The sequence below is a fragment of the Lactuca serriola genome, chromosome 8 (genome assembly GCF_051521515.1).
Source record: "Lactuca serriola cultivar US96UC23 chromosome 8, Lser_US96UC23_V15, whole genome shotgun sequence".
NCBI lineage: Eukaryota > Viridiplantae > Streptophyta > Magnoliopsida > Asterales > Asteraceae > Lactuca > Lactuca serriola.
Window position 1 is genome coordinate 85,657,244 of NC_136415.1, and position 72,089 is coordinate 85,729,332.

Below are 72,089 nucleotides of genomic sequence, written 5' to 3' on the forward strand. Positions count from 1 at the left end.
TTTCTAATAATGATTATATGTTGGTTAATAAGGTTAAATAAATATCAAACCTAAAGTGCAATCCTAAATAAACTAAATTTAAATTTTAAAATAATATATGTACTTTTACTTATAAAGTTATTTCTTTAACTTTTAACATATTATACTTAATTTATTAGATTTAAAATGTTGTTGTATGTAAACCATTATCAGTTTAAAGCTACAACATTTGAACAGTTTGGACAAAATACTTAAATTGTTAATTTAAATATAACATTATCGTGTCAACTTAAATATAAATTTCAGCTCCACTTAAAAAACCAAAGAATATTTTGTAAATAGTTAAAAGTGATAAATTGAAGTGATAAATGCAAAAACTAAATTGTAACTAAAATATTTCCTAAAGATATTTTTATAATCATTAAAAGTTTTCAAATAAATACTTAAAATAACTTACAATAACAATAGTTAAAAATAAATCTATATAAATAACTTACAATAACAATATTTCCTAATGTTACCTTTAAAATCAGAAAACAATGTTTGCTGTTTTAAATAATTATAATGATAGAAATTAAAACATTAATCAAATAAATTTTAAAAAATTGATTAACAATAACAACAACTATAAATAACATTAAACCATATATTATATTTAATTTTATTCATGTGTAACTCGTGGGTAGAAGTCATTCAAACGATTGAGATTATGCAGTTATAATAGATGTACATATTATCATATAATTAAAAATAATCAATATATTATATCAATTTAGTATACGGATTATTATATCAAATTTAACAACAACGTTATTGTTATATTTAAAAAAACATATATTTGTAAAGACTTCAACTATATAGGTGTTTCCGCGTAGCGTGCGGGCATTAGCCTATATCTGATAAAACTAACATGTTTCCTTGAACCTCATGTATTTGAAACTCCCATGCATTTTTCCTTTCACCACATTCATTTGAAACTTCCATGACTTTTCAATTTCTTTCTAATAATAATTATAATTGGTTAATAAGGTTAAATTAATATCAAACCTAAAGTGTAATTATATATAAACTAAATTTAAATATTTAAAATAATATCTTTACTTCCACTTATAAAGTTATGCTTTTTAACTTTTAATATATTATACTTAATTTATTAATGTTAATATAGAGTTGGATGTAAACCATTATTGTAACGACCCAAAAATCGAGGGTAAAAATTTTATTTTTAATATAGCTAAAACATTCGTTCCATTTATTTCAAACATTTCAAATCATCATTAAGTAAAATATTTATCAGAGTTTATCCCAAAATCATTCATTGCGAAAATCATAGGTGTGTGCACTGCGATCAATCCGAGCCCTTCTTTTCCCAAACCATGATACATGAAACCATAATCAAAACTGTAAGCACGAAGCTTAGTGAGTTCCCCAGAGCATACCCCACACAATCCACATAACCACAAACCCAAATAACACACACACACTAATACAAACTCACACACATAGCCACCCTAGTGGCGACCGACGGTGGCACATGGCGGCAGCCACCACCTCACGGTGGTGGTGGTTATGTTCTTGGGCCAACACAACACCAAAATCACTCCAACATCAATACAAGCGCACCCGAAAGCCCACAACCACTCGAGATGGTGGCTAATAGTGGCGGAACGGCGGTAATAGGTGGCGGCCACCTCCTCACGGTGGTGGTGGTGAGTTTTCTTCGGTTTCCTGGCCAAGCAAAGATCTATACAACATTAACCCATGAAATAAGTTCACATACACGCAACCACCCTCCCCCATGGTGATTGGTGGCAGCAAAAAGGTGGTAGAAGACGACAATGGGTGGCAGCCACCACCTCATGGTGGTGGCGGTGGATTTTCTGGTCAATATAGCACATCCTACACCACCACTTTTGAAAACAGTCCATACATGTGAATATATATGAGTTCAACCACCTACAAAGCGGCAAAAACACCGTCGGAGCTAAAGGAATCGGTGGCCGAGGCCGATAATGGCAGTAGGGAGGTACACAATGTTCAACCCACAAAAATGAACGAGGAAAAAGGTAGAATGGGCGGCAAGTGTTCTTACCGAGAGTCTTCTATTCGTTCGCGACTCTGGTATCGGAGATTACAGCTTCCTTCGCTGGTCTCATGTCCCTTCCGGCTTCTCATTACATCTCCGGCAACAAGGCTTATGGTGGTGGTGCTCCACAGCGAGGTGGCATGTGGATGGCGGTTGCGACTTCGACATGAGAGGGTGGCGGCCATGGAGGCTGGAGTATAAGGTGGCGGCTCCCAACAATTAGGGTTAGGGTTATGCGACGTAACGAGAGGGAAAAGAAACACCGACTTAATCTCGTGTCCCATACAACTTCTTACGAGATTGACACTTCCAGTCCCTTACACCTATACTATTTTCAAAATAAATCCATAATTTACCATTCGTTCCCTTATCCTCAAAAGTTTATTCAATATAAGTCCAAAGGATACCAAACACCCCCAGACTTCCGAAAAACTTTTCAAATTAAACACATAACTTACACTTTTAACCCCCGAAATCCAAAATTATATCATTTGGCTACCATTATATAAAATAATAATAAAGATTACATCTTGAGGCTTTTAAGTTTATAATTTTTTTTACTCCATTTTAAACGGTGTGATACAATTATCATTTTAAAGATACAATTTTGGAACAATTTGTATAAAATACTTAAATTATTAATTTAAATATAACATTATAGTGGCAACTTAAAAATAAATTTTAGTTTACCTTTTAAACAACCCAAAAAATATTTTGTGAATAGTTAAAAGTGATAAATGCAAAAACTAAACTGTAATTTTAATAATATATTTTATAATCATTAAAAGTTTTCAAATAAGTAGCTTAAAATAACTTACAGTAACAATAGTTAACAACAAAACCATTTTAAGGTGTATATATATTATCATATAATTCAAAATAATCAATATATTATATCAATTTAGTATACGAATTATGATATCAAATTTAACAACAAAACCATTAAGAAACAAAGGCTAGAAGTGTGCCCAATGTCCCTCCAAGCCTTGGAACTCAACCTAGAAACTACCATGACTTGTTTAGACCACAAAACCATTAAGAAACAAAGGCTAGAAGTGAGTTCACGGCCAAGGATGTTCTTGGGCCGTGAACTCCATTTTAAGGTGTCAAAATGCCCTAAAAGCCTTCCTTAAGCCAAGAGACTAGTTTAGACATGTACCATAATGTGTTTAGGACTAGCAAACACCTTTAGAACACCAAGAGTAAGGTGTTCACGGCCTAAGAATTTCTAGGGCCGTGAACTCCAAACATTAGGGCCAAAAGGTGCTATAACCTCTTCTAAAGCCTTGTACACTAGCCTAGTTTAGTTCCTAGTTAAATTAGGGACTTGAAAACACCAAAAACACCCATCCAAGGGAGATTACGGCCGTAATCTCCATGGGATTTGGTCCCAGGGCCATAAACTCCTAAAAGGAGTTATATAATGCCCTAAACTCTTCCATAGACCAAGCCATTAAGTAGAAATGCTTCATAGGGTCTTGTAGAGCATCAAACACAAAATGGTCACATAAGTATGAGCTTACGGCCGTAAAATCATGAGTTTACGACCGTAAACTCATTTGGTAGTGTCATTAGGGCCGTGAACTTCATGGTGGAGTTTTCCTTGAGCCCTACACACAATAGCTTCCCCTACAAACACTTAGATACAATCCTAGAGGCTAATAACACTTGATAAAGGTGTTTAGCATGTCCTAGGGTGTCTTGACTTGTTTATTAGTTGTTTATAGACTAATTTGTTACATATATGTGATATTATATGTTAACTAGGATCATAGAGTGTGTTCAAGACTTCACTTGACACCTAGCAGTCCTACCTCTTCAGTTCATCCGTATCACCCACAACAGGTGAGTTCATACCCCTTAATCAATGTTTTAATTGTTTTTAAATGTTTTATGGGGGGGGATACAAGTAGAATCATGCTAGTTATTATATCAATCACATTTGATTGATAAGCAGCATTCAAATGATTGGCTACTCATTAGCCGTTTTACCAAACAGTTTCCTTCAAATGATTTCCATAAATACTTTATATGATTAAAACTCCTTATTAAACTGTACATTTTACTCTGTATGTTCCATTTCAAACTCATTTACAATTGTGTTTCAAACAAATGTTTATTTATACATAAACTGTTTTATCAAACCCGTGCTTTCAAACCGTTTTATAGATTGACATCAAGTTGATCTTTTCTTAGATAATAATTATGTTGAAAGGTTTTACAAAACTTATTTTATGCTTTTATATTATCAATTGCATGCCTATATATGTATAGTTATATAAGAAATGTTTAAAATACTTAGGAAGGCTATCCACCCTATTTCCTTTTCGCGCTTGAGATGTGGTTTGGTGGGATATCGGGGACCCGTCCGAAGGTTGTTTAAATATCAGTTATATATCTTGTGTACATATATAGTCATAAAGGTTCTTCCAGTTCATCCAAAGCCCTTGGGTAGCAAGGGTATACTTCCATGTTCATACGTACCAGTTATATTACTAGTAAGCTACCATATGGGTAGTTTAGGAAGATACTAGAACAATTACTAGAACGTGATATCATACAATGAGTCAGTTCATTCATGAGTCAATACTTTCTAGATAGAGAGAACATACATTACAGCTAGTACACACAGTACATTACTATACATGCTAGATAGAGAGAGAACACACATTACAACTAGCACACGTAGAACATTACAATACATTACTATACTATTACATAGATATGTTTACATGATTATGCTTACATGAGTACGGTTACATATATACGTTTACATGAGTACACTTACATATACGATAATAGGACAGACGTCACTAAGTGCTATAGCACAGAACAAGTTCAGGATCTAACTATACCAATGAATCGCAACGCATTGTGATAGTTATATCGGGTATACATGATCATATTAATGTGGATGTTCACGGCGTGCAAATATGCATGGGCGTGTAAAGGTCCCAAAATCCCTTTGAAAGGGGAGCATTTAGCTTGGGATCTAGCCATCACATTATACCTTATCCCTTCAATAAGGCAATCAGAGTACAGAAGTAGTCATTTATTACATATGCTACAGTACTTATAGGAATTACCCTAGACTTAAGGTAATTAGTACGGTTGTAGTTCGACACTACACCATAGTACTATTTCATTTTTCCCATTACATTCACTTCGTGAACATTCACACGACGCACGGTAATGTAGAAACTATATTTTTGGTTAATGATAGTCAGATTTGGGAAAATACACACTCTTACAAGAGCCACACACACAAAAACTAGATGCCTTGGTAGAAGGATACGATTAGTAGGAAACATAGGGCTTCCTAGGATCATACAAAACATTTTCATACTTACAGTTCATATACATTTTCAATACTTATAGTTCATACACATACAAATACTTACATACAAATTTAGACACTAAAATACTTATGATCTCACCAGGTTTAAAGCTGATACTCTCTTTCAAAATAACTTGTATCCTCAGGTCAACCATAGACAGGTACCGATGCAAGGTTTAGGGAAGATGGTGCTCGTTCAAGACGCATCTTTCATTTTGATTTATTCGTTAGTGTCTATTATAATTTGACAGAACATACTTGTATTAAAATTATATTATTAATGCAATGGATGATGTTGTTGCTTGTTTACTACTTTTCATTTTTGTGATACTGTATATGGCGTCCTCCGCCCCAGAACATTTCCGCCGTTCTTGGTTTTGGGGTGTGACAGATTGGTATCAGAGCATTGTTTATAGTGAGTTAAGTATATCAACCCATAAAAGATATACTAACTATAAATACATAGGGATTAAAATACTCTGACCAAGAGTTTATACTTTAAATAATAAAATATTTAAGTAAGTATACGTGCCTGCATTCATACTAAAATCAGTGTCGCTAGGAAAGTACAAAAGAATTACGATTGTTGGGCAACACAGGTGGACTTAGAGACATATGGTCAAAACTGGGAAGATATAGCCTGATCACCTATATTATCTGAGGGTTGACTAGCATGTGCCTAAGTGTAGTTGTGTGGTTGCAACAAGTCTAAAATCTTACCAACAATACCACAATGAGAACAGTAGAACATAACATTAAACTTGAAATACTATAGGGGTATTTGGTGTTACTATAAGTACTTTATACTTGAGAACTAAAACGGGATCTTCATTACTAAGTTGATAGTTGCTAAGTGGATACACTGAGGCTATATGTAATTAGGATGTTATAGACTTAGAATCTGTGAAAATTTTGCTTTACCCCTATTCTGTGTGAATTTGGAGTTAAGATCACTTATTCGAAGGCCTATCCTGTTTCAATTACATATAATTGGTATGCACTTCACAAATGGCGATGTAACTAATGAAGATTTTCTAAATAATTATCTAGATAGTTCGTCTAATGATTATTTTCTTACCCCAATTCTCGCGTAGATAACATGGCTGGACTCCATCCCCACGACAACCAGTATCTTCCGAACGAAGTCATTGCTGGTTGGTTTGGAGAAGAACCAGAGAATGATCACCTTATCCCTGTGAATGATCACCATGATGAAGACCTTTCGGACGGTGCTAACTTCAAACCCGAGGTTGAGAACCTACCCCAGGCAGCTCCCATTCCAATTCCTAACCCTCGTCCGGCTTTTCAAGGCCCGATGTTGAGTGGGTGGAATGCTTGGAAACATGGAGCCAAGGACAAAACCAGCCCATGCCATTTAATGGTGACCGAAGCTTCTATGACTTGAGTAATGGGGGCTCAGCAGACAGAATCTTGCCAATCTTGGTCCGCAGAGTGGCCCGAAATGAGATTCAGGGCAGGACAGTCCTACATCAGATTACAGAAGTTGTCGCCGATGCGAGAATGCATACCCTCCGCACCATTCGTCTAGAAAATGCTCGTGAGAGATCTGAGAGAAACCATGAAACCCTGCTGCAAGCACTGGATGAATCACGAGCCCAAGTCATAGAGCTCCGAGTACGCCAGAGGGTGTACGAAAGACACCTACTTGATGTAGAACGTCAACTGGCTGAACTAAGAGTTCACCAGAGGGATGACCGTCGCCAGTAGTAGATGTTGTACTTTATTTTTCCTTGTTAAAAGGAATCGTTTTTTTCTGTCTTTGCCCGATGTGGCATTTTCTATGAAACTATCTTGTACTGTAAGTACTTTTGGTTAGGTCTTTATGCTGTCAAGAACTATCTTCTCTGGATATGATGTAAGACCTTTTGCAAGGTCATTTTCCTGAATATTACGCCCTTAATATCAAATATATCGACAGTCGGCTAACTCCTGTGTCGTTCTTTATTCAAGTACTCTTATCGTACTTTCATTAGAGTCTATCTGAAACATGCTTTAGTCAATTCATTGGACTATAGTAATTTAGCTCCAGAGACATTTCCAAGTCTCTTTCAGTGGTTGGATCATGTTATTCACCAACCAACGATACCTCGGCTTGAACGAAAAACGTCATGAGATCATTCTACGAACTCACTTCCACCCAGTACTAGGACTGCATCATAGGGATGTAGGTCAAACCTTCGCGAACATATTTCCATTCCGTGTTAGGACTGCATCATAGAGATGTAGGTCAAACTTTCGAGAACATACTTCTACTCTTTACTTGAACGATCGAAGTACATCTAGGATCAACCAAAATCGCTCACAAAATCCTTACCTTCCGTGTTACAGAACCATGTCGTCATCCAGCTGAGCAACGAAACCCCTGCCTTTCCTATGGACGCCGCTACCTTTCAAACCACAATTACAACTGTCGTGATGGCTGCCGTGACAGCTGTCCTTGCGCATCGTAGCGCTATTAGCGCAGGTAATGCTGATGTTGGGGTTGAAGATTCCGATCGTAGTATCAATCCAGGAAGTCATCAAACAGTAACAGTGATAGGCTCGTAAAGCCGAAAAACAATGAACAAGAAACGAAAGCGTCAAGCCCAGAAAGAACACAAGAAATCCCAAAGGCTGGTCATGCAACAACACCAAGTGGAAACCCCTGCCATCCCCGTACCGAGCAGACCATACGAGGGAAAACTCCCGAAGTGTGATAAGTGTAGTTTCCATCATCATGGGGCTTGCCATGAGATGCAAGGTTGCAATTGCCTAAAAATAGGGCACCATGCTCGTAGCTGTGGAGCACCGGCACGACCCATCACTCAAGCCCTTGACATCAGAGTCAACCAGGCTTATGATGGTGGTGTTAAAACTAAGACCCTATGAAAGGAAAATTTCAAAGTGGATGAACAAGGAGAACACTCGTATCCACATCACTCTAGCTCGACACATCACTCCCGCCACCAATGCAAGTACTAGCCAATCATGCCACCAATGCGGTGAGATAGGGCACTTCAAGAAGGATTGCCCTATAGCAAAGAACTTTGACGCAGATGGGAAGATTCTCAGGATCACAGCTGCAGGAGAACCTGCTCCGGAACCACGTTAATGTAACTTAGGCGTGTTGTTGTAACAGACTTATAAACTATCCAGAACTAGTGCAATTAGAGTCTTATCTTTTGTGGGATCCTATCGGTATAAGGATGCTCGTGCTGCGTATACTTGTCTTTTGTAGTATACCTTATTCGTAGTAATAGTCTTGTAGTAAATTTAAAGTATTGTAACTTTGTTGATGGTTGCACGGTTGTGTTTTGTCTGTAAACGTCTTATGTTCAAATCTAATGTCTTTAAGTTTCAGTATGATTCCGACATTATCATACGACTTGATTCAATTTGATCCTCACAAAAACAACTTCATACGTACATCTCTTTATCAGTAAACGTCTTTTTAGCGAAACCGTCATTTCAGAACACTGAAGTACTCATGCCTGGAGTACCCCATAGTTCTTTTCTTTTCCGAAGAAATCCCCGAAGTACCACTCGTGCAGTACGTCAAGTTTAATCCAAGGATTCATACGGTTGATCTATCACTGAGGAATGTATACATAAGGGTAATATATAATGAAGGTTCTACAGGTTTAGAATTGATGATTCCACTTTAACTTCTTTTTCCTCGATGGGATGTGAGCTTAAAGAAGAATCAGTTATTCGACTACCTTTTCAATCTTAATTATATACGACTCGTATACACGAGATTGTGATTGTGAAACCATGTATGAATTCTAATATGAAATTCAGGATGGAGAACTGCCCAAGCTTACGAGTAATCGCATCATCATGTGAACAAACTTAGAACTCAGTACAACTTCTGTAAACAGATCGCCCTTCAGTCTAAACACCTACGGAGATACAAGAACAGCCCGGACAACTTAGCGAACTACACATAAATAGAATTAGAAGAATAGGCTTCTCACCCTGGAGAACTCCGGTCTTATTCTTCCAGAGATCGACGGATTGCATCGTATGTTCCTCGGCTATCGAGGACTCCGTCCAGACTTTCCATTAGAAATCTTTGTCTCTGCCCCACATAGATGTATCGGTTGAGCAAGCGCAAGGAAAGGATTTCTTTCAGAAATGGACCTGGGATCCGAATATCACCAGATTGAGTGTTAGGAAAGGATTTCCGAGAGACTACCTTTCGAGCTCGATGCGGAAACTTCAAGTCTGTAGTGATACCCCTCGGATAGGACCAATACGCCCGAAGCATTCATGAGTCTAATGAATAGGGTCCGTCTTTCTTACTTGAATCAGTTCGTCATTTCTCCATGTAATGACTTACTTATCTTCCCTCGTAGTAAGAAGGAACCCGTGGAAACATTACCCTCGGAGGAACTTTCGCGAAGTTCTCTAAGCACGAGTTTTGAAATTGAAGAGTCAGATTCCTAAGACACACTATTAGTGATGTGGAAATTCTTGAGTACTCTGTCAAGTTATCAAAACCGTTGAGAATTTGTCGACACCAGAGCCGCCGACAGACATTCGCCAAATTCTAGGTCTTACAGACCTACTATCATAGTTCATTCAGAACTCCTCGCAAATTACAGAAACCCTTTCGACTTTCACCCAGCAAAGAGTGGCCCTTGACTGGGAAGTTTAGCAAGAAAAAGAAACCTTGGAGATTCCAAGTGAGAGACCAAATTCTTTAGGAAGTCTCACTCTGGGAATGGCTTAATACGCTTCACATCGCGCGAAAAGCTTAATCCAAGATAGTCAGGACCTCCGAGATTCTTACCAGAATCGGTCCTGTACCTCGCACAAACTAGACCTACTCCGAGAACTCAATAACGTACATTTTACCCTTCACATCTCGATTTTGAAACCGTACCTTCCCATTAGGACTCTTGTAAGTCCACTCATCGAGATCCTCGCCTTCGTATTAGAACCGTAGTGACCCTCGACCGAGAGTTCAAGCGGACGAAGCAACACAGTCGCCCGTTAGTGAAGGTTCGTTGGGATACCAACCGAGGACCTGATTTCACTTAGGAGCGTGAGAACCAATCGATTAGGAAGTTTCCACCTCACGACTCGATCATTCATACCTACTTCCTTACCTAAATTCTAATTTCGGGACGAAATTCCCTTTAACAGGGGGATGATGTGACAACCCGAAATTTCAATTATGTACAAACCATATCAAGTCAGCAGAAAATTAGAACAGTTACAAAGAATTTCTAGACTTTAGGGTATAAGTTTGAGTATTCCAGGATTTACACTTAAGGAGATATCAGGAGAGTGGATGCACTAGGGTTTTGTGCAACACTGTTATTCCAAAACTCTATGATATTAGAGTTCATTTTGGGAATAAAATATTTTCTGCCAAAAATCCCAGGACTATATATAGAATTCTGAACCATATTTAATCATTAGTTACATTTCCAACTAGAGAAAAGCCGAATTCACTCTCAAGGATCTTCGGACTTTCGTTCCAAAAAGTGAGTACTTCTATCTAGTGTTGTTTTAAAGCTTCTTATATGCTTACTACACTAGAAATCATAGGAAAACACTAAGAACTGAGAGTTTACTGCCCAAGAACACCTTGGGGAGTAAACTCTTTTATAAGGGCCAAAGTGTGCCGAATGTCCCTCCAAGCCTTGGAACTCAACCTAGAAACTACCATGACATGTTTAGACCACAAAACCATTAAGAAACAAAGGCTAGAAGTGAGTTCACGGCCAAGGATGTTCTAGGGCCGTGAACTCCATTTTAAGGTGTCAAAATGCCCTAAAAGCCTTCCTTAAGCCAAGAGGCTAGTTTAGACAGGTACCATAATGTGTTTAGGACTAGCAAACACCTTTAGAACACTAAGAGTAAGGTGTTCACGGCCCAAGAAGTTCTAGGGCCGTGAACTCCAAACATTAGGGCCAAAAGGTGCTATCACCTCTTCTAAAGCCTTGTACACTAGCCTAGTTTAGTTCCTAGTTAAATTAGGGACTTGAAAACACCAAAAACACCCATACAAGGGAGATTAGGGCCGTAATCTCCATGGTATTTGGTCCCAGGGCCGTAAAATCCTAAAAGGAGTTATGTAATGCCCTAAACTCTTCCATAAACCAAGCCATTAAGTAGAAATGCTTCCTAGGGTCTTGTAGAGCATCAAACACAAAATGGTCACATAAGTATGAGCTTACGTCCGTCAACTCATGAGTTTACGACCATAAAGTCATTTGGTAGTGTCATTAGGGCCGTGAACTTCATGGTGGAGTTTTCCTTGAGCCCTACACACATTAGCTTCCCCTACAAACACTTAGATAGAATCCTAGAGGCTGATAACACTTGATAAAGGTGTTTAGCATGTCCTAGGGTGTCTTGGCTTGTTTATTAGTTGTTCATAGACTAATTTGTTACATATATGCGATATTATATGTTAACTAGGATCAGAGAGTGTGTTCAAGACTTCACTTGACACCTAGCAGTCCTACCTCTTCAGTTCATCCGTATTACCCACAACAGATGAGTTCATACCCCTTAATCAATGTTTTAATTGTTTTTAAATGTTTTATGGGGGGGTAACAAGTAGAATCATGCTAGTTATTATATCAATCACATGTGATTGATAACCAGCATTCAAATGATTGGCTACTCATTAGCCGTTTTACCAAATAGTTTCCTTCAAATGATTTCCATAAATACTTTATATGTTTAAAACTCCTTATTAAACTGTACATTTTACTCTGTATGTTCCATTTCAAACTCATTTACAATTGTGTTTCAAACAAATGTTTATTTATACTTAAACTGTTTTATCAAACCCATGCTTTCAAACCGTTTTATAGATTGACATCAAGTTGATCTTTTCTTAGATAATAATTATGTTGAAAGGTTTTACAAAACTTATTTTATGCTTTTATATTATCAATTGCATGCCTATATATGTATAGTTATATAAGAAATGTTTAAAAGACTTAGGAAGGCTATCCACCCTATTTCCTTTTCGCGCTTGAGATGTGGTCTGGTGGGATATCGGGTACCCATCCGAAGGTCGTTTAAATGTTAGTTATATATCATGTGTACATATATAGTCATAAAGGTTCTTCCAGTTCATCCAATTCCCTTGGGTAGCAAGGGTATACTTCCATGTTCATACGTACCAGTTATATTACTAGTAAGCTACCATATGGGTAGTTTAGGAAGATACTAGAACAATTACTAGAACGCGATATCATACAATGAGTCAGTTCATTCATGAGTCAATACATGCTAGATAGAGAGAACATACATTACAGCTAGTACACACAGTACATTACTATACATGCTAGATAGAGAGAGAACACACATTACAGCTAGCACACGTAGAACATTACACTAAATTATTATACTATTACATAGATATGTTTACATGATTACGCTTACATGAGTATGGTTGCATATATACGTTTACATGAGTACACTTACATATACGATAATAGGACAGACGTCACTAGGTGCTATAGCACAGAACAAGTTCAGGATCTAACTATACCGATGAATCGCAACGCATTGTGATAGTTATATCGGGTATACATGATCATAGTAATGTGGATGTTCACGGCGTGCAAATATGCATGGGCGTGTAAAGGTCCCAAAATCCCTTTGAAAGGGGAGCGTTTAGCCTGGGCTCTAGCCATCACATTATACCTTATCCTTCAAAAAAGGCAATAAGAGTACAAAAGTAGTCATTTATTACAAATGCTACAGTACTTATAGGAATTACCATAGACTTAAGGTAATTAGTATGGTTGTAGTTCGACACTACACCATAGTACTATTTCATTTTTCCCATTACATTCACTTCGTGAACATTCACACGATGCACGGTAATGTAGAAACTATATTGTAGCACCCGGTTACTGGTACGTAAATGTTATTTGAGTATTTCCTTTCTTTTAGCCTTGGACTCGGCGAGTCATAGGTCCGACTCGCCGAGTGGATGCGGGACCCGGGACACGTTTAAGTTGGTGACTCGGCGAGTCCATATCCTGGACTCGGCGAGTCACAGCTGTTGGATGAAACCCTAAGTTTCAGGGGTTTGCACCCTATTTAAAGGACTTATCAGCCCCAAGTCGGCCCCCATTGACCCTTAAAGCTCTGTATCTCTCGTTCTAAGCTATTCCCTAAGAGTTTGAGGTTAGTGTGTGTGTTTTTGAAGGCTTTGGAAGAGGAAGGAGGTAGATCCAGAAGAAGGGGAGCCATCCAAGCGTTATTTGAATTCTTCCAGCAGTTCCTTTGAGGTATAACCCGTTTCCCCCTTGATTCTATGCTTAAAACTTCATTTGGGTCCTTCTTGATCAAATCCCTAAGCTTGTATGTGCCTTGTATGTTGTAATAAGGCGTTTGGCCTTTGGATCTAGGCAAGATTGAGCTCCAGGGGCTCAGATCTGTTAGCTTTTTGGCCCCATGTTGCTTATTAGCCCTAGATCTACCCTTTTGAGACATTTTGAGCCCTAAAATCCATATTGGTGAATATCCACACGTAAAGTTGGAAACTTTACGTGTGATTCGTGCCCTAGAAGTCCAGATCTATGAATGGCATGGACTGGAATCGAGCAAATCCGTGTATTCAGTAGGTGCATGGCAACGACTCAGCGAGTCGTTCATATGACTCGGCGAGTCTATTCGCGAGTCTCCGAGTTTGTCCCCTTTTTCGTAGTATCGAGTGAGCAGTGAGTCACGGGGTGTGACTCAGTGAGTCGGAAGCTTAACTCATCTATGTAGGTACTCGGCGAGTCAATGCCCTGACTCGGCAAGTTCAAGGCAATCTCCTTAGATCAAGAACAGACTCGACGAGTTGTTCATACAACTCGGCGAGTCTTCGCATAAGTGTTCATCGGATGAAGATGAACTCGACGAGTTGTTCATACAACTCGGCGAGTAGGATGAAGGACTTGAATATTGGTTAAGAAGGTGAACCCGTCGAGTCGTCGCCTAACTCGACGAGTAGGATCAGGATTCAGGGCAGTCGTTTGCGTAGGGACTCGGCGAGTTGGAAAGCCAACTCGGCGAGTCGAGGTCAACTGAAAAGTTGACTCTGACTTTGACTTAGGGCAAGGTCAGGGGTAAAATGGTCATTTTACCCAAAGGTCAGTGAGCAGTGTTTGATTGAGTTTATTGTGGGAATTGCAGCCGCAGGGTTTCCGGAGCAGCAGCAGCAGTAATAGGTGATCAATTCCCACACAGTCCAGTAGCTATTTCGAGGTGAGTTTCCTTTCCAGTAGGAACGGGTCCAAGGCACCAAGGCCGACCCGTGTAGACGAGATGTTAGTACTAGAGTGTGGGCCGAGCCCGTATCTCTGGGTTTAGTCAAGTATGATATATGTGTTAATATGATAGAATTGCTAATACTTGTTGTCTGCATGATACTTGTATGTTATGAGTTGGCGGTTGAGTGTGGGCAGGGCCCGTATCTCTCCGAGGTTGGAGTGTGGGCTAGGCCCGTATCTCCCAGATAGCGAAGTGTGGGCAGGGCCCGTATCTTCACAAGTGTGGGCGAGGCCCGTATCTCCCGGCTAGCGAAGTGTGGGCAGGGCCCGTATCTTCCCGAGTGTGGGCAAGGCCCGTAACTCCTAACTGAACAATGGTTGTTATATGTTGCATGGTATGTGGTATTATGGGGGAACTCACTAAGCTTTGTGCTTACAGTTTTCAGTTTTGGTTTTAGGTACCTCCTCAGCTAGGGGAAAGGAGTCGGCACGGTAGCGACACGTCACACACACACTCTCCGGTTTCCGCATTTACGAGCTTCACTGGGATTTGTACTCTGATATTTTGATCGAATGTATGAATTGGCTTTTAGACATGGTTCACTTGTGTGATAACTTGATCAGACAATGTTTTAGCTTTTAATATTTTCTAAAAGTAATGTTTTTAAAACGAAATTTTTGGTCATGAAAATTGGGTCGTTACAAGTTGGTATCAGAGCCCTGGTTTGAGGGATTCGGACACACCTTTGGGAGTGTCTGAACTCAAATCGAGGGATTAAAAGATTTTCTGAAAGAAAATGTTTTCTAAAATTTAGAAAAGAGTTTTGAGAAAGAACGAAGTGTGTGATGTGCGCGACCGGCCGAGCTCCAGTAAGTATCCCAAAGTACCCATACAAGTTTATGTTATCTTTATAAGCTTTTGTAGAACAGCATGCTAGAATAGGACTAAGGATCTAGGAGTGATGCCTTATGTGCCTGCTTTATGTGTTCCAGTTGTATGAGAACTTGCATGCTAATTGTTGAATAAACAGTAAGTAGGATAGCCTGCTTAGGTTATGCCTGGTAGTATGAGTTAGTACTTTATGCTAGCTCAGTTCCTGAAAGTAGATAGAGTTAATTGAGATTGTTACCCTTATCTGAATGCTGCTTGCTTCGTGCTTCGTGGGACTCTGAATAATGGGAGTTAGCCATTAGGCGAATGCGTCACGTCACGTGTGACCAGGGTTGAATAATCTTACAGTGCCGGATTTGATCCTACTGCGCAGCTCTTGTTTGAGTCCAACCGTCATAGGGACGATTCGGATACTCGAAGGATTATTTGAGCCTCGTCACATGTGATGGTATTCGGGTAATGGCTAACTGGCATTACAAGGAGGCCTGTAGCAGCTGAGGACTAGTTAGAGTGAAACTAGAGATTTCCCTAGGGCAAGCCTAGGATGAGTACAGCAGTGATCAGCAGTAGTGAAAGGGATCTGGTGGAGTCGAGGCAATCCTTGAAGAAGGTACGGATAGATGTGGAAGGTAGTATGGGCCCGTACTACTGAAAGCAGAGGATCCGTACCCGAACCAAGGATGTCCAAGATAAGACCAGGGAACTTGTAAGTAGATGTGATCCCTCAGGGAGTATCAGTATCACTAATGATTGTTGTGATGTATTGCAGAATGGTGGTGCTTCGATCGAGGCCGGTAGATGGCGGTTCAGGAGAGGGGTCAGGTTCGGGATCAGGTTCCGAGCCAATTGATGAGGGGCTACGCGAGTTCATCGCGTCAGAGATCACCAGGGGTATCCTTGAGTCGACTCCCATTATCTTTGGGTCGATCAAGGAAGGGATCATGGAGTTGATGGAGGATCGCCTTCGGGCATTCAGGAGTGATATGGCATCTAGCCAGTCAGGATCCCGCACGCTGTCCTTCAAGGACTTCAGGGGCAGCGGTGCACCGGATTTCCATGGGGTGAAAGACCCCATTGTTGCCAGGCGATGGATTGCAGACATCGAGTCTGCCCAGTTGACTAGCTTCTGCCCCGAGGGGTCGAAGGTGAGGTATGCAGCAGGATGTTTACGGGACCGAGCCCGGGATTGGTGGGAGTCAGTGGGTGACTCGTTGGGAGCCTCAGCTATCGAGGCTATGACCTGGTCGGACTTTGTGACCAGGTTCAGGGCAGAGTTCGCGCCGACGGTCGAGCTTCAGCAGCTGGCCAGCGAGTTTCTTGACATGAGGCAGACGACGGAGACTGTGGCGGAGATCACCGCCAAGTTCCGGGAGAGGGCTTTGTTGGTGCCCCAATATGCCAGTGACGAGGACATGAGGAGGACTCGTTACCATGATATGCTACGAGCTGACATCCGGGAGCATGTTAGCTTTTCGGCTTGCCCTACCCTGGACTCCATGATTGCCAGGGCGAGGGAGAGAGAGATAGATTTGGAGCACATCCGGAAACGGAAGCTAGAGGAGGGTCAGGTAGGAGGGGCTTCGGGGAAGAAGCCCAAGGGATCAGATGGTAGGCCGAAAGGCCAGTCAGGACCGAGCCGCTGCGGGAAATGCGGCAGGACGCATGTGGGGGCATGTAGGATGGGTTCAGTAGGCTGCTACAGGTGCGGCAAGGCTGGACACTTTAGCAGGGATTGTACTGCTCCAGTTTCAGCTATTCAGACATCAGAGTTGCTGTGTTTTCACTGCAACCAGAGGGGCCACAAGAAGGCCAATTGCCCCCAGTTGACAGTTTCAGCGCCAGTGAAGGCGCCAGCTCCAGCGACCCTGCGGATCACGGATGGTCGGCAGGGCAAGGCAGAGGCTCCAGTGGTGAGGAGCCGGGCATTTCAGCTGACTACCGAGGAGGCACGCGCCGCACCCGATGTGGTGACGGGTATGATTCTTTCCCTCTATCTTATTTTTATGATGTTATGTTATTGATATGTGCTCTGTATGTATTAGGATCGTTCCATGTGAACGGCCTCCCAGTCCAGGTGTTATTCGATTCGGGTGCATCCCGATCATTCGTTTCCCTTGCGCTTAGCAGGAAGTTTCATGAGTCATCGGGCGAGTTAGATTGCCCTTTGGAGGTGGAGATTGCTGACGATCGATCGGTGCGAGCATCGACGGTATTTCGAGATTGCGTGTTGCGTTTGTTTGAGGAGCGCTATTTGGTAGATTTGGTTCCCATTCCGTTGCGTGGGAACAAGGTGATTATAGGCATGGATTGGTTGAGCCCTAATGGGGCGGTGATAGATTGCGCGCAGCAGCTAGTGCGGGTCAGGACCCCAAGCGGGGGAGAGTTAGTAATTCATGGGGAGAGACCCCAGTATGGACCCGCCGTATGTTCAGCAGCGAGGGCTAGGCGCTACCTTCAGCAGGGATGCGTAGGTTACGTCGCGTATGTGATGGATACCCGGGAGACGGGTAAGGCGACAGTGAGCGAGGTTCCGGTGGTCCGAGACTTTGCAGACGTCTTCCCAGAGGAGCTTCCTGGGATACCTCCGGAGCGACAGGTGGAGTTCAGGATCGACCTTGTTCCTGGTGCGGCTCTGATAGCCAAGGCACCGTATCGGTTGGCTCCTCCCGAGATGCAGGAGTTGTCTACGCAGCTGCAGGAGCTGCTAGACAAGGGGTTCATTCGTCCGAGTAGTTCCCCATGGGGAGCCCCGATTCTGTTTGTGAAGAAGAAGGACGGGTCGCATCGGATGTGTATAGATTATCGGGAGCTGAACAAGGTGACGGTGAAGAACCGTTACCCGCTTCCGAGGATTGATGACCTCTTTGACCAGCTTCAGGGCGCATCTTGGTTCTCCAAGATTGATTTGCGTTCGGGTTATCATCAGATGAGGGTCAGGGAGGAGGATATGCAGAAGACCGCGTTTTGGACGCGCTATGGCCATTATGAGTTCGTGGTGATGCCGTTTGGGCTCACCAATGCTCCTGCCGCGTTCATGGACCTCATGAACCGCGTATGCAGACCGATGCTGGACCGGTCTGTGATAGTCTTTATCGATGATATCTTGGTTTATTCCAAGACCCGGGAGGAACATGAGGAGCATCTGAGAGAGGTGTTAGAGACCCTGAGGAGGGAGAGCTTGTATGCCAAGTTCTCCAAGTGTGAGTTTTGGTTGCGCGAGGTGCAATTTCTGGGACACCTCGTCAACCAGAACGGGATTCTGGTCGATCCGGCCAAGGTCGAGGCCGTGATGAGATGGGAGGTTCCGAAGTCTCCATCTGAGATTCGGAGTTTCCTGGGATTGGCAGGCTACTATCGGAGATTTATCCAGGATTTCTCCAAGATAGCCGTGCCCCTGACGCGGCTGACGAAGAAAGCCGTGGTCTTTCGGTGGGGGCCCGAGCAGCAGGCTGCATTTGAGACACTGAGGCAGAGATTGTGCGAGGCGCCGATCCTAGCCCTGCCAGAGGGCGTGGAGGATTTTGTAGTTTATTGTGATGCGTCCATTTTTGGGTTGGGCGCGGTGCTGATGTAGAGGGGGCATGTCATTGCCTACGCTTCGAGGCAGCTCAAGCCTCACGAGGCGAACTACCCGACGCACGATTTGGAGTTGGGGCGGTGGTCTTTGCCCTCAAGATTTGGCGGCATTACCTCTACGGGGTTCGATGTACCATCTACATGGACCACAAGAGTTTGAGGTACCTCATGGATCAGCCGAATCTGAACATGAGGCAGCGTCGGTGGTTGGATGTGGTAAAGGATTATGATTGCGAGATCCTTTACCACCCGGGGAAGGCCAATGTGGTGGCCGATGCGCTTAGCCGCAAGGCGGCGCCGATCAGGAATGTCTGCTTGAGGATGACCGTGGTGAATCCCCTGTTGGAGCATATTCGGGAGGCTCAACAGGAGGCTATCAAGGAGGAGCATCGGAAGAGCGAGCGTGTGGTAGGTTAGGTTTCCTCCTTTGATTATGATAGCCGGGGGCTTTTAAAACTACACCGTAGGGTGTGGGTGCCGCATCACAGAGGCGTGCGCCATATTTTGATGGAGGAGGCGCACAAATCCCGATTCTCTATTCATCCCGGGGCAACGAAGATGTATAGGGATCTTCGTCTAGACTATTGGTGGCCCTGCATGAAGCGGGATGTGGCATGGTATGTCGAGCGATGTTTGACCTGCAGGAAGGTCAAGGCCGAACATCAGAGACCGCATGGAAAGATGCAGCCGCTGGATGTTCCACTGTGGAAATGGGAAGATATCACGATGGATTTTATCACGAAGCTTCCCAGGACCACACGTGGAGTGGATTCGATTTGGGTCATCGTGGATAGATTGACCAAGAGTGCTCACTTTATTCCGATTCAGGAGAGCATATCGGCCGAGAACTTGGCCGACATCTATATCAGGGAGATTGTGGCACGGCATGGGGTGCCAGTATCGGTGATCTCGGACAGGGATGTACGTTTTACTTCCCGATTTTGGAAGAGATTCCATGACGAGTTGGGCACTCGTCTGCATCTTAGCACTGCCTTTCACCCGCAGACGGATGGGCAGAGCGAGCGGACCATCCAGACTCTGGAGGATATGCTGCGGGCGTGCGTGCTAGATTTCGGTGGTAGCTGGGATACCTATCTTCCCCTGGCCGAGTTCTCCTACAACAACAACTATCACGCGAGTATCGACCGCCCTCCCTTTGAGATGTTGTACGGACGGAGGTGTAGGACCCCGATATGCTGGGGTGAGGTTGGCCAGAGAGTCATGGGGAGCACCGAAGTGGTGCTCAAGACGACTGAGAGGATCCAGCAGGTCCGGAGCAGGCTTCAGACTGCTCAGAGTCGGCAGAAAAGTTATGCTGACAAGCGTCGATCCGACTTGGAGTTTCGAGTTGGGGATATGGTTCTCCTGAAGGTGTCGCCTTGGAAAGGCGTCATCCGATTCAGGAAGCGGGGCAAGTTGGGCCCGCGATTCATTGGACCGTTCAGGGTCGTAGCCCGGGTGGGCAGGGTAGCGTATAGGTTGGATCTGCCAACCGAGCTCAGCCAGATCCACAACACTTTCCATGTCTCTCAGTTGCGAAAGTGCCTAGTGGACGATTCTGCGGTAGTACCCTTGGAGGATATTCAGGTTGATGACAGCCTGAATTACATTGAGCGCCCCGTCGCAATCCTCGACAGGAAGTCGAAGGATTTGAGGAACAAGAAGGTGGAGCTAGTGAAGGTGCAATGGCAGCACCGCAAGGGTTCAGAATGGACTTGGGAGCCGGTGGACGAGATGATGGAGCATTATCCCGAGCTGTTTCAGGATCGAGCAGCAGACTTCGAGGACGAAGTCTAAAATAAGTGGGGGAGATTTGTAGCACCCGGTTCCTGGTACGTAAATGTTATTTGAGTATTTCCTTTCTTTTAGCCTTGGACTCGGCGAGTCATAGGTCCGACTCGCCGAGTGGATGCGGGACCCGGGACACATTTAAGTTGGTGACTCGGCGAGTCCATATCCTGGACTCGGCGAGTCACAGCTGTTGGATGAAACCCTAAGTTTCAGGGGTTTGCACCCTATTTAAAGGACTTATCAGCCCCAAGTCGGCCCCCATTGACCCTTAAAGCCCTGTATCTCTCGTTCTAAGCTATTCCCTAAGAGTTTGAGGTTAGTGTGTGTGTTTTTGAAGGCTTTGGAAGAGGAAGGAGGTAGATCCAGAAGAAGGGGAGCCATCCAAGCGTTATTTGAGTTCTTCCAGCAGTTCCTTTGAGGTATAACCCGTTTCCCCCTTGATTCTATGCTTAAAACTTCATTTGGGTCCTTCTTGATCAAATCCCCAAGCTTGTATGTGCCTTGTATGTTGTAATAAGGCGTTTGGCCTTTGGATCTAGGCAAGATTGAGCTCCAGGGGCTCAGATCTGTTAGCTTTGTGGCCCCATGTTGCTTATTAGCCCTAGATCTACCCTTTTGATACATTTTGAGCCCTAAAATCCATATTAGTGAATATCCACACGTAATGTTGGAAACTTTACGTGTGATTCGTGCCCTAGAAGTCCAGATCTATGAATGACATGGACTGGAATCGAGCAAATCCATGTATTCAGTAGGTGCATGGCAACGACTCGGCGAGTCGTTCATATGACTCGGCGAGTCTATTCGCGAGTCTCCGAGTTTGTCCCCTTTTTCGTAGTATCGAGTGAGCAGTGAGTCACGGGGTGTGACTCGGTGAGTTGGAAGCTTAACTCATCTATGGAGGTACTCGGCGAGTCAATGCCCTGACTCGGCGAGTTCAAGGCAATCTCCTTAGATCAAGAACAGACTCGACGAGTTGTTCATACAACTCGGCAAGTCTTCGCATAAGTGTTCATCGGATGAAGATGAACTCGGCGAGTTGTTCATACAACTCGACGAGTAGGATGAAGGACTTGAATATTGGTTAAGAAGGTGAACCCGTCGAGTCGTCGCCTAACTCGACGAGTAGGATCAGGATTCAGGGCAGTCGTTTGCGTAGGGACTTGGCGAGTTGGAAAGCCAACTCGGCGAGTCGAGGTCAACTGAAAAGTTGACTCTGACTTTGACTTAGGGCAAGGTCAGGGGTAAAATGGTCATTTTACCCAAAGGTCAGTGAGCAGTGTTTGATTGAGTTTATTGTGGGAATTGCAGCCGGAGGGTTTCCGGAGCAGCAGCAGCAATAGTAGGTGATCAATTCCCACACAGACCAGCAGCTATTTCGAGGTGAGTTTCCTTTCCAGTAGGAACGGGTCCAAGGCACCAAGGCCGACCCGTGTAGACGAGATGTTAGTACTAGAGTGTGGGCCGAGCCCGTATCTCTGGGTTTAGTCAAGTATGATATATGTGTTAATATGATAGAATTGCTAATACTTGTTGTCTGCGTGATACTTGTATGTTATGAGTTGGCGGTTGAGTGTGGGCAGGGCCCGTATCTCTCCGAGGTTGGAGTGTGGGCTAGGCCCGTATCTCCCAGATAGCGAAGTGTGGGCACGGCCCGTATCTTCACAAGTGTGGGCGAGGCCCGTATCTCCCGGCTAGCGAAGTGTGGGCAGGGCCCGTATCTTCCCGAGTGTGGGCAAGGCCCGTAACTCCTAGCTGAACAATGGTTGTTATATGTTGCATGGTATGTGGTATTATGGGGGAACTCACTAAGCTTTGTGCTTACAGTTTTCAGTTTTGGTTTCAGGTACCTCCTCAGCTAGGGGAAAGGAGCCGGCGCGGTAGCAATACGTCACACACACACTCTCCGGTTTCTGCATTTACGAGCTTCACTGGGATTTATACTCTGATATTTTGATCGAATGTATGAATTGGCTTTTAGACATGGTTCACTTGTGTGATAACTTGATCAGACAATGTTTTAGCTTTTAATATTTTCTAAAAGTAATGTTTTTAAAACGAAATTTTTGGTCATGAAAATTGGGTCGTTACATATATTTTTGGTTAATGATAGTCAGATTTGGGAAAATACACACTCTTACAAGAGCCACACACACAGACACTAGATGCCTTGGTAGAGGATACGATTAGTAGGAAACATAGGGCTTCCTAGGATCATACAAAACATTTTCATACTTACAATTCATATACATTCTCAATACTTACAGTTCATACACATACAAATACTTACATACAAATTTAGACACTAAAATACTTATGATCTCACCAGCTTTAAAGCTGATACTCTCTTTCAAAATAATTTGTATCCTCAGGTCAACCATAGACAGGTACCGATGCAAGGTTTAGGGAAGATGGTGCTCGTTCAAAACGCATCTTTCATTTTGATTTATTCTTTAGTGTCTATTATAATTTGACAGAACATACTTGTATTAAAATTATATTATTAATGCAATGGATGATGTTGTTGCTTGTTTACTACTTTTCACTGTTGTGATACTATACATGACGTCCTCCGCCCCAGAACATTTCCGTCGTTCTTAATTTTGGGGTGTGACAAATATGCATTAATTACTTTCTTAAAATAACTAAAATGATTGGTCCAGAATCAATCATACATGCACACAATAGATAATGAAAACAAAATAACCTAACTATATATATATATATATATATATATATATATATATATATATATATATATATATAAGAGGAATATTGAAATAACACTTGGAAAACGAAAACTATAAAAATGAACATTTAAAAGAGATTGAAAAGGTAACTTTAAAATATAATAAGTGGTCAAAAGACAAAACTGCAAAAATGGTCCTTGTGGTTGGCAATTTTATGTGTTTTTGGTCCAAAACGAAATGTTGGTGCACCACTGGTCCAAAATTAGAATTTTCTATTGTTTTTGGTCCTTTTCCACTTAAAAAGACCATTATACCCTTATAATTTGTTTTTCCATTTTTTATTATCTATTTCTTTTCAAAAAAAACCCACCACCATCCTCTCTCTCTCTCTCTCTCTCTAACTAAATCTTTATATGGATTCTTTAACTTCGTCTTCTTAAACACACACACACACACAAAATACAAAAAATTATGAAGATCATTGTCCAATGGAGAAAAAGAAATACGACTGGGAACAACCCCAAGGTCGATCAATGGTCTAGTGGTCGAATTCGCAAGTACGACCGAGCAACACAAGAGGCCGTCGCCTCTTATCGTTCACCGGAAAGAGAAATCGCCGCCTCTTGGTGTTTTACTCATCCGGAGTGGAGGATGAAGCGAGGGCAGCAATGGCTACTTGAGAAGCTCTTGTGCTCTTCTATCTTGGAAGAAGGATACGAAGGAAGGGAGCTTGGTGTGCTAGGGGTTTTGAAGGGAAGGAGGCCAGAAAAGAGTTCAGACAAGAAGCACAACGTCGCAGGTGGTTCAGTGGCGTTTGCTTTGATGGGAGAAGAAGAGATGTGCGAGAGGTGAGGTTGCTGTCTTGATGGATCATCAAAGCACCACTACAGCCGGTGGTTCATGAAAGAGGACGAAGAAGCAGGTCGAAAATCAAGGAAGAAAGGTAAGAAATTTTTTTCCAGCTTTGTTTTAATTAACAGCAATGGAAATGGGGAAAAGGGTGCCATTTTCTTGATTTCACAGGTAATCAACCACTTTAATGGTGTGTGTTCTTGATAGGCGATCAAAGATGAATGAAGAACACCCTTAAAATCTTTAGGGTGTTTGGGTTTTTCATTTGACAACTTTATTTGAGGAAGGAAACACAAGGAGGGTAGCATGTTTCCTTTATGTGTAGTTTTGTATATTTTTTGTTGTGGTGGGTTCATTTTGTTCAGATAGAGAGAGAGAGAGCGAGAGAGAGAGAGAGAGAGAGAGAGAGAGAGGTGGGTTTATTTTGTTTTTGTTTTTCATTTTATTATAAGAATAAGAAAATAAATAAAAGAAATTAAAATCTAATTATTTAAGGGGCATATTAGTCATTTTAGGTAGGATATGGACCAAAAACACAAGAAAATACAACCACAGGAACCAAAGCCACGCAAGGTATCTATAATTGGACCACTGGTGCACCAACATTTCGTTTTGGACCAAAACTACAGAATTTTGCCAACCACAGGAACCATTATTGCAATTTCTTCCAGACAAAATCATAACTTATAAAATACTAATAAGACAAAATTTCAAAAATGGTCCCTGTGGTAATCAAAGTTATGTGGTTTTGGTACAAAAAGGTTTGATGGTGCATGAGTGGTCAAATCTTGGATCTTTCTAGTGATTTTGGTCCTTATACACTTGAAATTACTTTTATGCCGTTATAATTTATAATTTTCATTTTATTTAATTGTTGAAATACTTTAATTAATTAATTTACTTTTAATTAACTTAAAACAAAAAAAATTAACTTAACCTCCCTCTCATCCCTATTATAATACTTATGATACTGAGGATGAGTGAACCCCCAATCATCACCAGCTCTACCTTCCATCACCAGTATCCATAACCACCACCGACGACCTCCATCTCGTCGGAATTCACTTGATTCCTCATCTTCATCTACGTGTTCAAGCACTACCAAGCCACTTCAACCGCCTGATAAGATGGACCACCTCCTACACGATGCCGTTATTTACAACCCTATTGACCTCACTTGTCTACAAATAAATCGAAGCCACAATTGTTAGAGTTATGGTTTGTAGATCGGAGCTACGGGTTGCAAACAAAAAGAATATTGATAATGTTAGGGTTTGGGTACAACGATTGAGTTTCTCTCTGTCTCTGTCTCTCTCTCTCTCTCTCTCTCTCTCTCTCTCTCTCTTTCTCTTCCCCCCCCCCCCCCCACTATCTTTTTCCATATGGTCCCCTTCTACCACCGCTTACCCCTCCTATAATTTAGCTCCACCACCACCTCCTTTCCTTGTCTGGATCTAGATAATGAAACAAGCAACAACCAGTATATATTTCACCCTCTGTCAGAACTATGGTTTGCCAAATAGATCTTTGTTGATTTTTTTTGCCATGGATTTGCAAGTGTGTATGTCAATTTCAAACTTTTTTGGATTTGCAGGTGTGTGTGCATGGATTCCAAGCTTTTTTTTTTCCCAATCATTGATGTAGGATGAAAATCATTGTTATAGAAGACGACACAGACGACTGAGCTTCTTCCAGAGATTTATGTTTAAGAAAACAGGAAGTTGAACGGAGGTTGAGGGTACCAATGGTCGAAATTTTGAATAGAGGCTTAAGGGTGATAATGGTGGAAACATGTGGCAGGATCCGGTTACAACAAAGGGAACGAAGGACACCGGTGGTAAAAAAAAGCGATGGACATTGGTGTTAAAAAAGGCGATGGACACCGATGACAGAAGAGGGTGGCAGACATCTGTGTCTGAATAGGGGAGACGGACTGAAAAATCTTTTGGCTCTTGGAGTGTGCATTGTGAATGAGTTTTTTTTTTATAGAAGATAGGGGTAGAGGGAAGGGATAATAGTTGTAGGTGGGTGGGATTTTCCTTTTTTTTTATTTTTCTTTAATTCGAACAATAAGTAAATACTTAAAATAAAATGAAAAAAGAATTATTCAAGGGTATATTTGTCTTTTCATGTAGAGTATGGACCAAAACCACAAAGAAATGCTAACCATAGGGACCAAAAACCTCACAAGATATCTAAAATTGGACCACTGATGCACAACCAAACATTTTTAAACCAAACCCACATATTATTCACAAGTACAGGGACCATTTTTGCAATTTAGTCTACTAATAATTTAATTTTAAAAAAATAAAGGATAAAAAATGTTAAATTAAAACTAAATGAAGGTAAAAACTATAAATGTGAAGATTTTCTATTGACAGAGAGAACTACTTTGTTTCCGTTTACATTCTTCTTTTACTCGTATATCATATGATAACAAAATAGTAAATTCATTTGCATTTAGTCAATCAAAATTTGAAAATATCAAGTGAATTGAACAGTAAAAAGCTCTCACAAACTCAATTTCGTATTTAATATATTATACAAATGATGACTAAACAAATGATAACGATAAAAAATAATATTAATAAAAACAAAAAATATAAAAAAATTACGTAAAAGACTAAAAGCATAACTCTAAAGTATAATAAGATACAAAAATTGCAACTTATAAGATACAAATTATTTGATTTTAAAATTATGAGGATAAAAATTGTTAGATCAAAATTAATTTAATAGATCAAAATTAATTTAAGGGCAAAAAATATAAAAACATGTAAGTCTATGAATTCAGATGTATCAAAGTATTAATGCAATCGTTTGATTTAATGCAGCATCTTAATCAAACAATTATACGAAACAATCAATTAGATATATAAAGAACACATTTCAATAATATGAATGCACACAGTTCTATTGAATAACTGTCAAGTACACTCAATCACACTTTAGCCGTGAATCACTAGTATTCACCAAAAACGCATTAGCGTTAAACAGCTATACAAATACCATATCTATACTAAACCGATAACCTAAAGCCCAAGCATAATAACCCCACCGTGAACACACTAAGCCCATCGAAATTACTAGGTGATTTCGGTCCAAAACCGAGAACAACATAATACATTCAAAACAAAGCATAAACCACTAAATATAGCCCAATAATCCCCCCTTGGTTTATTGCTTTCTGTTCTCTTCAAGATTCTCTACAAGATGTACATCTGCTTGGTCAAATGCTCCAGACCACAACTTCTTGTCGATAATTGTAGCTACCATTCTAGTGAAAGCTTTCGTAGCAGTTTCAAATAGTTCATTCTCTACGATAATCTGAAAGTTTGATAAAGTGTGGATATAACATTCTCCAAATTTAAACAAATTTTTGGGATCAACAATACGATACTGTTTGTTCTTCAGCTTGATCACCACCATTGCAGTAGCCTCATCATAAACCCAGAATTGTATTGTATCCAAAGTGCCTCCAGGTAAGCGCTTGGGAAGAGGAATCCTTTTGGCTTGCTTTGTGGATGGCCAAATGACATTCACCATTGTTTTTTTTTGTGCGTGGATCAATGACACCCTTGGCCTTTTTAGTAAACGATAAATCAGTCTTTAAGTTTTCAAAGTTATTTTTCGCTTTAATCTCAAGAAAATTCTTAAATGACCATGCCATGGTATCATTGGTTGGATTGTGGTAAGGTGCGTGGATGAGTTCTGAAAGATCAACTTTTGTCCAAGACATGAAGTCGACTTTCTTCTCATAATATTCAATTCTTTCACTTTTTCGCTTCACGATCCACATCTTCTTTTTAGCATCGTATCCCCACATGATGATGCCAGAATGATCATCATATTTTTCTGTGAACTTCTTCCTAGTTTCCCTGAAGAACATTTCAGGGTGACCACCATTAACATTTTGATATGAATTCTTCATCAAGAGCATATTCCCTTTTAGCTGCTCAACCCTTATTTGCTTTTCTCTCTTCTTTCTTGAGCAGAAAGAGAAGCAAAAGATAAGAATGTATCAAGGATAGCATCTGGAGTAGGTCTTGCAACTTTTTCACTTGAAGATTGTGAAGTTGGAATGGCAGGACTTAAACTAGAAGCAATGATCTTTTCTTCTTCAGCGCTCAAGGGTTGAAATTCATCACCAAACTTTTGAAATAGGCGTTGTTTCAGATCAAAGAATAGAGCAGTTAAACCACCGAGATTCGCTTGAAGCTCTGAGATCTTTGAATCTTTATCGTAGTTCTTTTTCTCAAGCTCGCTGATTCGAATATCCTGCTTTCCAATTATCAAATCTTTTTCAACTAAGTTTTGTTCCAGATCAAAGACTCTATTCTGAAGCTGAACGACATCAACAAATTTAGATTCAGGCAACTTGATTTTGCCTTTGGAGATGTCCAGATTGGGTGTTTCAAATGAGCTTCCTGAAGCTTGAGCTCCTTCTGAAGGCATGCCTTTTTCTTCAACAACAGGGCTTTGAACATCCTGATCCATAGGATTGGGCTTAGGGAACGAGCTTTGTATTTCTTGAATCACTAGAGAGAACTCAGTGAATGTGCTTTGTATGTTTTGAGCCATAGAACCAGGCTCAATCGGTGTAGATTTCTTTTGAACGTCCATGATAAACACTCCCGGCCTTGGGTATCTTCTTTTTCGCTTCTTTGGGAGTAAAGCATAGGCTGAGTCTTCTGGATCGTTTTTAGATAGAGGTTTAGTAGCGACATGAGCTGTTTGGGGAGGCTTCCTTGCAGTTCGCTGAAGTTATGTTATGAGAGCATCCATCTGTTCATGTGTCGTTATGGAGGATTGCATCGTTGTGCCACTTTCCCTTTCAGTCACAGTCGGTTGTGTGACAGCTGCATCCTTCTTAGGGTTTGAGATACTTTGCTGAATAAAGTCTTCAAACTCTTTTTCTGTCAATTTATTTTCTTGATCCTATTGATATTCTTCATCATCAGATAATTCAATCTCTTTAATGGCGAATTGAACCTTTGGTTTGGGCGCCACGTGTTCGTCAGCAACCTTTGCATTTATTGAACCAACAACAAGAGTGTCTTCAATCACAACAAACTTTCCAAATTTAACTAAATTCTTTAATCCTTGATAAGCAACTTTGGTAGACTTTCTTGATTGCTTCATGAGTCCAAAAGTGTTGGGACCCAAAGCTTTCATATCCAATGTATCGAGCGTCCTTTCGATTTGGGGATATTTTTCATTAAAAATCATTTGAAGGAACCTGGGGTACATCGAAAATAGGCCCTTTTTCTTTCCCACTAGATTGCTCTTCATTTCTTCGAAGACAAACTTTGAGAAGTTGAAATCCCAATCCATAGCAAAAGCAACAATGGCTGAGCTCACAGTCTGATTGATTTCATTAGAGCCTCCCTTTCTTTTGGAAATACAACTCACAAAGGAGTGTGCCAGGAACCTCTAGTATGGTGACAGTAGCTTCTTGATAGTGGGAAGATAGTTTCCTTCATAACACATTTTCTCCAGAACTTCCTTGACAAGATTAGCAGAGTTCTCAACTGGGAAAGCGGTTGCATCACCAAATTCGAGTACCTCTCAGATGATTTGTTTAGTGATAATCACTTGTGTTCCTTTCAACATAGATTCCACTGTACCAGATCCATTTGCTCCTAGTTTGTTGATCGAAGCATTTTTCCAGAAATTAGTGATCAGGTCTCTATGAATGACTGGATTTGCACGAAGGGCTTGAGAGATCCTTCAGTGGTTCAAACCCACCATCATGGATTTGAATTCTTGATGAGCAGCAGGAGGATCCATGAGATATCCAATAATAATGTAAGAGTCTACAAATTTAAGTTCCCATGCCATTTATCTGCACCAAACTAGCCAAGTGAGAAATAACTTAGTCTGAATCCAATTTCGGTCAATGTCAAGGTCAAAGTCAAAATTTTAGTCGATTTCGGTCAAAGATGATCGATTTCGGTCAGCGTTGGTTGATTTCGGCCGAGAACCCAGATTTTGGTTAGATTTGGTCGGATCTTCATCGGATCTCAGTCGAATCCGGGTTGAACCGAAAACCTGAAATCTCATCGGAAACAGTTCCAACGTAGTTCGTCGGAAACCTCGTAAAATCCGTTCGAAAACCTGCAAATCTATGAAACCGAGTACACCAAAAACAACTTAAATGCCATTGCCATGATCGAAAACCGAAAAGCTACCTGATTCACCGAACAATTTTCAACAGAAACAACGAATGGGTAGATTTTAGCAAAAAATCTCGAAGATATTGAGAGAGAAAACAATGATGGCCGTTTGGGGTTTTTTTCGGAGATAAACCCTAACTAGCCGAAAACAAAGTATATATATGACTGAGAAATCAGCCCAGATGGCCCACCAAATTTTGTGCATAATAGTGAAAATATGTTAAAATTTAAATAAATAAAAAACAAAAATGTAATAAACAGATTCTAATAAAAAAAACTTTTGGGATCAAATGTTATGAAACAAATTAATGAGGTTTATCAACACACACATTCATGAAAAGCTCTGGTCAATAATTGATATTGTGATCCGCTTAAGCACAAAGGACATTTTTTAGGACGGATCATGAGTGACGATATATAGCTACTATATTCCTAGATAGACGATTTTGTTTGACGGCGACCAGGGATAATGTTGTCCACTTAAATTTAGCCAGTAAAATATACCAGTCAACCTTTAGTTATGGGTGCAATTAATGTTAGCACACTGGAACATGTTCCCCACTTCATGACATACCCCCGTAATCAAGGAAATTTCTTCGGAATCCTTTACTTTAGGTGAGTAAATAATCATTGTGGAATGCATATGTTGTGTCCCAGGTCGGATCTACCGATCACGCAGAGGGGACAACATATTACTAACATAGAGGGTAGGATATACGTAGGAGATAATATACTAACTTAAAAGTAGTGAACATCATCTGAGTGCATATGTTGTGTCCTAGGTTGGATCTTCCGATCACGCAGAGGGGACAACATATGGATGACTAAGAAAGAAAGAATAGTGATTTTAAACAGACCCAATCTATCAATACAAGAATTAAGGACATAAGTCTATACGCCAATGAAGTGTTGAGCTACATATCTAGATGATAGTTAGCTTCAATTTATGGCATAGGCTTCCTTGTCTATTTTACTGTTAAATCTATCCAAGCGTCGTATTGTCAGTCCAAATGAGGTTTTCTAAGTCCAAATGAGTCCACATTGTCTAGTCCATTAGTCTTAGTCCTTTATGCCTACCAACACATTGAACACAGAGTTTAGACAATTCAGCTTTAGTGCATTACACGTATTTCCCTTGTCCTTTATCACTAACTCATATCACTTCCCAAAAGCTTGTAACAAATTTCTTTTTCTAAAAGTAAAACAAAATGAAAGAAAATAGGAAATACTAAATAAAATTGAAAAGAAATTTTAGTCTTCGAAACATATCATCTTAAGAAATCTTACAAGCATGAGCTTAGTTTAAAAAAAGGTTTTTGGACGATTGAAAATCAACATTATTATCATAGAGAATAGAAGAGTCAAAAATCCAAACTGTAATTCAATAATTGATGTAATCCCCATTTGTGATCTTTCCTTTTCCTTTCCCGCAAAGGACACATGCTCTCCATTAAACTTTTTGAATGTCATACAGATGAGAGATGTCTCCTATCATGTGCCTGGAACAGCCACTATCAACATACCAAAGTCTGATGATATTCCTCCATAGTTGCTCCGACACAGAGTGCAGGATTAATTGGTTTCGGGAACCCAATCCATTTTGAAACTGGGTTGACCTTTTCCATCTACGCGTGATACGTATATCATGTTTATCAAACACAGAAAATGAAGAGATGTTAGAATTTTTAGGTGATTTGGGAGTGGGAACTTTTGTTAACCATCTGTAGTCAGGTATAACCATTTTTTTTGTTTAATCGGATAGATGCTTCAGTACTTGTTTTAGAGCTTGAGACCGATCGTCGAGATGACATCGACCTTACCGATCTTGGTTTGAATGAACTATTTCTCAAATCATATCTCTTTTCAGACATGACCTTTTTGTTCTTGAGAGTCTGATTTTTGGTCTTGACAGTATTCCAGTCACCATCACCTGATCTCGAGAAGTTTCTCTTGAAAGATCTTCCTCGAGATACATTCTGCCTACCTTGGGCATAATAATGAATATATGCACGATTTGGACAATTTTTGGCAATGTGACCAGGAATTCCATAGTTAGAGCAGGTTTGTCTTTTAAAAGGAATACGTTCAGAACTTGGTCCCTGTCCAACTAAATTTCCACAAGTACAAGCACATTTAACAAATTGTTTCACAACTTTATGTGGCTTAAAATTGTTAGCAATGTTATCACAAGCTTTTGAAGCAACAGAAGGTAAAATGTTAGTTTTTGAATAATTTTCATTAAAACTAGAATTATCTTTGTTTTTCTCACACCCGTCTTGCACTGTTACTTTCTCTGCACATGAAGTAGAAACATTAGTATCGTTCACCTCAATATTCTTAGTTTTGTTGGATTGTTTAGTCTTAACTGAAACAGGTACAGTAGGTTGACCATGTTGAACATATTTTTATGTCTCTATGGTTTCAGAAGTCGGAGTACAGTTATCATTGAAAGGAGGTGGTACAATGTGATTCCCCCAGACCCTCTTTCTGGTTACTCTTCCACTTTAACTGTTTTTCAATTAGACACTCAACTATCTCACTTGACACATCAAATTTCTTAAAATTAAAGTTAGCATCCTTAAATTTAGCCTTTAATGCATCAAGTTCGATAGTTAAGTTTGCAATTTTCTCTTTGGCAAAACGATAGTGAACACATTTGGTGCTATATTCTTCTTTAATCCTGCTTAAATCTTTAGTTTGTGCTTCTAGTTTTACTTTAAGCGGTTTGTTTACTTTCTTAATTTCATCAATTTCATGTTTAAGATCAAAAACTTCTCTAACTAATAATTCATTTTGTTCACTATATTTATTTATTTTATTTTTACATGACTGAGAGCATGAGGTTCCACTTACCTCCATGGTACTCAAAGTGGTGATTGAACTGTTGTAAGAGCTCATTATTTACCAACGGTAAAATATGATTGTGTAATTTGCTTTTGACCGAAGACCAAGAGAAATGCCCTTTGAACAAAAACCTTGAAAGACAACCAGTTTGACCGAGATCCCAGAAAGTCAACTGTTTAAATGAGAACGATATTTCTTGGCCGACAACTCCTCCGTACCGAGAACCCCAAGTCTTTTTACCGAAAACACCAAGTAGCCGCCGAAAACACTAAGACCTAGCCAAAATCAAAGTCTTTGATCGAGTTTCTTTATCCAAAGAGTCATAAATTCAGTAATTTACAAAAAATGATCTCAAACAAAATATGCTCCAAATTTAGTGAAGAACACTAAGAACACGATGCACAACAACACGATGAACAACAAAATCCTTTTAAAAAAAACAACCCAAAAACACCACAAACAAATTATTGTTTCGAAAGCAATTGACACCAAAATGGCCTTAAGTCGGTTTTAAGGCTCTGATACCACTTGTAAGTCCCTGAATTCGGATCTATCAAAGTATCAATGTAATCGTTTAATTTAATGCGGAATCTTAATCATACAATGACACGAAACAATCAATTAGATATATCAAGAACACGTTTGAATAACATGAACGCACACAGTTCTATTGAATAACTGTCAAGTACACTCAATCACACTTCAGCCGTGAATCACTAGTATTCACCAAAAACACATTAGCCTTGAATGGCTATACACATGCCATATATATACTAAACCAATAATCTAAAGCCCAAACGTAATAAGCTCACCGAGAACACACTAAGCCCGCCAAAATTACTAGGTGATTTCGGTCCAAAATAGAGAACAACATAATACATTCAAAATAAAACATAAACCACTAAATATAGCCCAACAAAACAAATGAATTTTAGGAAAGTAAAATGAAAACAACAAATATATAAATTAAAAAGTAGAAAAGTATAAGTGAAAGAAACGGTATAAAGCATTAAAAATAAAATAAAATATATGTTGGGGAGGAGTTTTCCCATTAACTTTTCGTAAAATTGGTCCAATTTTTGCTTATCACCACATGCCCAGACTCTCAAATTCGACATTAATTCCAAATGAACAGTAACTTGTACTCACAAACTCATTTTGGTATTATATATATATATATATATATATATATATATATATATATATATATATATATATATATATATATATAGAGAGAGAGAGAGAGATATATATAGAGAAATAGAGGTAGGTTCATATGTGGATGTACAACTATTGTGTGGTTGTAGGAACCAATCAGAATTTAGAAAAAATATAAATCATTAATTAATCAATTAAGGATAGTTTAGTCATTATATATATATATATATATATATATATATATATATATATATATATATATATATATTCCTAAAATAATGGACCAATTCCCATTAAATCTGCCTGCATCTAAATAACTCCCTATTTATCTAAACCATCGCTCATAACTCTTTCATCTTCTCCTTTCTTTTGTCGTCCACAATAACCACCATCGAGGCCTCATATCCCCAACCAAAATATTGTTTTCCTGTTTGACGAGTTCTTCCAAACGCATAGAGTAATTAGCGTCCCCCAAATCAAAGACACCTCTTTCGAACACCAAGAAATCGACTTATCAGTTGTAAGTTTCTTCTCTTTTCTCCTCTCTATCTTTGTAAAACATAATCTACTATATATAATCGATTTATGAAATCTTCAGTAAATGCTATCAATTCCTATAACTTTGAAATCGACGGTTAATATTAATTGATTTCCATATTTCTTCTTCTTCTTGTTGTTCTTTTATAGTTTTTTGGATTTAATAGGTTTTCTATGTTTTTCTAAAGATCTGTAATCAAACCTTATAAAATCATAATATATGGGGTTAAGTAGTGTTAACCTTTTGATGTAATTTTCATTAAGGTTAACTTGATATGTTTCATTAATGAAAAATTAGGTGTTTATTTGAAGGTAAATTAGGTTGTATCTATACATATGAACGAACAATATATTATAAGTGCTATCTGGTTTCTTTTTGTTAGATGGATTATTAAAATATTTGAATATAGGGCTAACTTGATATGTTTCATAATAGTAGTTAATTATATGTTCAATTAATTTAAGCTTATGTATAATTAAATATTAAATTGTATATATTGGTTTTCACTTTTCAATGAGATGTTTTTAGTGTTTTTTTTTCTAAGTTTGTTATGTAAATTCCATCCTTCTAATTCTAAGTTAAAATGATAGTAATTTGTGTGGTACTGTGACATTAAGGGCTTGGGATGTTGTTGAGGTATTGTACTGACTTCATATATGTGTATTGATTTTTCTATATGTTATTAGTTTTTTGAAAGCTATAGGAAATTTTATATCTAAAAAGCAAAACATATGTGGGTTATTAGGATCTACTGGAGAAAGAAATTCGGTATTAACACAATCATAAGTGACTCCTTTATTCACGAGTGTTGTTAATTTGTCAGTTTAATTTTCTGATAGCTTGACTAACTACAAAAATAGGCAAAAATGCTATCATAGATGTTTCTCACAAAATGCCTCCTATTCTTTTTTGTAGGTTATGAAACAGAAGATAAAAGCTTGTGATTATCACAAAATGTCATTCTAACAGAATTCAATTCCATGGCAGTCATTCTGACAGACTTAATTCCATTGGAGTCATTCTGACAGAATTCAAATTTATGACAATTATTCTCACATAATGTTATGATCAAGATGCTGAATGCGGGAAACATACCAAGAATGAGATGAAGATTCTTTCAAGAAAGTTTTTTAAGATTTTTTTATTCATTTGATGTATCTTAGTTTCTTATTGTAATTTAAGTTCATTCTCATAATCGTGCCAACAGAATCTGCAAGAATATCTTTCATATTAAAATTTTTACCATCAAATACTATGTTATTCGATTCATTCTTAGAGACTAATATGATACATTCTTACTAGACAGAATATCAAACTTTCAAGATTCAAAATAGTAGTGGACATTCTCATAGAATATTATTATAAAAGAATATGTTAGAATTGAAATTGAATTGATTAAAAAAAATAGCTTTTTAAAATAAAAGAATCATGCATGCGTGGATCTAACAGGGGTTTCCCCTCTTGTGGGCCTGGGGAGTGGGGTTTTCACTATGAGGCAAACTGATTTAAAAGCTGCATCAAACAAAGTGGCAAAACATGAGAAAGCATGCATGGAAAATCAACACACGTTTATACCCTTTGCATTTGATACTTTCGGTTTCTTGCGCTAGAAGCTATGGAGCTACTCAATAGAGTCCAACGGGTCATGCATAGTAATGTTATGACTCCAAGATCTATAAATGTTTCTAAACGAATTAGTTTTGTCATCCAAAAAGAGGTTGCAACACAGCTTGTTGCTCGTTACCCGCTACGTCTATATAAAACTTTCTTCTTATGTTTTATATAATGAAGAATTATTTATTCCTAAAAATCCGAAAATTTTCTTTTTTAAATCTGATCTAATTGACTAAAATACTCTTACAATGAAATTTATGTGGTTATATGGTGCATGTTGCTCCATTATAATATCATTGACCCTCATACCATAAGCATTCAATTTTTTTCATGCATTGGTCAAGAATCATCCTTAGGATAACATAATATGTCATCCACATTATATATATATATATATATATATATATATATATATATATATATAATGAAGAAGATCTAAATGTTTTGAAATTATTGATCTTAGCAATAGTTTCAGGATTGATAGGAGATTTGGTTTTTCAATCTATTGGATAAATGATAGTTTATGGTGTTTTACGATCGTTCGTTGCTTTTTGAAGTCTTTACCTTAAGGTTATTTTTTATATTAATTGTTCTCGCATGGGTATCTAATCTCAAAATATTATTAAAAGAGAACCCTTAATTCATCAAGGAAACAATCAGGGCCCTTGATTGTATTTTAATCCTATGATTTCTACCCTCAGATCAAATTGCTGACATCATCTTCCCAAATTATAATCCAAACATTTAATTATAGAATCTTTAAATTTAGCAATTACATTTCAAACACAATTACATTTAATTATAAAATCTTTAATTATAGAATCTATCATACTTTCTAAAATATATTTCACAATTCGAGCACAATTACAATTAATTATAGAATCTTTAAAATCAACAATTATGTTATCGATTAAAGCATATCATTCTCTTTATATATAAGATATCAGTTTCTCCATAAATTTGGCCAAAAAACATGAATAGTTGCCCTCATCTTTTTCTTCTATTTTTCTCTCTTAAACCATAGTTCTCTAATACTCTTCGTCCTCATGTCAATGGTTGTGCTTCAATTGATGCTTTGTGTGTTCATAACAGAATGTAACATCATAAGGTGGTTCCTTTTTACTCATGTATTCTTAGAATTTGCGTATTGCCTCTTCCTTGCATCTTTAATTATCACACCTCTGTTTTGGTTTCACACAAATCTCTACAAACTGAAGCATGCATCTCCTTTAAGACATCTTTTGACAATCTATGGCATCATTAACCCTAATTAATATTGTCCATAATTTAACTCCCTTATTTATAGCTTTTCGCTTCAAAAATCAAACCCGTTTAGTTTTTTCTTTTTTAAAAAAGTCATTAAATATGCATACTGATAATTATGTTATCTTTATTATATATTAAAATAAAAATCTTATGAAACCATCTTATACAATCTGGATCCTTGATTGTATTCCAATCCTATGTTTTTAACCCTTAGATTGCTGACATCATCCTCCCAAAATGGAATGTATTTAATTTCAATAAGAGTTTTCCATAAAACTAACTTAAATCCGTTGAAATGGATTGTATTTAATTATAATAAAAGATTCCCAAATTTGAAATCTTGAATTTTCGGTTATCAAGGTTTTAAAATTGTCAAATTTAAAAACATATTACTAAAAATCATTTCAGTTAAGGCATAAAATATCAACCATTAATATAAATTTGTTTATATTAGTAAACTATTTTTATTAGGAAACCATTAATATCAAAAAATCAGTAAACCATTAATATACAATGATTTTTATATTAGGAAACCATTAATACCATTTTTATTATGAAACCAATTTTATATTAGTAAACCATTAATATAAAATTCATTTTTATTAGGAAACCATTAATACCAAAACATCAGATTCAAATTATCACATACATATATGATTCATCTCTGAATTCGCAGCTCACACTTATTTTCAATCGTTGCTTTTCTTCAAACCTTCACCTACAACATCATTCTTATTGCTTATAACTTTCATCATCGTTCTCTGCTTCAAACATTCGTTGTTGTGCACTAGAAGGTCAGTACCTTCTTTCGGTTATTTATATTTTTTCGATTATTTTTTTGTTCCTGTATCAAATATATGTATTCATATATTTCGATTTCTTTGTCACAAATTACATGATATGAGTTAACTACTTTTCTGAAACTTTTCAAATAAATAGGAAAATATATTACATACCTTTAGTCCAGAAAAAATAATAATGTACTTTGATGGAAACCAGTTAAAACACAATATAGCAAAGTACTTTGATGGAATGACAAATGCACCCCACCCATTTTCCTGTACATTGTAATCAATTTTTTGTGTATTCATTTAGCATGATACTTCCATTTTTTATCCGAAAGGAAAATCATGAATTTAGTATGTACAATGTTCATCAGAATGGTAAATCAGTAATTTAATTTAAACATTGATCAAATCATGAGATGCTGTTATTTCTGTTTGTTTGATTACCTCAACCTGGTTACTGTCTTTGATTGTATATAATATCTTAAATTAGTGGTTGAATTACATGGATTGCAATCTTGATATAGAACTCAAATAATATGTTACGATAAATATATGGTAATACCGAATGGAAAATGGAGGATAATGGTATAATAAGATAAAGAGATATGTTTTTAGTGTTTGAATGTAGAATAATATCCTAATATGATGTTTGAATTACAACATTTCTAACTTTAAATTGAAATCATAACTAAAGGTTATTGATATTGTTGGATGAAATTTTTTTTTTTTTAAAATGCTAAGTATGATTTTAAGGTTTAGGGGCAGAAAGGTAATTTTATTTGGAATAGAATAAAGAAGAAAGATTCGAATTGACCTTTTGAAGGTATCAATAAACTCCTAAATTTATGTGATTTATTTTAATTTAATTGCAAATTAAATGCAGGAAACCTTTAAGTAAGGAAATATAAGGGCAAAAGAGTAATTCGACTTATGAAACTAGAAAAACATTGGGCTGGAAAAACAATTCAACAATAGATATTAAGATGACACATGTACTAAAATAATTCTTTTTGCATGATACTTCCATTTTTTATCCGAAGGCTAAATCATTAATTTAGTATGGATAATGTTCATCAGAAGGGAAAATCGGCAATTTAATTTAAAAATGGATCAAATCGGTTGTTGCTACTATTTCTGTTTGTTTGATTATCTCAACTCGGTTACTATGTTTTACTTTATTGTCGAATATAATAACTTCATATTATACCATTTTTAGGAATGTACTTTTAAAGTACATTGTTATACCATTTTTAACAATAACCTGTTGTGATTTTTTCATATTTTAAATGTCTCTTTTAATTTATCTTTTATTCACTATTAAGGAGATGAATTTTATAAAAAAATTCATCTAGAAATGGTTAAACTATAATTATTCTAATTTGTATATCATTTCGTACAATAAATACAACCATTCAAATATTGCTTTCTATGACTAACAAAATTATGTTTCTATTTTTGAAATCTCATAAAACATTAAATAAGGTTTTTTTGGCTTAACATATTACATCATTCAGTCTAGATTAAGTCAGACAAAACAACAATGTATTACTTTTCATATTAAATGTGTAACCTATTAACTTGGACTCGATACTCAACAATATCTACATACTGCAATAACTATGTGGCTTTTTACAAAATGTAGCAACATGTATACTTACCATGAAAAAAAAACTTTTAAGTTTAAAATAAAACTTAGTTTTTTACCGGTAACAACAATATGCAACACTTAATATCAATATCATTGCCTACCAGTTTCTCTAAATATTAATACATTAACTATATCAAAAGTAGGCTAAGAAGTTAGAATCTAAATTAGGAATGATCTTATTTCCTTGCATATCAGATTTACGGTATTATAGACAAATTTTTTTATTTGATTCTTAAATTTTCTATGTGGTTGTATTTATATGGTAGAATCAAATTGTATAATTACAATTAACATCTATTTATTAAAATTTGTATGTAGGTTAACAATAATAAGTATATTTTTGAAGGAACATTGTTCAAAATAATTTACATAATCTAAATACATGTTAATTTAGTTCATTTCCTACACTTTCCTGTAAGATTGGATTTTTTTTTGCCATGTTACATTCGAAATATGGGTTATTAGAACAGACACCTTAGGTGTTTGACGAAATGTCTCAAAGAATTTGGCACAAGTTGTCTACACTCACCTCACAACATGGTATACATTTTGGTTTTATTTTTTTTCTAGATTTTTAGCATCATGTGTTTTTGTTGTTTGCAACTTTGTAGTGTTACATGTTTTTTTTTTCTTGTCTTCAGGTTTTTCTATCTCTGATAGGGCTTCATTTTTTTAATATTTTTTGTAAACTATCGATTCAATTTATTGCACTTTGTTATGACTTTTATCAATGTCATAATGATCTTTTAGAAAAATATATTCTAACTGTACTACCATCTACGACTGTGGTATTCTATTTTGTTGATTAAGCGATCTATGATTTTGCTAGGATAGTTTTTACGGATTATGTTTGGCCTGATAATTGTTTTTGTCATCAAAAAATTCATCCAACAAAAAGTGAAAGACGATTTTTTTAAATTAATACCATCATCTAATTATAAATGATATGTTTTCAACTTTGATGACATGTAACAGAGTTTTGATTGAAATTTTCAATTTTTCGGCATATAACAGGTTATAACTTAAATAATGATATTAGATATTTTGGCAATTAGGTTTTCTTCGGTTCTTAAATTATTTTGTAGAAAGTAGTACAATTTGGTATTATTGATCTCACAAAAGGCAAGTCTCATGTCTCTTTTAGCGTATCCATTGAGTTTAGAAGTATCCTGTTTGTATTTGGTTTTAAAAAAATGTTAAATCTTGATTTAATGAATGTAAGTTAGCAAGTAGTAAATGTGCAAGAAGAGCAAAGTATTAAATATGGGATGATCATGGGTATGTCAAGCCAAAATATAATTCTAAAGTAAGAAATGCTAAATTGAAAATGTAAGCACTTGTAATGTAGAATACATATTATGCTTCCCAAATAAATAACCAAAAACTAACCTCTTCGTATCATAATAACAAGTATGTTGTGTGCTAATTATATATTTTGACATTTTCAATGAGTCATGTGCGATATTTAAATCGAGCAAACATAACTGTTTTTATATTTATTGGTTAGAGTTTCTTTATGTTTAATATTATGGGGGGGGGGGGGGGGGTTATGTGGTTCATTTCAAATGAACATAAATAAGTTGCTATTTTTTGAAATAAATAATTATATTTCACAATATAACTATAAAATAACAATGTATTTTGAAAGTACATTGTCAAATGTTGGATTATACTTGCGTAGACCCGTTTTCGCGCATGGTCAGCTATATGTAATTGTTTCCCGTGTCACAAGTAAAAAGGATTTGAAGTTACTTTATGACGAGGAAGATCGTTCAACTAAAAAAAATATATTGTCTACAAAAAGGCCCTTCAACAACTATATATATTTGCCGATTTCAGTGTATTTTCTATACATTTCAATAATACCAATAACTTTGTTTTTTTTTTTTTTAAATTATTCTGCAATATCTATATACATTTATATTTTATTTATACGTTTTCCCGCGTTTAACGCAGGTCATAATCTAGTTACATAATATTCGTAAACCTCAAAGATAGTGGAAAGCAAATTTTAACGGAAAATTTTATGAAAAGTTAAATAAATTGTATTAAAAAGAACTAAAGGTTTTGAAATTTCTATATCCGTCAAAAACAAACACAAATTAAAAAAGCAATTAGGTTGAGAATTTAATATCACACTTTTTGACCATGAGGCAATGTACATATGGTTTTGACATCAATTAGAAAAGGATGTGAAGATTTTACCACTACATTAGTATGATGAGCCAATTGGAAAGACAATTTTTTTCAAACTTTTTATCCGCTGTAATCATAATTTTCTTGATTTTCTGTGAAATTCAATAAAGAAATTATTGACTATATTAATGATAAGCTTCGTATTATTGTGGATACTTTGACCAAAATTATTCCATGATTAGATAACAACATACAATCTTGTAATGATGATTGTGATCATTACCCATTTGATTTTTTGTTTCTATTTTTTACAAAGAACAACGTCGCTAATAATTTAAGGGTCCATGAAAATGGAAATATTTATGAGGAGAAAGCATATATTTTTTTCGGCTTTGCATAAAATATTATGTTAGCATTATTGAATGTAAAAATAAATATTTTATATTTAAAGATGAAATGCAGCACATTAAAAAGAATCACAGTCTATTTCTTAAACTTAGAGAGATTGTAATAAAATAAAAATATATAATTGGTTGTGTCAAATTTCCATGCCCCATAAAGAGAGAATGGTGATCATTTAAGCAAACAAAATCTAATCTCTTTAATATGTTAGCATGCTAAATTGCCATTAAGTGGAAGTGAGGTAATGTGCGTATAATCATTTTGATTATGGTAACTATGCTTGCTTTTTGTGTAATACTCCTTCAATAGATTAACAGTAAAAATCGTAATATAGTTTTACTAATTTGTTTATTACAATATGTCATAAGCGTGTCTTATATGGATAGAGTAATAGAAAAAGTCCAACTGCAAGAAATTATTACTCATTACATGTAAATAAAAAGTGAGATTTTTTTAGTTTTCATAAGTCTTAAGTTGTGAGCTATTAATAATTTTCACAAATGTTTTAAGTTTGACGTTTAGGTTATTGTTTTGGCCTATAATTTTGGGTTTCATGTGTTATAATATGATACATATACAAAGACAATCATCGAAATCCACAATATCAAATATGATTCTGACACAATGTTGCTTAAGATTTGCAAACACCTTGTTCTAAGGAAAAAATCTAATGTTTGATGGGAACTACCGTCATTTGATATGATAATATTGGTGTTTGATATGATATTGCCAACATCTGATATGGTACGTAATAACTAGGATCGAGAGACTGAATTTGCCTCAATGCATACCGGTTTTCAAAAAGAACTTGTGGATTGAATTCTTGTTGTACCATAATTCCATCTACAACATACCTATCAACATTGTGATGAACATTTTGATTGATATGCATACCTCCTTGATTGTTCCTATCTCTATGCCTTTTCCACGAGACCATTATCCACCAAACAAAGATACACACGAGTTGAAACTTGCTAATTAATCTTTTTTGAACACTTCACATCATCCTCATCAATTATTTATATAATAAGCTTCAATATAGGATGTTGGAAAGACACATTGATATTAACTTTGTCTTCCGAACATGTCTTCTGTTTAACTAAGGCCCCGTTTGATAGTTGTTGACTGAGAAAGTGCGGACTGGGAATAGTCTATCTGGGTAATAAATTCTGACTGAGTAAGAAACCATTCCGTTTGATTGTACATCTGACTGAATATGTTGACCGATGCAAAATGACCATTTTACCGTGATGCTCTAGTTATGGATGATAATAATAATAATAATAATAATAATAATAATAATAATAATAATAATAATAATAATAATAATAATAATAATTGATTATAAAAGTTCAGGGTCCAACTAGTAATTTCCATAAATTAGTTATGCAAGACAATTTAAAGTTGTGGTAGATTTGGTTAAGATGGTATCTTCAAGGACCAAAACTGCTTAATTTCAATTTTGAGTTGCCTTCTTCCCCTGATCAAATGCAGCTTCTCTTCGTGTATCTTTTTTTGTGCGCTTGTGTTCTAGTTTCCTTTTCCCTTTCTAGGTATTAAATTTGTAACACCCCGATTTTCAACTATCGATTAAATGACAAACAATTGTTCCAACATCTCCCAAGATCAATTCTGAACTTACTTACAGACTAAACTATAGCGGAAGCAAAAATAAAATAAAATAAAGTTTTCAATTGAACAACTTCGGGTGTTACGCCTTTGCGGAATTCCTCTGTCGTCTTGTTGATCAATCCTTCTCCGTAGCCTTCTTACTACCACTTGTTATATAGTTTCCTGGGTTGCGCACATTTAAAGTTTCTAAATGGGTAAGCCTAGGACCTAGTGAGTTCGTGTTGCACATTCATGTCTATCACTTAAAAAAAATAGTTTTATCATATATGTTCAATAAATCATACAAGAAACATATCACCCGATGACGTAATTTAGGGGAACGAGTAATTATCCAGAGAAAGAACCGAAGATTCAATTCCTTTCTCCTTGAGACAACTTATCATCCATTGTACTCAAGTATTTTAAATATCAAAGGAAATGAGTATAAATCTCAATTCTCATCCCCGCCGATCACACACATCCGTCATGCTCACGACGATTAAATACCCACTCGTTCCCACTAAACATATCACCCAAAAACGCACAATAGATAAACAACTTAAAATAACATTTGTACGCAACCATACTTATCATAAAACATACTGTCAATAAATAAAAAAAACCACATAACAAACGCATGACAAACATTTACGTGCGAACAACCACAGAACACGGAAAAACTCACCTAGATGGCGTTAGTCTTAACCGGATGTCGCCACGCTACCCGCAGACATGCACCCTTAATTTCTAAAATAGCTTTGAAAATCTTCACGAACTTCAAACCCTGGTTTCTCTTTTGTTTCCCCAACCTTTTTGCACTTTTTTGTGGGCATTACATTCTACTTCCTATGTCTTTTATAATGCCCAAGTTTGTAATCTTTCTAGTTAACCCAAAAGTTCAAATTTATGACACTAATCAAAGTGATGGGTTTTGGAATTAAAATTCCATAATTTCTCTATTTACTCCTACTTAATCACCATTATATTATTTTAATAATATAGTCAAATTATATATATTTATACATTATTTTTTAGTTTGAGTTATCACAAAATTGATGGTTGAGGAAGGAGGATGGGGGTGGTGCAGGGGCAACGGTGGAATGAATTTCAATCAGATTCAGTCAGCAATTGTTTTGGGTATGAGCAAGTCAGACATTGTTGACGGGGCCAGATGCAAAGCTGAGGCATAACAAAGACATGAAGCTGACCGAGCCATACATTTTTGTCTGACCTGACCCAATCAGATCCAAATCAAACAGGGCCTAAATTGTATAAATATGAGAAATTTATATTTGACGGAATTCCAATCGCAAAGTTTTTAAAATGTGTAATGTATATCAGTTTCTTATTTTTTTAACTGTCATGAATCATTGATAAAAACAACAATAAAATAATCATCTAAAATGTTTAAACTCATGTTTTTTAACAATATCAAAAAGGGTAAAATTGGAAGTATTTGCTAGTGAAATCTGACAAAAAATAGCAAAATTTGTGATAAATTTTTTTAGATAGAGGGGTATGATCTGGATAGTGTTTTATCAAAATAATTTCTGATAAGGTAACATTCATTATACTATACAAAATTTTGCAATACGAAATTTGATTTTTGCAGTACAATTTTTGTTTTCTGCAGTTACTATATGTTTTCCTAGAAAATATACGATTTGTAGATTTTCGTAAGTCATTGAATTATTCGTAAATGACTGATATTTTTGAAGTCAACAAGCTTTTTAACGATCAACATATTGAGACGTTTTGGCTCCCAAAAAAATTGCAAGACACCACGATTTTTATAGCTGTCTGCCTGCGAAAATTATGGTTATTTAAAGATTTTTTTTTTTGACTTTTTGTTATTTTAAAAAAAAATATTTGGAATATTAGTTATTATATCATTTTCTATTTAAAGTGTCCCAAAAAATGAAGACATATCTTAAATTGGACAAAAAGTTTTTATTATTTTGATAGTAAATATTCAAAATATTTATTAACTTAAATAATAAGTTATTTTATTTTTACTTATTTAAAACTTCTTAATAGACTAAAACACCTAATTATTTTTTACTCATATTTAACCTAAACAACTTATATAAACAAATTGCAAGTTCAAATAAATAAATCTTGCGGCTCTTTGTTTAGCACTTCGATTATGTGATGATTGTTAGAGTTTATCACATTGTACTTTGTTTATTGTTTTCGTTATTGTGATTTGCTTTGTTATATGGTTATTACTCATATTGTTTTCTTTTGATTATGTGATTTGAATACTTTTGACACTAAAAGCTCACTAATCTGCTTTAACTATTTCACATGAACAAATAATGCTCAGTTTGCTTTATCATAATTCGGGTATAAGTGACCCGAACTACTCATGAGATACTTGGAAACGACTCGTTAAAAGCTTGACCCAAGATCGAATCAAACGAGCCCGAGACGAGCTTGAGCCTAAATATGAACCTCGTTTATCAAACGCGCTCGAGTCGAGCTTTAATCAGTGAGTCCGTGAGCCTAAACGAGCTTATATATAATATACATTATTATTATTTTTATAAATTAAAATAAAAACATATTTAAGGAATTAAGGATATAGAGTATTAGTAAACGAGCTTCTTAACGAGCTTGAACCAAACTTAAGCTTATTTAGGTCCATCAGACAGAAAACAAGCGAATCTCGAGCCCAAGCTGAGCATATATAATTCTTCACGAGCTCGAACCGAGCTTTGTACAATAAAGGTCGAATCAAGCCGAGCTCGAGCTCAAGCCCCTCATAACTTCAACGAGTCCAAGTTGAGGCTATCCAAGCTCAGTCTCTGCTTGGCTCGTTTACATCCCTATCATGATCAAATTTAAGAAATCTTTATAAACAAGGTTGTGTTTGTATGATTATTAAGGTAAGTATTTCAAGTTAGCAATATTAATTATAGAAAACAAGAGTTATACCTTGCAAAGTCGTAAGGGTTGAGAAGTTGTTTTTTCTATAATTAAGGGAAAGAATATTATGCTTCATTTCAAATCTAAAGGCTTAGGTTATGGAATGTTAATAATTTTAGTCAAGGATACATAGTGTGTTTTTAAATTTCGATTATGATTACGGCATTCCTCTTCATAGTTTGAATTATGAGAACGTAGCGCATAAAATATTATGGTAGAAGATTGATAAAGTATCAAATCTTTATGTAAGACATTATGCATCGTGTCCCATACGCTTCGGGTATAGGAACGATTGCAAGTGCTATAATATTCGACCATTCTAAGATTTTCCAAATGTCTAGCGCATTTAGAGGGAAAAAGGACAAGAATCGGTTTTGACTAAGATAATTAAACAACTACCAAAGGACAATCCAAAGTTCTCCGAGGATTGGTCACTTGTGAGTAGTTGGAAGTATGATATTGGATGGACCATATCGATATTACTATGAATAGATAAGATTCTATTAAGAATGAGTTGTCATATGGAAAATATGGAAATGTTTCCATATTGGGAGTTGGATATTGAGAATCAATGTCTAGATTAGAAACTTTTATGCAAAAGGATGTTCAAAGGAATGTACTTTGAGTGAGAGACATCACATCTATGGAATTGTCTTGTAACAATATCCGATAGAGGACTTTGTAATTTCATTGACAATAGTCATTGTGACTTTAGTGTAGTGACATTACGAAATGATCATTGCATAAAATGTTAGAATCTAACATATTCTATAAGTAGCAAGAATTTGATATTCTTTCACTTATGAAAAGGATTAGGAGTTGTGAAATGAGTATGATTGGAAATGTGTTCATTTGATCTATTTCACAAAGTAAGAACCATAGGTAAATATTGTGTGCATGCTAAGAGCATGGGACAAGCGTTGTAATGATTCAAGTAAGAAGTTGATTACCCGGAACAACAAATAATGAGCAATCGATATTGTGATAAATAAAAAGTGTTTTATTTATACGAAAAGGTTTGAGGCCATATGGGATTAGTATTATTCTTGTGTTTCACTTTGCATGTTTTGACTTCCTGAATAATTTAATTGGTTCAGAACAGTCAAATTATTCGAACGGGCCACAGTCGTTCATATGTTTGAAGTAGATATGAATGAAGACTGTCGTGAATTGGTGTGTGGATTGTCTAAAGAGTATTAGACATAAGCAAATGTTTGCAGCAACGTTCATCAGTGCTTATGAATATGATTTGAGCATTGGATTAAACCCACGCTCACTTGGACCACTTCGTGGATTTCATCACGAGTGATTAGTGAGACGAGAACATCTTATATTCTTGAAACCGAGATGTGTGAGTTGTATCTTGCGAGTTGGTTGCACATTGATAATATGTAAACGCACCAGTAACTTGGTGTTATAAAACATATTGTTGTGTGTGATTCGGTAAGTGAATGCAAGCGAGCATTGAGACAAAGTTTATCCGTTCCTTTTATCCAAAGTAGGATAAAAGCGATATCTTTGGGCCCCTCGATGATTTAGTGATGGCACCTAAGAGCTTGGCCAAGCCGGGACTAAATTGATGTGTTCAATTGTAGCCTGTTGTCAGTCATCATAAATCGGAAGTCGGGAAATAGTATAGAGAGAATGATTAAGTTCATGTCTCATATCTATACGATATCTAGAATGGAGGAATATATGATCCCTTATCTAAAGGACACGCGTATCCGATAAGATCAGAGTTGACAACGGCTTTAGAAAGCTACGATTGCAGATCAGGATCTGAAATCATACACATAATTGTTTTTAGACTTATCCAAGTGGGAGATTGTTGGATTAGTGTCTAAGTCCATAACTATTTTGGTATGTACTTGACCCGATGGTGCATGGTCCTTTTGGGTTGCCTTCACCAAAGCAACTTGATAAGATGAATTATGGAGAGAAAGGATTAAATATGATTTATTAATATATTATGAGAATAATATATTAAAGGCGAAATCATATTGTTTAATTAATATTAGTCAAGAATTAATTGGTAATTAGTTTTGTGACTAAAAGAGATTAATTAAACTTATGGGACTGGAATTGTAATTATAAGATAATTGCAATTTGGGCCATGGATTGCCTTATATTAAGGAGTGGACGAATTCTATGGGGAAACCCATATGGAAATCGTCTAAGGCCTTAAGGAAAGGGATCCATGGGTTGCTTAGGGCTTAAGCATCTAAATTAGGGTTTCCTTGTTAGATAACCCTAATAGCCTCACTATATATAAGATCCTTATGACCCAAAAACGTGGGGAAGACTTCTTCTAGGGTTTGTAGACGTTTTTGGGCAGCCTCCAACCTCTCTCCTCTTCATCCTCTTGCTTATGGGGTTTGTGAACCATTAGAGGAGTGACATTTGTGACTCTAAGCTTTCTAAAGTCAATATAAGAAGATTTGGGATTGTTATTGCTACATAACAATCAAGGTAACATCTTAAACCTATTCTCATGTTAATATGATTACTTGAATGCTAGAATTAGGGTTTATAGTCTTGGATAACTTGCATGTACAATAGAGAAACCTAGATCCAAGAATTAGGGTTTGTATGAGCACATAGGATGTCTTATGACCAAAACCCATCAGTGGTATCAGAGCCTAGACTGGTTTCTATTGTATTGATGCATTGTATGATTGAAAAATTCGATTATTGTGGTTCTGGAGGCTGGACTCGCCGAGTCCATAGATGAACTCGCCGAGTCCATGCTGACTCGACGAGTCCATGCCTGACTCGGCGAGTCGGCTCGTCAGATGGAGGGAAAACCGGGATTTCTTGCTGTTTTTGTTTAAGGATAGTTGCCTTATCATATTAGATCAACATAAATCCGATTTTATGATATATTTGACTATATTCTTGATCTAATTGAAGATATTTATCAATTAATAAGATATTTGTTTCCTTATGTGATAATTGATTAATTATTTTGATTAAATTGGTAAATTGTTTTGCAAGAAATCATTAAATAAATCAAATATGGATAATTATGTGATTAAATGTTAATTTAGATTATTTGTTATTTTATCCTTGTGCTTTGAAAAGTTTCATATTTTCCCTTTTAGGTTTTATAGTTTAAATTTGAACCCAAAAGGTTTTGTTGTTTTGAAATTTAAATAGTTGAAACCCTAATGTTTTGAAAAAAGTTTCAAAACTTGCCCTCAAGTTTTGGAATTTAAATTTTGATTAATAGTTTAATTTTGATGTATATTTAAATTCTAAACCCTAATGTTTTGAAATGTTTCAAAACTTGCCCTCAAGTTTTGGAATTTAAAAGTTGATTAAAAGTTTAATTAGGAATGTTAAATTCTAAAACCCTAGTAATGTTTTGAAAAGTTCAAATCACACCCTTATGGTTTTATTAGTTAATTAAGGTGTATAATTAAAAGAGGTTTAATAAATCCATAAAAGTTTCGGTTAACAATTTAATTGAATTAAAAGTATAATTGTTAAATTAAACCACCTAGTATTTTAAAAGTGTAAAATACACCCTATACTATATATATAACATTAAAAGTCTAACATTATATATATGTATGAGTAAAAGTCAGTCTTACCGTTAGTAGGCCTCATTCACGAAGCTGGTCTATAAGGGGTGTTTAAGGAAATTGCCTATAAAATGGCGATTGAATGGGTATCCACTCTTACCCACCGCACTCTTGACTAGTGGAGGGTCGTTAGCCGAACGGGTAGGATAGCAAGAAACCTTCCATTATAAGTATAATGAATTATTAAAGTAACTAAATGTTTTCATAAAATTCCCAATCTTAGTTACTTAGGCAAAAGTGAATTGATGCAATTCCATGAAATTACACTTTATACCCTTGCAAAGACGTTAGTGGAGCGTGTGTGGTTTACTGGCACACTAAATGGTTCTAAGCAAAGGTAGCAAAGGGTGACTCAATGTTTGTCATAGTTCGGTGGAGCGTGTGTCGTTTACCGGCACATCGAATAGGTGAATGTAACATGTGAGGGCACCATGTAAGTTTGCATGGTTATTCACACCCGCTTTGTGATCCTCGGCATCCCAGTCACAAACAAGAGGGGCATATCGAGATTTAAACATGCCATTGAAATGTTCAATGAATCTCAAAGGATCTAGGAGCTTTCATAAAATTAAAACTTATATTTCTTTTTCGTTTTTCATGGTGGAAAATTAGTGAATTGTCATTCACTTACCTTCAAATATTCTGCAGCTAGATTACGGCATCCCTTTTCTAGGTTGTAGCATATTGTGTTGGGTCTTAGCCTTAGTATCTCATTTCGGTGATTTACTAAGGACTCAATCAATCAACTAACTTGAATTCGTTTTCTCCCGTTTTATAGATGTCAAAGTTCGACAACTATGGTCTTCCCAAATCCCGTGGAACAAGCATTCCACATGAAGATGATATTCCACGATTCGATCGAGGATCAAGAAATCATGCTTCATTTCCTCCACCTCCTCCAATTATTCTCCCTAACCCACAAGTTCGAAGGCTTGAAAAGTTCAAGATCACTCAAGTCCTTTTGGCAAGTAAACATAAAGAAGGAAAGTCGGTGTGTGCACACCTCCTAGGGATGAAGTCACACATTGATAGGTTAAGAGTGTTGGGATCCGTTGTCTGTGAGGAAATGGCTGTTGATTGGGTTCTTCAGTCACTTCCTTACTCATATAGTGAGTTCGTAAGAGAGTACTATATGATGAACCGCGACATGACCCTTATAGATCTCACCTATATGCTTATTGCTGCTGAATTAGCAATGGTTTGGCGCAATAGAAAAGCAAAGTTGATTGGTGAATCTGCCTTCAAGACCTCTATGGATATAGACGATGGCAACAAAAGACATGCTATGATCGAAAGGTTTGATCATAAGAGAAAGGCAATGTCTAAAGTAGTTCCATGTCATGTTCCAAAGGAGTCAATTTGCTTTTATTGCCTAGAGAAAGGGCATTGGAGACGAAGCTACCCCATTTACCTAAGAGATCTAAGAGATGGGAGAGTCGAAACGTATGGCTCTAATATAGGTAAAATCCATTAACTAACTCTTTTAAGCTTCTATTCTAGATTCTTAATACATAATGTGATAAGATTGCAATTGATGTTTTGCAGGATCGAAGAAAAGAAAGGAAGCTTAAGGGAAGAAGTGAGCAGAATCTAACTGTGAAGGAATGGATTTCGATCGCATTTCTCGAAGATTAGATTCTTGAGCTACTACTTAGAGTTAGAATTAGATTGCTAAGAAAGATGTATTAGCATAGTTTTTCTATGAATTGCATTGTAAGGAAAATTTTTTCCGCAATAAAATAAATTTTGATTTTATATTATTTATTTATCCTTGCAATGGCGTATATGAAAAATTGATGTTTGAATGTTTCTATTATTAGCAATAATGGATTTGGTTCTTATTATGTTATTTATGGAAAGTCGAGAGTTTACCAAATAGGGAGAGTTTCTCATCGCCCAAGTTTCAATTGGACAGAAACTTGGAATCATGCAACTTGGTTGCACGATGAATGACAAATAGCATATTTGGAAATTAGACTAATTCATTGACAAAGTGTCAAGTGAAAGACTAGGAGATCTAGCACACAAAGTTGTGTGTTGATCAAGTCCACCATAAGAGTAACAAAGATATTTGTCATGATTTACTAAAGGTTTAGTAAATATGATTATACTTACAAGATTAAGTGTAATTCTGAATTGATTGAAAAAGTTTAAATCAATAGCAGAACGAATAAGAAGAATCAAGTAGGCAGAAAGATAAAAGTTTCTCCATTCTAAGAAGAAAGGATAGTAGCTTTTATGCTTTATGATAGGTCTTAATGATTAAGAACCATATCTCAATTGATCCTCTAAGTGAGTCTTAGTACAATTGTATGTCCAAGAAGAGGAATCAAGAATTGAAGAAATGGTTAAATCAAGAAGTCAATCATACTTTGTTCCAAAACAAGTCTTAGAGTTAAGATTGTGACATTGAGTGATAAGTATTAAGAAGGTTTATAACATTCATCAAATGTGGAAAGTTGTGATGTCTTGGATAAGACAAAGACCAACTAGGACCAATTTATGAAATGTTTTGATAAAAACTACACTAACTCTTGAATATTTGTTTGTCAAGAAATGTTTATTGACAAGAGAATCTTATATGTCAAGGAGTCAGTGGGAGTCTTAATGGTCTTGAATGGTTTCAAGAACAAAATCAAATAAACCTTATCAATCATCACTAGCGCACGAGTTGAGGTTTACAACCTATCGTGTTGACATTATTTTGTTTCTATGCCGTTCCAATCGAGTTAATTATGCATGTGAGTTCTATGAGTTCTCATTTGAATGCATAAAAGGCAAGGACCTTGATCAATGGAAAGTACATTGATAGGAAAAGGTGAGCTGCTTAACTACTTGGAAGACATGGTGGGTAGCTGTGCTACCATAAGGCAAGAAATTAAGAAAGTTCGGTCCATATGAGGTTGAATTTGTCGTAAACTTTGGTTTTGACAAATTCACATGGATAGGAACAAATACACCATTTAAATCTAAGTGTCATAAGATTTCCTCCTTCATGAAAATGATTGTGAGGAAATGCTTTCACTAAGAAAGATTTTAAGAAGATAGTGATTGTAAAATTGCATTCTCGAATTCGATTATGGTTACGGTATCCCTTTCCATAATTTGAATTGTGAGGTTTGGCAATTGTTTACACACACATATGAACTATCTAAGGCAAAGGTGTATAAGTTCAAGAAGCCTTGATAAAAGATTATCAAAACACTAAGTATTAGAAACATGAACTTAAGAAATTCAATAAGAATTGTTTTTCTGAAAGTTAAGCTGTTTCTGAATACATGTCAATGCTAGTGGGAGCATAAGTGTTATGTTTTATAATAATCATCATGATAGTGGGAGCATAAATGTTATGATTGTATGATTATTAAGGAAAGTATTGCAAGTTGGCAATATTAATTATAGAAAACAAGAGTCATACCTTGCAAAGTCGTAAGGGTTGTAAAGTTGCTTTGCTAAAATTAAGGGAGAGAATATTATGCTTCATTTCAAATCTAAAGGATTAGGTTGAGAATGTTAATAAATTTAGTCAAGGGTACATACTGTGTTCTTAAAATTTCGATTGTGATTACGACATTCCTCTTCACAATTCGAATTTTGAGAACATAGCAAATAAAACATTATGCGTCGTGTCCCATACGCTTCGGGTATAGGATCGATTGCAAATGCTTTAATGCTTGACCATTCTAAAATTTTCCAAATGTCTAGCGCATTTAGAGGGAAAAAGGACAAGAATCGGTTTTGACTAATATAATTAAACAACTATCAAAGGACAATCCAAAGTTCGTCGAGGATTGGTTGCTTGTGAGTAGTTGGAATCATGGTATTGAATGGACCATATCGACATTATTATGAATAGAAAAGATTCTATTAAGGATGAATTGTCATATGGAAAATATGGAAATGTTTCTATATTGGATGGACCATATCGACTTTATTACGAATAGATAAGATTCTATTACGAATGAGTTGTCATATGGAAAATATGGAAGCGTGTCCATATTGGGAATTGAATATTAAAAAAATCTATGACTAGATTAGAAATTTTTATGCAAAAGGATGTTCAAAGGAATGTACTTTGAGTGAGAGACATCATATCTAAGGAATTGTCTTGTAACAATCTCCGATAGAGGACTTTGTAATATCACTGGCAATAGTCTTTGTGACTTTGGTGCAGTGAATTTACGAAAGGACAATTGCATAAAATGTTAGAATCTAGCATATTCTATAAGTAGCAAGAATTTGATATTCTTTCACTTATGAAATAAGATTTGGAGTTGTGAAATGAGAATGATTGGAAATGTGCTCAATTTGGTCTATTTCACAAAGTAAGAACCATAGGTAAACATTGTGTGCATGCTAGGAGCATGGGACAAGTGTAATAATTCGAGTAAGAAGTTGATTACCCGAAACGACAAATAATGAGTAATCGATATGGTGATAAATAAAAGGTGTTTTATTTATACTCAAAGTTTTGAGGCCATATGGGATTAGTATTATTCTTGTGTTTCACACTTGCATGTTTTGACTTCCTGAATAATTGATTTTATTAAGAATAATCGAATTATTCAAACGGACCACAGTTAGTCATACGTTGGAAGTAAGTATGAATGAAGACTGTCATGAATTGGTTTGTAGATTGTCTAGAGCGTATTAGACATAACAAAGGTTTGCTGCAACGTTCATGAGTGCTTATGAATATGATCTGAGCATTGGATTAAACCCACGCTCACTTGGATCACTCCATGGATTGTATCACGAGTGATTGGTGAGACGATAACATCTTATATTCTTGAAACCGAGATGTGTGAGTTGTATCTTGGAAATCGGTTGCACATTGATAATATGTAAACACACTAGTAACTTGGTGTTATAAAACATATTGTTGTGTGTGATTCGGTGAGTAAGTGAAAGCAAGCATTGTATCAAAGTTTATCCGTTCCTTTTATCCAAAGTAGGATAAAAGCGATATCTTTGGGCCCCTCGATGATTTAGTGATGACAAACGTAAATGCTCAGCCGGGCTAGGGCTAATTTGATTTGTTCAATTAGTCAGTCGTCATAAATCGGGAATCGAGATATAGTACAAAGAGAATGATTTGAAATCATGTCTCATATGATATCTAGAATGGAGGAATATATGATCCCTTATCTTAAGGACACGCGTATCTAATAGGATCAGAATTGACAGCGGCTTTAGAAAGCTACGATTGCAGAACAAGATCTGAAGTCATACGCATAATAGTTATTAGACTTATCCAAGTGGGAGACTATTGGATTAGTGTCTAAGTCCATAACTATTTTGGTATGTACTTGACCCGATGGTGCATGATCCTTTTGGGTTGCCTTCACCAAAGCAACTTGATAAGATGAATTATGGAGAGAAATGATTAAATATGATTTATTAATATATTATGAGAATAATATATTAAAGGAGAAATCATATTGTTTAATTAATATTAGTCAAGAATTAATTGGTAATTAGTTTTGTGACTAAAAGAGATTAATTAAATTTAAGGGACTGGAATTGTAATTATAAGATAATTGCAATTTGGGCCATGGATTGCCTTATATTAAGGAGTGGACGAATTCTATGGGGAAACCCATATGGAAATCGTCCAAGGCCTTAAGGAAAGGGATCCATGGGTTGCTTAGGGCTTAAGCATCCAAATTAGGGTTTCCTTGTTAGATAACCCTAATAGTGTCACTATATATAAGATCCTTATGACCCAAAAACGTGGGGAAGACTTCTTCTAGGGTTTGTAGACGTTTTTGGGCAGCCTCCATCCTCTCTCCTCTTCATCCTCTTGCTTATGGTGTTTGTGAACCATTAGAGGAGTGACATTTGTGACTCTAAGCTTTCTAAAGTCAATACAAGGAGATTTGGGATTGTTATTGCTACATAACAATCAAGGTAACATCTTAAACCTATTCTCATGTTAATATGATTACTTGAATGCTAGAATTAGGGTTTATAGTCTTCGATAACTTGCATGTACAATAGAGAAACCTAAATCCAAGCATTAGGGTTTGTATGAGCACATAGGATGTCTTATGACCAAAACCCATCATAAGGACCAAAACTGCTTAATTTCAATTTTGAGTTGTCTTCTTCCCCTGATCAAATGCAGCTTCTCTTCGTGTATCTTTTTTTGTGCGCTTGTGTTCTAGTTTCCTTTTCCCTTTCTAGGTATTAAATTTGTAACACCCCGATTTTCAACTATCGATTAAATGACAAACAATCGTTCCAACATCTCCCCAGATCAATTCTGAACTTACTTACAGACTAAACTATAGCGGAAGCAAAAATAAAATAAAATAAAGTTTTCAATTGAACAGCTTCGGGTGTTACGCCTTTGCGGAATTCCTATGTTGTCTTGTTGATCAATCCTTCTCCATAGCCTTCTTACTGCCACTTGTTATATAGTTTCCTGGGTTCCGCACATTTAAAGTTTCTAAATGGGAAAGCCTAGGGCCTAGTGAGTTCGTGTTGCACATTCATGTCTATCACTTAAAAAAAAAATACTTTTCTCATATATGTTCAATAAATCATACAAGAAACATATCACCCGATGACGTAATTTAGGGGAATGACTAATTATCTAGAGAAAGAACCAAAGATTCATTTCCCTTCTCCTTGAGACAACTTATCATCCATTGTACTCAAGTGTTTTAAATATCCAAGGAAATGAGTATAAATCTCAATTCCCATCCCCGCCGATCACACACATCCGTCATGCTCACGACGATTAAACACTCACTCGTTCCCACTAAACATATCACCCAAAAACGCACAATAGATAAACAACTCAAAATAACATTTGTACGCAACCACACTTATCATAAAACATACTGTCAATAAATAAACAAAAACCACATAACAAACGCATGGCAAACATTTACGTGCGAGCAACCACAGAACACGAAAAAACTCACCTTGATGGTGTTAGTCTTAACCGGATGTCGCCACGCTACCCGCAAACATGCACCCTTAATTTCTAAAATAGCTTTGAAAATCTTCACGAACTTCAAACCCTGATTTCTCTTTTGTTTCCCCAACCTTTCTTGCACTTTTTTGTGGGCATTACATTCTACTTCCCATGTCTTTTATAATGCCCAAGTTTGTAATCTTTCTAGTTAACCCAAAAGTCCAAATTTATGACACTAATCAAAGTGATGGGTTTTGGAATTAAAATTCCATAATTTCTCTATTTACTCCTACTTAATCTCCATTATATTATTTTAATAATATAGTCAAATTATATATATTTATACATTATTTTTTAGTTTGAGTTATCACAAAATTGATGGTTGAGGAAGGAGGATGGGGGTGGTGCAGGGGCAACGGTGGAATGAATTTCAATCAGATTCTATTTAAAGTGTCCCAAAAAATTTAGACATATCTTTAATTGGACAAAAAGTTTTTATTATTTTGATAGTAAATATTCAAAATATTTATTAACTTAAATATTAAGTTATTTTATTTTTACTTATTTAAAACTTCTTAATAGACTAAAAAACCTAATTATTTTTTACTCATATTTAACCTAAACAACTTATATAAACAAATTGCAAGTTCAAATAAATAAATCTTGCGGCTCTTTGTTTAGCACTTCGATTATGTGATGATTGTTAGAGTTTATCACATTGTACTTTGTTTATTGTTTTCGTTCTTGTGATTTGCTTTGTTATATGGTTATTACTCATATTGTTTTCTTTTGATTATGTGATTTGAGTACTTTTGACATTAAAAGCTCACTAATCTGCTTTAACTATTTCTCATGAACAAATAATGCTCAGTTTGCTTTATCATAATTAGGGTATAAGTGACCAGAACTACTCATGAGATACTTGGAAACGACTCGTTAAAAGCTTGACCCAAGATCGAATCAAACGAGCCCGAGACGAGCTTGAGCCTAAATATGAGCCTCGTTTATCAAACGCGCTCGAGTCGAGCTTTAATTAGTGAGGCCGTGAGCCTAATCGAGCCTATATATAATATACATTATTATTATTTTTATAAATTAAAATAAAAACAGATTTAAGGAATTAAGGATATAGAGTATTAGTAAACGAGCTTCTTAACGAGCTTGAACCAAACTTAAGCTTATTTAGGTCCATCAGACAGAAAACAAGCCAATCTCGAGCCCAAGCTGAGCATGTATAATTCTTCACGAGCTTGAACCGAGCTTTGTACAATAAAGGTCGAATCAAACCAAGCTCGAGCTCAAGCCCCTCATAACATCAACGAGTCCAAGCTGAGGCTATCCAAGCTCAGTCTCTACTTGGTTCGTTTATATCCCTATCATGATCAAATTTAAGAAATCTTTATAAACAAGGTATCCTTACATTCCAAAAACATGATGCAAAATAAACACAGATCGGAAATTACAAGAGTCAGCAGTAACAAAGAACAACAAGAACAATTTATGTTCTTAAGAATTTTCACAACTTCTGAAACATCCAAAAATATGTTCCCAAAAATTTCAATTTTAATAATATATAAAATAGTACTTTTCCCATAGCATCCAAACATTTGAAACAAACCAATGTATCAATTTGTCATAAATCAGAGTAAAACATGATAACATAATCTCAATAGTGTGTGTGATGCATTTATCATGGGCTCTTCCCCTTGGAACCAGAAGTAAATGAAACATAAACTAAAAATTGTAAGCACAAAGCTTAGTGAATTCCTCCAAAATACCACATAACTATCATACAGTAAACATATAGTGGGTCCCGCCCGTCATCGGGCCCTGCCCGGCTTCGGACCCCGCCCGGTATCGAGCTAAGCTCGGTAAAACGGACCCCGCCCAACATACAATAACATATATCAAAATAAACACATACTCATGCAATAATCACAGAGATACATAACATACAAATATCCATCAGGCCCCGCCCGACATCAGGCCCTAGCCCGAAAGACATATAAACACAAGCATATGCAAGAGTCACAAAGCCAACTAGTGTTGGGCTTATTGTATTGCGTCATGGGCTCGGTCCTTAGCCCAGTTTTGGTTGTCGGTTTGGGCTTGTCCAACTGTGCATTATTTTACTCTAGGGTTTTAGTATTTAAGGTGCATGCATGCATCCTTTATAGGTAACACTTTTCATTATCTTTCTTATCAAGTTTTGTAAACCCTATCTCGCCTCTACAGTGGAAGTTCTTCATCGAGCTTTGCTGAGGCGTGACTATATTTGAATCATAAGCTTTACATTGATTCCATACTGTGTTCATCATCATATTGTGTTTGAATTGTTTGTTCTTCATCTTTATACATGTGAAAGATCTAAACGATCTGATTTTTATTCTCTTCAATTGGTATCAGAGCAGGAGACTGTGTAATTCATACACATCTCTTCTGTTGAAGAAGTTATTAGGGTTATTCCGCATTGATTGATATTAATTGAGCCGTCATTCCATATTGGCGTATCTCATTAATTGTCGATCTTACTCTAGCGATAAATTACAAGTCTGATCTTAAACAGGTTATCGATCAAACTTCATCACAATGTCCATGGATGATTCTCAAACTAATCCAATCAACATCTCCAACATTATCGGATCAACGACAAGGATTCCAATCTTATACACTCAGGATTATGAGGTATGGACGCACCACTTCGAAGACTATGTGATCGGCTCAGAAGATAATAGGTACTTGATCTGGGAAGCAATCACAGTCGGCCCGTTTGCTCATTCAAGCACCTCAAAGATTGTCAAAACTCAAAAGGAGTACAATCGGCTTGTGAATGATGTGAAAGACATTCCTCAAGACGAGAAGGAGAAGTTTCAATGCAACATCAAGGCCTTGAGAATGATTAGGTTTGCTTTGCAGTCGGATACGTTTCGATTGGTGAGTTCTTGCGCTACAGCTAAAGAGATATGGGACAGGTTGAAAGAATTATATTCCACTGATGAAGATCTGGAACATTCCATTCAAACTCTTATGCTTTCTGAATTTGGTGATTTCAGACAGAAGCCCTAAGAGAATCTTGTTCTGGCTTTTGATCGGTTTAATCATCTATTAAGTAAGATGATTAAGCACGGAATCGAAAGGAAGGTTATTGAACAAAAGGTTACCTTCATGAATGGTCTTAGACCCGAATGGATGGCAGTCGTGTCCACAGTAAAGGCACACGAACAGTTTAAATTGTATTCTCTAGCAAAACTGGTGGGAATTCTGAAGTCCCATGAAAGTGCACTCTCTAAGGAAACGAACGTGGTTTCTAGTTTGGGTTCGTTAACCCTTGTTTCAAAAGGGAAAAGTGTTGTTGAAGAAGAAGAAGAATTGGATCTTGCTGACTATGATCTAACCGGTGAAGAGTATGCCTTAATGGTTTCCAACCCTAGAAAGTTCATCAAAAGAAAATTCCCAGCCAAAAGAACCGAAACTGGTAGGGAAGTTACAGTTCGGAAAAGGTGAAGGAGGAACCGAAGATAGGTTCGAAGTCAGTAGGATCTAAGAATGAGACGAAGATAAGTGATGACTCAGGATTTGATTGTTATTATTGTGGAGGAAAGAATCACTTTGCCAAGGATTGTATGCTGAAGAAAAAGGCTGAAAAGATAGATGAGGATGATGAGGAAGCGAGCCTCCTGAGACGATTGGAGGAGATTAAGAAAAGAAAATCAGCAGCTAACAATAAAACCGTGAATGCTTTGATTATACAGGATACAGGTAATAATGATGAATTCGGTGGAGTGGAAGTGTGGTCCACAGATTCAGAGGACGAAGAGGTAAGAAAACCCACTCATGGCAAGGCGATGCTGGTGAAGGAAGAACCTGCTGTTGGATTAATGTGTAAGTCCATAACTATAATTGGTAAAACTTGACCCGACTCGGCATGGTCCGTTTGGGTTGCATGGCATCATGCACTTGGATAGACTATAATGAGAGAAAAAGACACTTATGGTTATTAATATATTATAAGTTCTAGTATATTAATAATAAGAATAATAAGATTATTTAATTAGTATTGATCAAGAATTAATCTAGGATTAATTAAGTGATCAAAAGAAGACTAATTAAATATATGGGTTGATTGTGTAAATCATCCATACTTGTATAGTGGGCTAATGCTCCATGGAAAATCAAGTTGGGCTAAAACCCATAGGATGGTCCATGGTGTATTTGAACCCATGGATCCAAGGAAATGGAAAGTCATGACAATTAGGGTTTACCCTAATTGTAACACTATATAAAGATCTTATTCTTGACAAAATCGGCGACTAGTATCATTCTAGAGAGGGCTAGCCAATTTTCATGAAATGTAGAATTCTCTCAAGTTATTCCAAGTGTATTTGGTGTTGTGTGAACCATTTGAGGTGTCACACTTGGGGCACTTGGCACTCAAGCTTCATGAAGACTTTCTACTTCAAAGAGGTATGTATTCTATCTTGTTACATTCATTGTTTTGTATGCTAGATTATGATAATTCCTTGGAAGTTCTTATTTGCATGTATAATAGAGAAAACATAGATCCAAGCTATTTAGGGTTGCATGTACACTTAGGAGTGTTAGAATGCTCGAAACCTAACACTTTTCTGGCCGTGATTTTGGGGATGTCACAGTCATGGCAATGAAGGGAGCTCTATCTCAAATAAATGTTAATGGTTCATTGTCCCAGATACATTCATGTAGTTTTTATAGGAACCATGACCATGACTGTGTGCTTTCAATCTTGGGTATTTCATAGGCTACATGCAGAATTTGGTTGTTTCCGTCCATTACCACCACCACCTACATGGTGCCCTTTTATTCACCCAACAGTGGTATCAGAGCCTAGGCTTGTTTTCTTGTTATACTTGCAAAAGAAGCTGGAAAATCGAGTTTTGATGCTGTCTGCCCAGCAGACTCGCCGAGTCCATGAATGGACTCGTCGAGTCCAAGGAAAAAAGCATCCAACTCGCTGAGTTGGTTCGTGTACTCGACGAGTTGGACCCCCAGACAGCATAAATTCAACTTTTTTGGCTGGAATTGGACTAGGAACATTACCCTAAGATGTTTTTGAACTTATAAACTTGTTTTTGATGTGGTAATGTTCATGCTAATCCAATTTCAAATATAATTGTCAATAGATTCATGTTTTGTATTAGTTTAAGGTTTAGACTAATTACATGAAAAAGTTTGATTTGAATTATCTTGTTCTTATGAGTTGCTTAGATTAATAGAAAGTTGAGTGAAATAGTTGTTTTCAATCCAAATTAATCTAAGATTTGATTCTAAAATGTGTTTTTGTAACTTGTCCTCAAGTTATATGAGATGTCACATTTAAGTTTCATAAAACTCATAAAAGTTGGCAAAGGTTACAAAAATGAAGAGTCTAGTTCTAATTAAATGGAGTTATGACTCCATAATTTGTCCTCAAGTTATGGAGGACCAAGAGTCTCTTCATTAAATAATAAATTAAAAAAAGTGTAACCTTAATTAATTCCATAAGTTATAAAATAAAGAAAAGTTAATTCTTTTATTAGTTTAAAGTCTTCCATAACTTGTCCTCAAGTTATGGAACTTGAAGAGTTTTTGGATTAAAACTACTTTAAACACATAAGTTATGGAATTAATTAGTTTTGAATAGTTTCAAAACATGCCCTCAAGTTTTGGAATTTGTAAAGTTTTCTCTTTTGAATACTTTAATTCCAAGTTAGCCCTTAAAATTTTAAAAGTTAAAATTCAACCCTTATACTTTATAATATTATAAGTTAATAATATATATATATATATATATATATATATATATATATATATATATATATATGTATGTATGTATAAGAGTAAAGTCAGTCTTACCGCTAGTACGCCTCATTCACGAAGCCGGTCTATAAGGTGGGTATAAGGTTGTTGCCTATAAAATGGCAACTTAATGGGTGTCCACTCTCACCCACCGCTTGCTTGACTGGTGGAGGGTCGTTAACCGAACGGGTTTGACAAGACTAGAATTCTCCCTTCATTAAAAGTATTAATGATAAATACTAAGTAACTAAACTCTTAATAATACCCAATGTTAGTTAGTTAGGAAAATGTGAATAAGGTGCTAATCCATGAAATTACACTTTGCACTTTGTTTAAGTCGGTTAGTGGAGCGTGTGTGGTTAACTGGAACACTAACTCGTATTTAACAAGGTAGGTAAAGGGTAACTTAATTTTTATCTTAGTATCGATGGAACGTGTGTGGTTAACCGGCACATCGATTGAGGGGTAAACACTTAAGGGTACCAAGTAATTTGCATGGTTACTTCACACCTTGTTTTGTGATCCTCGGCATCCCAGTCACAAAACCTGAAGGGCACACTCGAGATTGAAACATGCCATTGAACAGTTCAATGAATCTCAAAGATCTAGGAGTTTCAAAACCAATTAAAACCTAATAATACATTTCGTTTGTCTTGGTGGAAATTGGTGAATCGTCATTCACCTACCTTCAAATACTTTATAGCTTGGATTAAGGCATACCTCTTCCAAGTTATAAAATAGTTTGTTGGGTCCTAGCCTTAATATTTCATATTGAGTGTCATATTAAGGACTTAAGATCAACTATCTTGAATATCTCCCAAAAGATGTCTGGTTTAGACATTTATGATCTTCCCAAATCTATTGAAACAAACTTTCCTAAATGAAGATGATGTCCCATGGAAATCATACTTATTTCACCTCCTCCAATTATTCTCCCCAACCCACAAGTTCTTGAAAAGTTTAAGGTCACTCAAGCCCTATTGGCAAGGCAAGGTATAAGTATGGTCACATCTTGGAGATGTAGTCACATATTGACAAGCCGGGAGAGTTGGGTGTCAAAGTCTTGAGAAAGTTGGTGGTTCAATCACTTTCTAAGTCACGTAGTGAGTTCCTTTGGGACACCTATGAAACAGACTATGACAAGACCCTTAATGATCTTATCTATTTGTTAAGATCAACTTCCTTAAAACTTGATGGACATTGACAATAGTGACACAGGAAATCCAGAAAAGCATTCTCTTCCCAATGGAAAGGGATCGACCATAGTCAACTCGATTGACCAAATGGTAAAGAGAAAAGCTAAGTCTGTGATAGTCCCGTGTACCATTATCAAAGGGTCCATATGTTTATATTGCCAAAGGAAGGGACATTGGTTACGAATCTGCCAAAATTACCTAAGGATGTTGAAGTCAATAAGTTTGAGTCTACTTCAGGTAAAGTCCACTATCTAACTCTGCTAAGTTTCTAATATGAGATTCTTGATACATGATGTGACTGGGTTACATGTTGATGTTTTAAGAATCAAAGAAAAGTAAAGAAATTTAAAGAAAGAATATGCTGAATCTGATCGCGTAGATGGATTTCTATCGCGTAGCTTGAAGATCGGATTCTTGAGCTACTTCTTAGGAGTTATGAGATATTGCTTAGGAATAGATAACAACAAGTTTTCATATGGATTGTAAAGATAAGTTTTTCCGCAAAGTTTTAAAATAAAAGAAAATTTTAGATTTTATTTATTTTAAAAATATCCTTACAATGGCATTTGAGGAAGAATTGTTGCTTATATGATTCCATTAATAGAAAGAGTGGAAATTTGAAATTGATTCTTTCATTTGTGGTAATGTCTAAATTTACCAAATAAGGAAAGATTTTCATCACCCAAGTTTCAATTGGACCGGAACTTGGAATCATGCAAGTTGTATAGCATGATGAATGAGAACTTTCAAGTATTGGAAAATTAAGACTAACTACTTGTTCACATGGCTGTGTGAGTCAAGTAAAGGAATAAGGAATCGGGTAGACATTCTTGTGCACTGATTAAGTTCACCACAAAAGATCGATAAGATTATTCGTCATAATTTACTAAAGCTTAGTAAATATGATTATACTTACAAGCTTAAGTGTAACTCTGAGACATTGGAAAAAGGTTCCGATGTATGACAGAGAGAATAAGAAGAATCAAATTAGGCAGAAGGATAAAAGTTTCTCAAATCTGAAAAGATGGGAGAGTACTTTAGTATCAGTTTTTGTGATCATCTTAATGATTAAGAAACCATAGTACAATTAGTTCTATAAGGAAATCTTAGTGCATTCTTATGACTAAGAGGAACTTGAATTGTTAAAGTGGTTAAATCAAGAAGATGAGTCATACTTCGTTCCAATACAAGTCTTAGAGTCATACTCCAAGATTGTAACTTGAGTGACATGTCTTAAAGAAGATTTAAAACACTTGTCAAATGTAAGAGTAAAAGTTTTTTACTCTTATACAGTTGAAATTGGTAAGTTGTGATGTTTTGGATAAAACAAAGACCAACTTAGGCCAATTTTGTGAAGTGTTTGTCTTGATTAGAATCCACACTATCTCTTGAATAACTGACAAGAAAGTCTTATATGTCAAGAGGACAGTGGGAGTCTTAAAGGTCATGAAAGTCTCAAGAACTAATCAAGAATAAAACCTGAAGTTCTTCACTAGCACATGACTTGAGGTTTATAACCTATCATGTTGACATATTCTGTGCCCATTCCAGTTAAAGCTGGCTTTGCATATGAGTTCTTAGAGTTCTCAATTTGTTGCACAACAACTTGGAAGCAATGGCAGACCCTTGAGCTGCCAGGTGGCAAGAAATTAAGATTGAGTTCAATCCATATGAGTGTGGATTTGTCATTATCCTTGTCTTGTGTCTATGGTTTTGACAATTCACATGGATAAGAACACATACACCATTAAATCTAAGTGTCATAAGGTTTCTCTCCGATTCATGAAAATGATGGTGAGGAAACACTTTCACTAAGTAGATTTTAGCTAGATAGCAATTGTGATATTTGCATTCTCAAAGTCGTTAGTGGAGCGTGTGTGGTTTACCGGCACACTAACCTGGACTTGTGAGAAGTGGCAAAAAGGTCTAACCATTATGATTACGGCATCCCTCTTCATAATTGTTTAGACACACAAGTGTGCTATCTAAGGGAAGGTGTATGATTTTGATAAAGTTTTATGAAAACAATCTAGTATCAGAAATCTGAACTTTGGTAAGAAAGTCAGCTGATTTCTGAGTACATGTCAAAGCTAGTGGGAGCATAAGTGTTATGATAATAATCATCATGTTAGTGGGAGCATGATAATTATGAGAAGTATTGCAAGTTAGCAATGTTAATTATAGAAAACAAAAGTTTCAATTGGGAAAGAGTTGTTTTGCTATAATTAAGGGAGAGGAAATTATACTTCATCTCAAATCTATAAGCTTAGATCGTGAGGTTTTAATCATTTAGTCAAGGATATATATGAATTAATCATTTAGTCAAGGATATATATGAATTTCATGTTGGAATGGCTCAACATAAGGAAATTTTGTATATGAGTCCATTATTTACGTTCTAAAATTCGATGATGATTACGGCATCCCTTTTCATAATTTGAATTATGAGAACTTGGCAAATTGAAATGGAAATGTTATAGCAAAAGACTGGTTTAGTCTTTATGTGAGACATCATGAATCGTGTCCCATATGCTTCGGATATATGATCGATTACATGTGCTATATTCATCCTTTCTAAAATTTTCCAAATGCCTGGGGCATTAAGAAGGAAAAAGGTTTAGAACTGGATATGACTAAAAGGATTAAACAATTGTCGAGGACAATCTAAGGTTTACCAAAGATTGGTTGCTCAAGGACAGTTGGAAGTATAGTGATAATTCTGGAAGGACCATATTGACATAGTCTGTAAGTTAGAACTTTCAATCTGTAATTCAGAAGTGATAGTCAAAATGGAATTTGGAAATGTTTCAAAGTTAGAACTTTCAATCTGTTTAAGATTAGGAAACTTAATGCAAGAAGGATGTTTCCAAGGAGCTGATCTCCTTTGGAATACTCTGTAATGATTGTTTTCAAGTCTTTCTGACTTTGTGCATAATCATTACGAGAGGATCAATGCATATAAGTTTAGAATATAATAGATTTCAGTAATTGACATGAATTTGGAATTCTTGTATTTGCAGTAAGGATTTGGGAGTGTGAAAAGAGAATCATTGTAACAGCCCGGAATTTCAGGTATTTTTATAATATTGTTTTTGGGGTGTTTTAGGAGGGGACTCGGTGAGTTGGAGCCAGACTCGCCGAGTAGGACCACAGACTGGGTCGCGGGTTCGCGACTAGACTCGACGAGTCCATTATGGACTCGGCGAGTCTGCGCTGTTCAGCGGAAACCCTAGCCGTTTGGTTTTGGAACGTATATAATGCACTTATAGGCCGTCATTGTCCGTCTTTAGTCGACTGAGAAGAACCCTAAACGGTTGTGGGCATCTAGAGCAAGATTGAAGGATATTAGGGCCTTGAAGAAATTGTTGTGCAAGGAGGAGAAGAGTTTTGGCTAAAGGAACAGCAAGGGATTCGAGTTCTGCGGTTTGGGGACACAGAGAGTGCGTTATTCAGGTAATATTTCGGATCTTTTCTGTTATGTTGATGTGTGCATGGATTTAGGGTTATGGAACCCATTTGGGGATTAGATGGATTAGTACCTTGTTACCCAAACAACTATAACCCTGTATTAGGACCTTTAGAGGTCCAGAAGGTCCCATGCTTGTGTATTTCGGGACAATACGTATCTCAGGAAGCAGTTTGATCGACTGCATGGCAGGGACTCGCCGAGTCCGACGAACAGACTCGGCGAGTAGCTTGGAGATTGAATGGAACTCGTCGAGCTGTTCTTCAGATTCGGCGAGTGGAGTCGGGGTGGCCCCGCGATTCTTCCACGAGGATCTCGTCGAGCCAAGAGGGATACTCGACGAGTAGAAAGGGAACATCAGGGAAAGTTGGGGAGGACGTCTAGACTCGCCGAGTCGCCTTTACACTCGCCGAGTCCGGTCAAGTTGACCGTTGAACGTTGACCAGAGTTGACCTATATGTAATTTCTTAGGGTCAGTTGTCTTGAAAGATAAGAGTATTAATAAGGGATATATGATATTATAGGGAGTCTGTAGCTCGGCGGATCGAGTGCGAGTGATTTCAGGAGTCGCTAGCTTTCATTACCCGCAAGATGAGTCTTCTCACTATACTGTACCCGGAAGGGTTGGACTGTGTGACCGGAAGGTCGGATATGATTTGTGTTATACGTGCTATAAATGGTAAGGTATTTGCTATGCGTGCTATATGTGTTAGATTAATGTATCAATTGCTGTATATGTTTATGGGCCGGAAGGCAATATGTTTATGGGCCGGAAGGCAATATGTTATGGGCCGGAAGGCATTATGTTATGGGCCGGAAGGCAATATGTTATGGGCCGGAAGGCGATTATCTCAAGGCCTGGAAAGGCATATATGCGTAAGTAGTATACTGGGGAACTCACTAAGCATTTATGCTTACAGTTGTCATGTATGTGTTTCAGGTACTAGCGAGGACCGTGGGAAGGCGCCGACATGATGCGTACACACTGTTGATGTTTGAGATCTTGGGGATTTTATGATTGTATTTTGATATGAAATTTGGAATAATTATATTTGGTTGAAATAATTCACTTTATTTTAAATGAAAATTTTGTTCGAAAATTTGCGTTGTTATAATTGGTATCAGAGCCTTGGTTTGAGGGATTCGGGTGTACCTTCGGGTGTAACTGAACTCAAACCGAGGATTTGAGGAAAATCGTTTAAAAAAAAAAATAATAATAATAATAAAGGCATAAACTTTTATAAATGGTAAAGTGGTAAACAAGAAAGAAGCAGTGTGTACGATCAGCCAGCGCCCGAACGATAAAGATCCCCAGAATACCTTACAATGTTATGTTATGCAATGAATTATGAATTGTTATGCATACTAGAAGACTAGGTATTCATGATAGGACTAGAGTGGTCTGATTTGTGATGCCTTAGTCTAGGGAGTTGCCGATATGAAATATTTGGTAGCGTACAGGTAGATAGTGCATATCAAAGTAGAGTACTCACTATTCGGGGTTTGGGGAGGAAGATTTGGGACGAATACTGATACGGTGTGGTCGGTAGTATTGGGCCCGTACTACCGAAGACACCGGGTCGGTGGGAGACCCAAGTAAGAATCCCTGGATATCGGAGACTGAGTAGGGTTGCGTATCAAGTGCAATTGTACTTGATGGAGTCTCTGATGATTTATGTTGTATTTCAGAGACATCATGGTTACCACACGCCACGGGGCGAGTTCGAGCGGTGTGAGCGACGAGGATATTCGTCAGATGATACAGGAGGAGGTAGTTGCAGCGATCCGGGCTGAGATCCCGGAGATGTTTGGGTCTATTAAGACCACTCTGATGGAGACGTTCGAAGAGCGGTACGCCGCACTGACTGAGACTGCAGCCGCTGCCGCTACCGCAGCCGTGGCCGCTGCCAGGCCGCAAGGGGGCGATTCGTTGCTATTCCGGGAATTCAGCAACACGAAACCCCCTGAGTTCGATGGGATGCAGGATCCGATTGCTGCGATGAGGTGGATCGCCGACATTGAAGGGTGCTTCTACACTTGCTCATGCCCGGAGCACCTGAGGGTACGGTTCGCCTTGAACCAGCTCCGTCTGGGGGCGAAGGATTGGTGGAAGTTCGTGACGGCGAACTTCACTTTGGCGGAGATTACAGCGGTGACATGGGAGAGGTTTACTGACATGTTCAGGGACGAGTATGTTCCCCCAGTGGAGAGGGAACGATTGATTCAGGAGTTCTTGACTCTTAAGCAGGGTACTGATTCCGTTGCGGTAGTCACACGGAAGTTTCACGAGAGGGCGATGTTCTGCCCCGAGCTGGTGTCTACAGAGCAGTCACGGATGAGCCGATATTTAGGCGTTTTGAGGAGGGATATCCGGGAGTTTGTGTCAAACTCCACCTATCGTACTTTCACTGAGCTTCAGGCGAATGCCAGGAAGCGCGAGATTGAGTTGGAGACCCAGGCCAGGGAGGAGGCCGAGTCTCGGCAGGTGGACCGGCGGCCGGCTCAGTCTCAGCCGGCAGCCAAGCGGATCAAGTCCGTTGATTCGAGGATGGGAGGTCAGAAGGGCCGCACTTGCGGGAAGTGCGGCAAAAGTCATGAGGGAGCGTGCCGAGCTGGTGGTTGCTACAATTGTGGCAAGGAAGGACACATTGCCAGGGATTGTCCTAAGGGGTTTATGGTCTATTTTCATTGCAACCAGACAGGCCATCGGAAGGCCGAGTGCCCGCAGCTTCGTCAGGGATCTACAACTACTACCAGAACTACTGAGACTCGACTGGCGACGGTCGAGGCCCCGAGGGCTCGCGGGAGAGCCTTTCAGCTGACTGCGGAAGAGGTCCGCGCTGCGCCCGATGTTGTGGCAGGTATGCTATAATTCACGTATTTATTTAAAGTCAAGATGTTATGCTTATGTTAATATATGTGTAGGTACTTTCCTTGTGAACTCTATGCCTGCTCTAGTGTTATTTGATTCGGGTGCGAGTAGGTCCTTTGTATCTTTAGCTTTTAGTCAGCATATCAGTATTAGTCGTGAGCCATTAAGTCGGCCTCTGAGCGTTTCTATAGCGGCCGAGAGGGTGGTTTGTGCCACGGAGGTTCTTCGGGGATGTGTACTAGAAATTTTCGGGGTTGAGTTTCCGATTGACCTAGTTCCTATTGCGATGGGTGATGTCTGTGTCATCGTGGGCATGGACTGGTTGAGCCGATTCAGCGCTGTCATCGACTGTGAGCGCCAGCTGGTGACTATACGAGACCCTAGTAGGGGAGTTCTTACGGTGTATGGTGAGGGTACCCGTTCAGGATCAGCTTTTTGTTCGGCCGCTAGGGCGAGGCAATGTCTACAGCAGGGATGTAAGGGTTTTGTGGCGTATGTGATGGATACGCGGGAGGTTTCCGAGAGATCGAGGTCAGTGGAGGAGGTTCCAGTGGTGCGCGAGTTTCCAGATGTTTTTCCCGAGGACTTGCCGGGAGTACCTCCTGCGAGGCAAGTAGGTGCCTTATCGTCTCGCACCTCCAGAGATGCAAGAGTTGTCCTCGCAACTCCAGGAGTTGC